The 58913-nt window shown below is 37.2% G+C and overlaps 4 protein-coding genes across 11 annotated transcripts; 1 reads left to right on the top strand and 3 right to left on the bottom strand.

Annotated features, from left to right (window-relative positions):
• Positions 1-454: 454 nt before the first annotated feature.
• Positions 455-30279, bottom strand: lingo2b (leucine rich repeat and Ig domain containing 2b). Of its 6 annotated transcripts, none has more exons than XM_077731497.1 (4): positions 30012-30279; positions 27752-27853; positions 14340-14494; positions 455-5296 (listed from the first exon to the last, which is right to left on the bottom strand). In XM_077731497.1, exon 4 carries the CDS (start codon positions 5251-5253, stop codon positions 3388-3390), a length of 1866 nt encoding a protein of 621 aa, XP_077587623.1. In that variant the 5' UTR covers positions 5254-5296; positions 14340-14494; positions 27752-27853; positions 30012-30279; the 3' UTR covers positions 455-3387. The 6 variants fall into 6 exon arrangements, with proteins under 6 accessions (XP_077587623.1, XP_077587622.1, XP_077587625.1 ...); XM_077731496.1 differs by having other exon boundaries at positions 14370-14494; XM_077731499.1 differs by lacking the exon at positions 14340-14494.
• A 6955-nt stretch (positions 30280-37234) lies between these two features.
• Positions 37235-42205, bottom strand: eif4eb (eukaryotic translation initiation factor 4eb). 2 transcript variants are annotated; one of them, XM_077731305.1, is made up of 7 exons: positions 42042-42205; positions 40988-41100; positions 39556-39651; positions 39410-39473; positions 39009-39122; positions 37739-37878; positions 37235-37647 (listed from the first exon to the last, which is right to left on the bottom strand). In XM_077731305.1, exons 1-7 carry the CDS (start codon positions 42057-42059, stop codon positions 37533-37535), a joined length of 660 nt encoding a protein of 219 aa, XP_077587431.1. In that variant the 5' UTR covers positions 42060-42205; the 3' UTR covers positions 37235-37532. The 2 variants fall into 2 exon arrangements, with proteins under 2 accessions (XP_077587431.1, XP_077587430.1); XM_077731304.1 differs by lacking the exon at positions 42042-42205 and adding an exon at positions 41874-42027.
• Positions 42027-49186, top strand: metap1 (methionyl aminopeptidase 1). 2 transcript variants are annotated; one of them, XM_077731303.1, is made up of 11 exons: positions 42027-42328; positions 43578-43629; positions 45163-45269; positions 45530-45590; positions 46464-46555; positions 46643-46726; positions 47222-47360; positions 47863-47994; positions 48199-48342; positions 48432-48497; positions 48839-49186. In XM_077731303.1, exons 1-11 carry the CDS (start codon positions 42212-42214, stop codon positions 49003-49005), a joined length of 1161 nt encoding a protein of 386 aa, XP_077587429.1. In that variant the 5' UTR covers positions 42027-42211; the 3' UTR covers positions 49006-49186. The 2 variants fall into 2 exon arrangements, with proteins under 2 accessions (XP_077587429.1, XP_077587428.1); XM_077731302.1 differs by having other exon boundaries at positions 42031-42328; positions 45160-45269.
• Positions 49187-50691: 1505 nt separating this feature from the next.
• Positions 50692-56734, bottom strand: LOC144206699 (alcohol dehydrogenase 1-like). The gene is made up of 9 exons (XM_077731804.1): positions 56637-56734; positions 55140-55241; positions 54603-54744; positions 54433-54520; positions 53555-53774; positions 52376-52636; positions 52160-52292; positions 51378-51516; positions 50692-51291 (listed from the first exon to the last, which is right to left on the bottom strand). Exons 1-9 carry the CDS (start codon positions 56652-56654, stop codon positions 51258-51260), a joined length of 1137 nt encoding a protein of 378 aa, XP_077587930.1. The 5' UTR covers positions 56655-56734; the 3' UTR covers positions 50692-51257.
• Between the last annotated feature and the right edge of the window lie 2179 nt (positions 56735-58913).

Here is a 58913-nt window from a genome sequence, read left to right as displayed (position 1 = left end):
AGGTTTTCAGAATAAAATGATCACAAACGACACTGCAGAGATGGCACAGAGGCAACTGCTAATCACTAAGTACTAAGTATCTGAACTGGAAAACAGAATAATGGGGATAGAGCATGTAGTATTTGAGTTTTACAGACTATTTCAGAAACCAGTGAAGAGGTACATATATGCAAAGTACTAGAAATTTCAACTCAATACCGATACCGAAACATTACTTGATATTTGATACTGTTTTCTATAACTCGTAAATAAACAAAATTATTATTATTATTTTTAATTAAATTGTTCTGCACTATTGACGGTTATAGACATCAGATTATGAGGCTTTTAACAATTTATTACAAATTAATTAAATTATTTTATGACAAATAAACATATACTCCATAAGGTGACAGCAAATAAAATTATATTTTCATTAGCTGTCAAAACATCTTCATCCTAATGGATTGAACATCTAGCTTAATCAATGACAGTCAAGGGATTTAAGATGGAAAATGGAAATATTCTCCTTATTTGTCCAAAAATGACAGTTATATTGCAATATTATTCACATGCAACAGAATTTAGGCAATGACGATGGATCTCTGCCGGTGAACTATAGTTGTGCAAAAATAAATGTCCTATCTGGATACAAAATTTCAGTATCAATACTTTTCTATACTTCAGACAGCCATTCTTTGACCTTTGAGTCTTATAAATGAAAAATCCTCTTTTTTGTTGGTTAGATTACAAGGCTTCCATACGCTGATTAGTAAACTAAAATTAAGAATAAGTATCACAGTGTGAGGAGGGACATTGGTACTTGGAAATTGCAGTCAATATAAGGGAACCTCTGATTGAAATATAAATGAAAGCCTTTTTGAAAGACTTTGAATGTGTCTTCATGTGTCACAGCAGCAGCCATTCTATTCCCTGCTGGCTTTCAGACTCAAAGACAAATAACAACTCTCCCTCACACAATAGTATTAAGTGCTGGGTGGAAAAATGATGCAGTTTGACATGAATGTTGTGGACTTCAAGAAGTAGTCATAAAAACCCCAGTGGTGGAAGCATGTGTGGCGGTTGTTATTCTTCACTTGAGAGAAAGCTGTTGAATCGAATTGTAAATATTTAATATGACAGTTAAAGTTATTTGCTAGGAGAGCCTCGTTAGCTAAACTGAAAATGCAATTCCAAATTTAAGGGTATGTTTGATATTTATTTTCTTTTGAAAATATACCCATAAATTCTTCATACGAAAACAATTATACAACTTTGTATATTTTATCACAACAGAATTACACAAATAAACACACATCCCTGTAATACAAAGATTTGCCCTTAATTGTTTTGCCAATACTCAGCACAGCAAACACGAAAAATATTTCCAAACAAACAGAACATTACAAGATTCTACTACAAGTTTGAAATTGACACCTATTAAATAACAGAGTCCCTTGGTGCCCCGATGAGGAACTGAATAGGTACGATCAAAGAAATATGAGGGGAAATTTAAGCCATAAATCTGTGAGGCTTAACTTTGTCTTGTCCCAAAGATGGCATGCGCCAGTAAATCTTTGCCATTGTATCTGGCAACAGAGTCTTTTATATCACATCAAGGGATTTTTTTTTTCTGGCAGCAAAAACTGCCGGTGATTTATTATGTTATGAAGTAGTTTTAACTTGTCATTTCTATTGCTGGAAGCTTTTCTCTTACGATAACGCCATTGACCGGTGTTATTTCTAAAGACAAGTAGTTTTGTCCTGCTAGAAAGTGAATTCTATGGGCGAGACAAAGCTCACACCTCATGTGAAATTACAGCATAATGTTCCCCTGAGTTAAGTTGTTTCTAGTGTTGCACCGATATGGCATGAAAATGATGGCATCAATATTAGCAAGTACTAAAAATGACGTGCCCATACATTGCCAGGTTTACTTTTTGAAATCTAGTTTCCATCTGCTGGTCGCTCTACCCAAGATGATTATCAGCTATGTGAAAAAATAACTCGTCGCTCTTCCCAAGATGATGATAGACGTTCAATTGTGTATCGTCCAAACATCCTTCTGCTGTGAATTTTAATGAGTTCATCTAATCTAGAAATCCAGTCCTTTCAAAGTAGAAGGTCTGGCAGCAAGTGAATATGTGCAGAGCTGTCAATGGCAGCCAATAGGGTTAAAAATAAAATGTGTTATTCCTCTGGCAAAGAGGCACCCATTCATTTATCACTCGTTGAGGCAGTGAGGGTAGCACTGAATAAACTTTCATCCAAAGCCCTCCCACTTCAAATGAATTTGTCTTCCACCGTCATCTATGGCAGCCACTGAGTAAATAGAAAATGCTTTCAAATGTATAAAATAATGTTTTAAAAACAGATTGAGAAATAAGATAGTTTGGGCTTAATTTCAATGTCAATGCATTGACTTTGATGAGAATGTCTTTCATATCAAAATCACTTATCTTTTTTCCCAAAATACTTCAAAAAATAGGAAACAAAATAACTATAATGGTACATTATCGACATCACCCGATACCTGCTATGTATACTGTATGAATACAGTAGTACCTCTACTTAGGAACATCTCCACATATGAAATATTCAGGTTACAAAAAGCTCAATGGGAAAATTTTGTCTCTACATTTAAAAGAAATTCCAAGAAACAAAATGCGAAACCTAAAAATCTGGATTCAGTATTAGGGGACAAAAAATATGATATCGGTACAACACTAGTTAGTTCTTTTGTTAGACCCCTTGCATTGGGGCAACTATTAATGAATGGATGCAGCATTATACTTATTAAGAGTGAGGGATATTTTTTTTTCATACAAAACACAAATGATCCTGTTTTACTCAGCAGGAACATAGATCTATCAAGGACTGGGCCCTATCTTTTTAATATTTCTGTTAGATAAGAAAGGCAATGCGTGCACATGCACGAAGACACAAATGTAACATGCGTACACCGATGCACGCACACATGATTAAAGCACACACCTTTCACACCCCAGTTTAGGTGAGTATTAGTGAATTTGACATGTTGCAGCAATCAATGATTGCTATCACAGCACTCCATAACCCCCAGTGGTTCCGTCCTTCATTTTGATGTCACAGATAGTCGACAACATCATAACTCATCACATCACCACTGAAACACATGCCAAGTGCAACACTAGATCACTTCCATATTGATATGTTGGTTATAGTATTATACTCAATGTAATGTAAGGACATTATTTCATATAAACACGTTCACGGTTTTACTTTGATATTCACATGATCACCTCCATCGACAGTCACTATAATATTACATTATTTCTCACAACTCCACTGTGTCATAAAAACATTTTTTTAAGATGACGTTTGCATTGCGTCGTTGGTGATATTGAGTGCACCGAGTCCATTTCACCATCAAATCATTTTCATATTGACTCGTCGGGGGCCACTTGTTTCTGCCGCTTCAGCTGAGGCCCCATTGGATTTTCGAGGGACATATTCAATATCGAAGTTGCTCTTATGACGCCCTTTCCCTCTGCTCCAGGCAAACAAAAGCAGGAAGCAGAAAATAACCACACCTAAAAAGGACAAGCAGCCCATGGCTGTGGATATAATGATAGTCTTAATGTCAATGGGGACTGTCATGTTGTACAGCACAGTCCCATTCCCCCAAGTGCTGTTAGAGTTTGTCAAATAATTTGAGCTCCTGTTGCTATTGTGAGAGCTGTCCCTAATGGCCAGACCCTTCACGGCTAAAGAGGCAGACAAGCTAGCATTGCCAGCGGGGTTACTCGCAATACACAAATACACCCCACTGTCATGCAGCTCTGCAGCCTTGATCTCCAGGGTGCCATCTGGTTGGACTTCCACCCTCCCGCTGCTCTTAGATGTGATGTAGCGTCTGTGAGGTGTAACCCAGACCACTGACGGCCTCGGTGCTCCCTCTGCCATGCAGCTTAAACGGGCAGGCTGACCCTCGTCTGCCATCAGCAGTTGTGTTATATTCGGTCCAATTCGAGGCTTGGTGCAGGTCATGTACCGAGAGACCAGTGGTTCCTTGAGCTCGCGCAGAGTTTTTCCCAGTAGGTACTCGGGGGCACTGCACTTTGGCTGGATGTCAAGGATATGAAGGGATGGTGGCTTGTAGCTATTTAGCAACCAGAGCAATCTGCAGTCACAGACCAATGGGTTTCCACCCAGACAAAGCCTCTGGAGGCTGTCTGGTGATGCAAAAACTCCCCTCTCCAGAGAGTCCAGGTGGTTTTGTGACACATCCAGTAGTTGCAAAGATACCAGGCCAATAAATGCAAAGGGTTCAATTGAAACAAGATGAGAACCTTGGAGACGGAGCTCCATCAGATGCGCGAGGTGTCCGAACTCCCCTTTATGGATATGCTGAATTCGGGAGAAAGACAAGTTAAGGTGAGTGAGGTAAGGCAGGTGGCGCAAAGCTGCACCGGGGAAGGCAGAAAGGTTAGTGTTGGTTACAAACAATGTTGTGAGGTTGAGGCCATGGAGTGACAGCGGGGGAAGTGTGTCCAACCAAGGCCAATAATCGATCTCTAAATGGCGAAGATGGAAAAGCCTTTTGAAAGAGAAAGGCTTGAGAAAACTAATGCTCAAATGGCGCATACGTAGTTCCACCAAGTTATGTAGATGTGCCAAAGCGTCAGTGGGAACCACAGTGAGATTAGAGCGTTCCAAGGTGAGACTTTGAAGACCAGTTAATCCCATTAAGGCTCGCTGAGAGATGAAAACAAGTTCATTGTCACCCACCTCCAGGGATGCCAACTTGTGCAGATCTTGGAAGGCATGGTCCAGTAGAACCACAAGTCTGTTGTGGTTGAGATCAAGCCGAGTGAGGTTAGATAGGCCTGACAGCACGCCTGCAGGAATCAACTGAATTACATTGCTACGGAAGTTCAGTGAGCGAAGAGCAAGCTGAGAACGAAACGATCCCGTTTCCACTACACTGATGAGATTGTCACTAAGATCTAGGTCCTCCAGCAGCTGAAATGAAGAGAAGTTGTCCGGTGTGATTATGCGTAGCTTGTTTTTGCTGAGATCCAGAACTCGAGTTTCAATGGGGATGCCTTCGGGAATGGTGCTCAGGCGCTTGCGGTGGCAGCTCACTGACTTGGTTTGGGCAGAACACTCGCATCGGGCAGGGCAGCTTAGGGTTAACCCAGCCAGGAGAAGAAGCACTGCCCCAGCCAGGAGGATGTGGTAGTGCTGAGCTGGGGGTTGCATGACTCTCTTACCCACGTTGCCCACTGTCATCGCACAGCTCGTTAATCGTCCAGAACACCATCACGAACGGGCCCTGCAAGGCAAATAACATGAAAAAACCCAAAGGTTAGAATACTTGATTATCTACTCAGACTTTTCATCTGTATGCCCTCTGCTTGTTTTACACTTTCAAATTTCCTGAAATAACCTTAAAGTCATACTGCTTCAAATTAACTGTCACTCTCCCTGACTCGCTTGAATAAATGTAATAAAAGTCCAAGCAGGGTACACCACGATAAATATCATTAGCAGAAAAATGAGAACATTCACCACAGGGTAGCATAAAAGGTTGCAGTCGTCTGGGGATGCATTACATTTTCGGCAAGCCATTACGTCACGATATTAACTTAGCTTTAACTTTAAATAGCAATAAAATATATTTAAACAAGTATACATAAATAAATAAAGACATTATCCAGATTATTACCTATCGTTCAAGTAATTCTTTTAAGAATAAACATTTCTTGTGGGTGTGATAATATTCATTCGTTCATTTATTTTCTGAACCGCTGTATTCTCACTAGGGTTCCGTTGGCCGCTGGGCTGGAGCCTATCCCAGCTGATTTCGGGCAATACATTTATACGTTCAAATATTCTGAGAATAAAGTTTCATATGTGAAGAAAAAGTCCTAATAATACAATATTAAAGTCATTATATTACTATAACAAAACTTTTGGTATTATGACTTTTTCTCTTAATATCACAAACTTCATCTCATAGGAAGACATATCTTACTTATCATATTATTATAAAATGAAATTATAATATCCTCCTGACTACCTGTAGTTCAAATTTGTCCTCTACAGAGGACATTTGTAAACCTAAATATCTCCCAACCAGTGAATCCAATCGCATGAACCCCTTTTGTCCTCTGTTCAGAGATTTTAAATGATACCAAATTTCTTTTGCAGTATTCCAATTTAATCACAGAGATTGGGGAAATTTAAAATACATGTGATTGGACAACATTTTTTTTCCTGGCAGTCAGGAGGATATTACAATATATGTATATTACTTGTACGTATTTTGTTTCATTTGTCTTGAGAAACAAAAGTTGTATATACACTTTAAGTGTTAATACACTTTAAACATGTGGGAAATGCATGTAATGATGCAATAGAGTACTAGGACATCATAAAAGAGAAATGAGGTCAAGAAAGCAGACTTTCTCGAAAAACATGAGAGATATTCTCTTTCCAAATTGCTAAGACCTCGACCTTGACAGGAATATGCCTCCTAGCAGCCACAGGTTGTTGAATTGACAGATGCCTACGAGGATAGAAAGTGTGACAATAATTGCCTCATTACCAATAGTATTTGCATTCTGCTCATGGCGATTTTTGCCAATTAGGTGTGCAAAATGTAAGCTTTGTCCACGAGTGCCAGAAATTCCAATGCACTGATGGGGAAGAAAATCACAGGGGTGTGAAATCTGATTTCAAACTGGAGTGTCAATGCCTGACTGTGACATGTGGAAGGTTGGCAAGATAAGCAAATGAAAATCCTCCAGACACTAACACAAACCATAAATCAATAGCAAAGTGATTATTGGCATCAAAAACTAGAATATTTCAGCAGATTCCTGTGTAGATTATGTCACTTTCTATTAAATTTGGGGCATTTTGTGGTGACTTCTTTGTTAAATCTTTGGCAGCATTATACATGATCCAAACCATTTTAACATAGAGGGAGCAAATTGAGAAAAGTTGTTTTCTTCTTTCCTTTAGGATAGTTATAGGTCATTTCCTTTTAATTACTTGACTTTAGTGGGGTTACTTCTTAACATATCTGTCAGTCAATGGTGAATTTCATGTATATATTTGGATTATTTTGTGTTGAATTTTATGCTCATTTGTTTTAGAACTGGGGAACCTTTTCAGGTCCCATCCTGTTGATATTTTATAATATTGTTTCCCAATAAAAATGAACAGGGCAATAAATGGTGCTGTTTTTAACAAATTCTGGTAGACCTGTGGGTATTTTTGCAAAAACTGCATAAAACTTTTGTGAATCTTGATTTACAGAATTTTTTTAATGTCTAAATTGTGTGAATTGAATAGCATTTGTTATGTCATCATCCCAACATTTTGAAATTCATTCATTCATTTGTGACGCTGCTTTTAATTGGGAATGCATGGAGCTTTTTTTCCTGCAAAAAAATGACATTTTTGTCACGTCATGAATGTTTGGATGATGACATCAAAGATAACTTGTTATCCCCATGTGGATTGTGCAGGGCACAGTTTTGATCAAGTGCATACTCATTTGATAAAACGCATAGGGAGAATATATGAATTATATTACATGTGGGGTATGGGGAAGCTATGCAATCCATTTGGTGAGAAAGAACCCACCAAGTCACCACTGACTACCAATTAAGTGCCTATACTGTTTTGTGCAGTTCCATATTCTCAAACATTGTGTGTGCCCATATTTTGAAAACCCATCTTCCTTCCTTTTCACTGTCTGACGTGGCTAAAACATCTCCTAACTATGGAGTCTCACCAGGCAGGGTGGGGTATTTATCGATCGCAGCATAAGACACATCAGATGCCAGGAATGCAGCGTGCAACAAAGAGCAGGCTGTTGCCACAGCAACTACAACTACTCTCATCTGTCCTCTGTATACTGTCAATTAAATTAACAAAAGCTCAGTCAAAAGAAGTGAAAAAAGACTGTTGTTTTATTCATATTTCTTTAGCTCTAAAATTGACAGAACATAGAAATGCTCCCTGATTTTAGTCAACTCAAGATAAAGGTGTTTCCATGCTGTCATTCTGACCGCTCTGTTATTTGTCCACCTGTCTTTTGGCCCATCCATTTTGTGCTCCAGTAACTATCTCTGTCAGTCTACCTTATTATCCATCCACAAGCCTGCTCCTGTCTCGGTGTATTTATCAGTCTGCCTTTAACTGTCGTGTCCCTCCCAGGCTTTCTGTTTAATAATTACAAGCTAGTTGTCTGGTGCTGCAGTGAGCAACTGGTCAGGAGATTTGTCTCTGAACCGAGCATCAGGAACAGCTATACTCAGTAAATTTGTGTGAGGGGGAAAAAAAAACAAGATAGAAAATAAACAACATGGGATTGTTTGTAAAAAGGATTAACCATTTCAAATACAAAATGTAAGTTGTTTTCATTCCCATTACACATCACTTGATAAACCCATTGGCTGCTTTTGACGGCACTAGATGTCCAGTCCATTCCACCTATCAAAAGGATGGGACTATTCATGCCCTTAATAACACTGAAAGATGAGCATTCAAGGTGGGAATTTGTAATTATTGGGGGGAAAAAAAGGATCTAGAGTTATTTTTTTTGCTTTCTTTAAATGATACCACTTCTGAACTTCACATTTTATATGCTACAATGGGAGCGGCCCAGTGATGGAGTGGCTAGAACCTCGGTCTCACTGTTCTTGGGTCGAGGGTTCAATACCAGGTTTGGATGTTCCTCCAATATTCCAAAAACATGCACATTAGGCTGATTGGACACTCACAATTGCCCCTAGATGTGAGTGTTAGAGTGAGTGGATGTCACTCTCCTTGTTCCCTGTGATTGGCTGGCCACCAATTCAGGGTGTCCCCTGCCTGATGCCCATAGTTGGCTTGGCACCAGCACCCTTGCGACCCTTGTGAGGATAAGCGGCACGGAAAATGAATGAATGGCTATAATGTAGGAAGAGCTTAGTTGAGACTATTTAATTAATGAAGACATTTGAATGCACTTTTTCCCTTCTCAATACATGTTTGCGGTGTCGGATCAGAACTACAGCAAATCCTCCAAATAAGGTGTCTTAGACTCACATGAAAATATGTATGATTGTGACATACCTAAGTCTTTTCTGTCTTGTGTTTGCATTTGTGCTTTTACTGAACGGATGTCCAACCTGTTTCTGTACCTAACATCACAATGAAAATTGGTGTATTTCGATAACTGCTACATCATATTTCCGTGTTTATTCTGTGTTTGCTTTGCCATGGTAATATTTTGGATTCATATCAACTTTCAAAGGCATTTGACAGAAAACAGAACACATTTGTGTTGATAACTGAGATTAATTGTTTAGTTACATCTTAATCAATGAAATTAAAATTATTTGGTTAATTATCAATTGATTCATATCTTTTGAAAAGCCTATTTCATTTTTCGATTCTCAGCTCCATTCAGGCTCAGAATATACCCTATTTTTCAAAACACTCTGAACCAAGTATGGCATTGGCGAGATGAAAAGCAAATATGATGCTTTAGAATTCTGGGTAAATGGTCATAGTGAGGAGGTCATTGAGAAGGTCAGGCTAAAGGGTTCAGAATTTTGTGGCGGATTTGGTTCTCTTCTGGATTATAGTCAAAACAGAACTCCTTTGAATGTAACCGTTAAACAGGAGCTGTAGTGGAATCTATGAGTCATTGTGAGAGGAAAAGAGAGACATTGGAGCAAACGGACAAGGGCAGACTAAAGCAGAAATGAATAGAAATTAATACATGAAGCAATGAGTAGAGCTTAGGAGATAATTATTTTTCCTTGCATATTTTATTCAAACTTTATAAATAAAAAAATACTTTAAACTGGGTGGACAGCAGAAAGAGTAATTAGCACGCCCGTTTCACAGTTCTGGGATCGAGGGTTCAATCCCCAGTGGATTTCGACCTTCCTGTGTGGAGTTTGCATGTTCTCTGGGTGCTCCAGTTTACTCCCACATCCCAATAACATGAGTGTGAGCTTGAATTGTTGTCCGACTCCTTGTGATTGTGAGTGGGTGGCCACCGTTTCAGGGTGTCCTCTGCCTGATGACTATAGTTAGCTGGGATAGTCTCCAGACTCTGTGACTCTTGTAAATAAATAAATGAATGCATTTTTAGCCTGGTGATACAGTGGTTCACTCGCATGACTTTGGTCCAGAGTGTCCAGGAGTGTCTCTATAGGCTCCAGCACCCCCCGTGATCGTTGTGAGGATAAGCAGTACAGAAAATGACTGAATTAACAATTCCAGCTGGGCTTTTAAATCAAAATATGTTGAAAAAAATCCATAGAATCCTAGTGAGCTACTTGCTCCACAACAACTGATCCTTTAAAGTAAAAATACAAAAATACATGTAAATATGTTTACTATTGAGACTTTTTACTGGACTTCTAAATCAACAAGTAGATAGGGAAATGAAAAAAGGGAATAGGAGCCATCTCAGACAATATAGAAAAATCTCAGTGAGAGTGTTGATTCCAATCTCTAGTATGATCTGTTGTCATGAGCACTGTTGAATCTCTGTTCATTATCAACACTTCAAAATATATGGCTTTTTACATTAGTAGCATGAATTTATCTTGGCTGGAAGATCTTTACTGTAATAAGGCAATACATTTTTAATAACTACGCTGAGATACAATATTGATCTTACAAGGCACAAAACGTGTCCATGAATTAATGATTTTACTGTGGGTGACCTGCAAGTCTTATTGTCAAGAGATATATCAACATTAAAATAATGATAATCTTTTTCCACCTTAAAATATGTCTAATGATCGGAATGCCATGAATTTTATTGTACACCTTGCCATGAAATTCTTATATAATAGCTTTTATTTTCATAAACCAGTGCATAGTTGAGTCCAACTGAAAGCAAAAAATAAATCTAAATTTTCATTTCTTCACAGAAAGTCCTGAATAAATGGAAATTGTTTTACGCCTGGTTTCAATAACTGTTGCATAAAGTTTACTAACTAGCTCTTTTTCCAGCCCAGTGACTTTGGACTACAGTATAAAGTATAAGGTTCCCAATTTTTCTGTGTAATAGCACTGAAAATTTAACTTATTTTACTTATAAAAAAACTTTCTCATATGAACTGAAACAAGTTTTGCAACAAGATAATGATATGCAGTTAATGAATTGAATGTTTATGAGTGCAATGGACAGAATATGATGTGAGGTGAAAAATGAAATAAACTGTGAGCCATAAGTTAAGTAGTAGATTCATCCAATTCAATGACAAGTGTCATTGAATTGGATGAATCATGTCCTTTTGGGAAAAAAGGAACATTCTTGACATTACACGAATGAAAAAACTTTTTTTTTTTTAAATGACACATATCAAAACATATCAATAATGCTTACTGGCTAAAAAGATGCTACAGCATTACTAATGCACAACGCATCGTCCATCAATACTTGATAGTTATATGCAAACCCAAGCAATGAATTGCCACTGTTCGAAAGGTATCTACTTAGATTTTTCATTGTTGCAGAAGAAAACCAATGACTTTTCTCATTTTAAGGAGGGAGAAGAGATTATAGTACCCATGAAAAGGGTTTACGAGCTTGGGTGAGTCTTATGTCCGACAAATGTCCCGTACAAAGAAAAGTATGAATCTAGATTCGATCTTACTATAAAGGACATGTATTATCATGAAACTCAAAGATTGTGTCCGATCATTAGAAGTAAAGAATACTGCTGGGTGCTTTTTAACAACTTGCAGCAAAAGGAATTCCTCCATCTCTCCTGGTTTTTAACCAATGAGCATACGAGTATGATAAAGACCATCTGAAATCCTGGTCTTCTCATTGGTCAAGTTACTGTTGTTTTTCTTGAAGATGACTGAACACATCATGTCACCATGGATGATAAAAATAAATAAAGGAGCATTGTAGATTTCTTTTTCAATTGGAGTTTATTTCAAAGTTTATGTTTGCACTTATTCTTACTGAAAAAAATGTTCTGCTTTGTAGATTAACCCTTACAAGTTCTATGATCAAGCCTGCATGATCAATCATGTGGTGTCTTTAAAGCACCAAAGAAAATAATCTACTTCACACAGACCTCTCTCAACATGAAATGAAAGCCAGGTCTTTGAACTCTGTCCCAGTTTTTAATTGGAAGATAGAACAAAGAAAACTGGCAATATGATCATTTTAAGTTGATGGTAGATTATTACTTTATCCGTGCATCTGCGAACAATAGATACTAAAGGGCACTTGCTCTCGGGACTCACCGCTTTACTTAATAAATGTATTTTTGTGTATGTATATCCATTGCCGTTCTGTATTGGATTGGATAACTTTATTCATCACGTATTCGGGAAATTTCATTGTGACAGTAGCAAGAAGGGCGGGAATGCAGATACAGAAAAAAACATAGCTAATGTAAATGTTTAAAATGCAATAAAACCAATTCATATTGATCACTCTGTGCTGAGGAAATTATCCCAAGAAAGCCAATGCGTAATAAAAAGTGAAATTAAGCAGGACAGATATTTATTTTATTGTAGATTTTTTTGTATTTGTCTAATCAAAATAGATTGCTGCTCAGTATTGTTTTTCCACATTTCAAATAGGCATTTTCACTCAAATAGGCATTTTCACTCAAATAGGCACATAATTAATTGAGGTTTGGGCCAATTTTTTTACAAATAAAATATAGGAGAACAAATCGGTGCTGATTATCGGACCAGCTGGCTCTACCATTGGGGTACCCGCTTTTTTCAGGGATTTGGCAACCCTAGTGAGACTGTAGCATCTATATAGATAGTTAGAGATGCACAAGCGCCCTTAATGTAGCATAAATTTAAAGTATTTCCAGGGAAATGGACAACAAACAGCTTCAAATCAATTGTTTTTCTGTTTCCCAAGCTAAAGCCTCTTGTCAATTTATCAACATCATACTAATTTATCAACAACAACAGATTAAAAACAGTCAAATAAGAGTTTATACAGATTATGATAAAAATCCCTGGCCGAAAATGAAGATATAATTCCGAGGTTTGGCCGTCAGGTGTTTTATTTTCAATTATTTAATGAAAACTATTGATTAACTGTGAGTGCTGAGCATCGATTATGTTTACATATTAAATTCAACCCAGATACACTGATTTACTAGAGTTCCATTATTGCCGTAACTCTGCATAATAACAACCTCAGCTATGAATTCTCCTTTACTTACAGCTTTGATAACATAGTGGTTCAAATTAATTTACACGCTTCCAGTTATTTCTTTACATAATCTCCTTGAAGTGGCAGCATTATTATTTGGTATTACATACATCAAAGTCAACTGATTCTGAACAACATCTTGAAGAAAATGTAATTTCCTTCTTCCCATTGTTTGCTAATGCAAAAATCCCAAATGCTTTTACTGTTTGACTTTCTTTCATTTGTTCATCTTGTGTTTAAATTGTTTGTTATCTCATTTTGAAATGTATAAGTAGCAGGAATAATAGAATTATTGCACATAAGCAAGTTAAAATGCAAGCGATAATAAGAGAAATGTGAGTAAGCTAATGTAGTGCTATGTAAAAAATAATTGACCCGCTGTTTCTTAAAATTTCTTTACCTTGATCTGATTCTGATGCATGCACTAATCAGCCCATGAGTGAAACGTATTATTACGGAAAATAGTGTAGCTATGATACTAGAAGTTTTAATTCCATTTTAACACTTCAAAAAATACTCAATGTTACTTTCCCCATACAGATTAAAATCCTGTCATAAATATGTTGATTCTGAAAGTTGGAATGCTGTGTCCTGCCTGTACATGCTTCGTCATGACCTAAACAATCAGTGAAAAAATATAAGTGAAATGTGAATGAATATGAAAATATGGTACTTGAACAGAGATCACAGCCCGAACTTGCCTCAAAGAGTTTGTTTTTAATACAAACTCGAAAAGATCTTAACCTCATCGCACGCTTGAACTGCACAAAGAGAGAGTAACAGACATACTATTTAATGCAATGCCTTATGAAAGGCTATAAGAACAAGCATGCTGTATGGCTGTCTTTTTTTCTAATTGTGCAATGCCTCCATCTTTGCAATATCACGAGATATGTAAATCTGGGTGTATCACGTCATTGTAAAATCAGACTAATGAGTATCGTAACTTTTCACAACCCTTGTATTTATCTAGTATTTTGCACATTCAAATTTTTAATGGTAAGTTGCCTGTATATTAACCACAAGTACTAAAACCAAAACTGAAATTGTGGGTTTCGTGACATTCCAGATGACCAGCAAGCGAAGCGTAAAATGTCAGGAGCATTTTCAGGTTGAATCTTCTCGTCTAATTAGTGAATGTGCATTCAAACTCTACCAATTAAATACTCATTTCTGCACCACTGGCCTTGCTTGCTGGGGATGGGAGGGTGTCCTTGTTTAGCCATCAACTTGGAGTCTTTCCGCCATGTGGCTTGTTCTATGTCTCATGTGCCTCAGGCTCTTGCGGAATAGGGCATTATCCTGCAGTCTCTAAATTTAGACAGAAATACATAATCATTGTATGCACATATTAATGGCAAAGCAATGCGATATCATTCTGTAACACAGCATTCATGCTGTGAGGATGAAAAATATGAACTTTACTTTTCTGATCCAAAATTAGTCTAATAGTTAAACCCAAATTTCATGAAAAATACACAAAGACATTACAATTCTACATCTTCAGTGACTTGAATTTTAACATGGGGAAAGTGATGATCACATGTATAATATAGTTGCTTCCATTTGAAACTTTACACAGTAGGAGGGATACAAAAGAAAAACAGCCATACCCTCTCTAAATTCGTTTCATTTCTATTCTTGCTGCAGTCCTTAAATGCCCTGTCATGTTCAATCAAGACACATCCTGCATCTCAGAAGCAATAAACTGATGTTTGACATGTGTTTGAAAGAGAATAAAAGTACTCTTATCTATGGCACTGAACTATTATGCTTCACTAAGTGTTTATGTGATGTTTAACTTGATTTAAAACTGCATTGTTGCAGAAAGTTCAATCTGTCAAAGCTTATTTGTGATGTTGTATAGCAATAGTGATGCACGGATACCGCATACAACGCTAAAATGACATTAACAGTATCGAGGAGTACTACGAAATGCTGTGCCTTATCTATCTATACACTGCACAAATTCCATGTTTGAATCTTTTCTGTGACTTTATCACTTGTCTTAGCAGCATCCAAGGTCATTGAGACCACATGCATATTGTGAGTGATTAGTAAAAAAGATGTTTGACCTTCATCTTCATTTATTTCTTGCAAATAGAGAGGAGAATTCATATTGCACATGGTGATGCAATCCGTTGTTTCCATGTACAACCAAAAATATATTGCAGATCTTTCCAACTATTTTTCTCATTGATCCGTGGTGTGTTACTTGAAGGACATTCATCATATTAAGTTCCTTTCTAGTTTTCTTTTCGGAAGTTACATCTCATCGATTTTTCATGGCACGTGTCCACAACATACTTATTTATAAACTTATTCACAATACGAAATTAGATTGTAATCGGTTTTCTGACATTTTTTTTAAATAATTTGTGTTTGGGATGCATGTATAGTTTAGTTCCAGGTCTAAATTGTTTATTGCTACGTTCGCTGAGTGACGGGATTAGTATCTAAGAGTGTGTGAAATTCTAACAAGCGTATTAAAATTATACAAGAGCAAGCATAAAACATTTGATGGAATTTACTCTTAATATAACTTTTGTGATTAGATTCCATTTAACAGCTTTGTCAACTTAAACATGAAACTACGTTATGTTTGAGCACTAGAACTGTCAATTTTTTTTTCATTAGGCACAAAACCTCAAGAGAATCATTTGTATGGACCAAGTAGGGGTCCTGTTGTAATTATGTGGTGCATATATTGATCAAGAGTATTGATTGAAGTCCGTGCTTGATTTTAACATTCACCAAGCACTTAAAATAGGAAAGTAGGGGACAAAATAAATTATGGAGTTTTTACAATGAAAGAGGATTCATTCATGTAGGCACCAGTCAGAGGAAACTCTGAATTGGTGGCCACGCAATTGCAGGGCACAAGGAGCTAGAAAACCATTCATGCCACACTCATACCAAGAGGAAATTTCAATCAGCCTACCATGCTTGTTTTTTGATGGAGATTTGGGAGCAAACAGGAGTACCTGAAGAAAACCCATGCAACTATCCGCCCGGCCAAACGTCTTTTGGCGAATCGTCCGAGTACCAAAGAAAACATGCAAACGCCATGAACTCTCGACCCCAGAAGTGCAGTTAAGCACTCCTCCACAGAGCCATGTACAAAAGTGGATTATTTAACAATTTTTCATAAAAGACTTTAAGTTGGCATCATTTTGTGAAGATTAGAGACTCAGAAATTGATTATCTTATCTTCCCTTACACTGAATAACACAGGAAGGATTAAAATGTTTCACCTGTCACCAAATCATTTGACAGATTAGCAATCTTGCTTTGACTCTAGAGAATTTGCTCCCATTTGAAATAAATTAATATCATTGCGGGATTCAAGGTGACATTGAAGTAAGAATGATTGAAATGCTTTTATTGGACTTTGTGGGAAAACTCTGATTCTGGGTGTACTTTGGATTGGCATGAAGACAAAATTAAACAAAACTTCTAGATCCTGTTTTCTTTTTTTTGCCGACCCAACACATAATTGTAATCAACTGATTAAACTTATTAAACACCAGATCGGTGAAAATGTAGTGTTTTGTTTGGCTGTAATGAAATCCCACAGCCCTCTATTTAATACAGTAGTGCCTCTACTTAGGAATGTCTCGACAAATTCAATTTTCAGTTTGTGAAAAGCCACAATGGGAACATTTTCTATCTGTATACGAAATAAATTACAAAACGTGAAAACTAAAAATTTCCAACAACCTCTGATAGCACCCTGTATTTTATTTTAACTGCTCTGCAATGTTTTCTTCCCTGGACACCAAAATCAAAATGTCAAGATTCACAACAGGAAAAAAAAAAAAAAATCCCCTTTATTCTCTGAAATCCCACCTCATCCATCATCACCACATCCATCCAAATTTTGTTTCTTGTGTTTCTCTTTCTCTTGCCTGGTAGTGCCATCCTCCAAACAATCCAAGTCTCATCTTTTTGCCTATGTTTCAGAAACATTCTGTCCAACCTGGTCACTTCTACAGGAGCTCTAAACAGCTTAGTTTCGACGACCTTCTGCTCAGCTTTCTGTCTTCTTTGCAACAGCGGTGTCTGTCTAATCCATCGATCACGACTGGCTTCATCTATATCTTGTAAACTTGCTTTTCTCGCTTATTTCTAGTGATTCCATCCAACTACGCAGTGCACTGGTGGTATCTGTTCATATTGTTCTCAACATTTTACCATCTTTTCCAAATTCCAAATTATTTTAGGGCATTTATTGAAAGTGAGAAAGCCATCCAATTTGAATCAAATGTGATTCAGTGACTTTGGAAAAAAAGTAGTTCAACGATTATTTTCTTGGAACACTGGTGCCTTTAGTATGCTCTCATCTACATCTCATAAACAACAACCAATACTACTTCATGCCTACCTCCATGTTGTTATTCTTGCACCACATTTGTGAGCAATTGGGGCACAGAAGCAGTGAATGCATGTTTTCATTTGTTTCCCCCTCACCCTCATTTATGAACGATTTTGAACAGAATCCTTAGGGAATCCATGTATCTCAGCACCATGGTGAAAATGTAATAGGTGTTAACATTACATGATTATGATTTATGAGTAATAAGTGGCTCTGCAAATTAGCCTCCAAATATAACAAAGCTTTTCCCTAACCATGTGGGGATGATGAGTGCACTTTATCACATCTTGGTGAGCATAGAGCATCGTATTAGTTTCCTCTTTTGCGAGAATCTATTAAATCAGATAAATGGCAGGAAACAACACAACCACTTATGGTTAGTGGTGTTAGTCTTTCTTGATCTTCATCAATGGTTCAAACAATATCCTTTCCGGCATCAATCTGTGAAAGTCATTATGAAATGTTTTAAAATATGACATAATTTGTGGATCTGTTTTTCTGAAATTGCTCTTATTTTCTGCATTTATCTTTAAATAATCTCTCCCACACATTGGACAGAACACTCTGAGTGAATGCTGTTATACTTGGAAACACTGACCGTTGTTGGATAATAGAACACTCACACTAGCCGGTAGAGATTCTGAAAACATCCACGGTGGCAAATCCTCATGACGCTCCACACCACAGAGCAAAATTGGGTGCATGAAAACATTACTTTGTAGCAAGAAACCATGAAGCCCGTTACCAGATTAAAATCCAAAAACAAAACACTTTGTCATTATGGCCGCAGGGAGAGAGTGAGAGAAAAATGCAACGACTTATAGTCAGAAAGATACGGTACTGAAAATTAATTAGTCAATGGGCTTTTGCTTGCATAACGTTTATCCACCTTCGAGTTATTCAAAGCGCTTTAACATTCACTTAGTGATGACTCAGCACGGCTTCATTTTCTTGCTGAAATATTCCAACATGGTCATGAATACCAGGGGTCAAACTCAGCTTCAAAAAGTAGCTAGTTGTGGAATGTAGTGCAATCCAGTCAAACTGGATTCAAAGACAATTGCCATCGGCGGTAACCATTGAGTTAAAGTACTCTATAACGAGAATGCACCATTAGCCTACCTGTGCCTTTGTTCACTGCAGTTGGCAGTCAGTTTTTTAGATTCGGGGCTCTATGTGCACCACCCCTGCATCCACTCCTGGTCGTCATGGTAACAATATCGACACTTCCCATTGGCCCAACAGTATGTAGGGCGGGTTGAATGCACGCTCACTTGCATGAGACAGGACCAGTTCTCTCAAAAGGGCTAATTTAAGCAAGCATACCTGTGTTTTGTTCTCAGGCTTACCCTCACAACTTGATAAAAATTGTAGAAAGTCATTCACTTCAAAGAAAACCTTGTAGTATGTATTACTCATAGGTTTAGAAATGAAGTTTTGACAATAAATCACAATGTTTCTTTGTTTGTTGTTGCTGTGAGGGAAAAGAAGACTTCTGTACAGTTTCCATAGTAACCAAAGCCACAGTGCTCACCATCCTAAACAGAAATAGTCTCTGGTTGATCGAATAAACAGTGTTACTTCTTTACTTCATTGAGATAGATGGAATACATTATTTACAATATAAGGCTAATAGTGCGGTATTTTACATCTTTAGTACCTGAATAATGGATGTAAGATTTTAAATAATGCAAAATGCCAAGTTCACTATTGCATTGTGAATGAACTAGTATCGGTACCGATACAACACTAAAATGATCGCGTTAGTAGCTAGCTGCAAGTACTAAGAAATAGCATGGTGATGCTGCACAATGTGTACTACTTTTTGAGATTTGGCTTGCAACCACCAATTGCCCCTCTTGGTACAGTATAGGCAATAGCCGATACCACACAGATCAGTGATGCGAGGGAAAAATGGAATTAGTCCAACACTATTAGTGACTCTGAGCAGGTTTGCCATTGTTCTGAAGTCCAGAAATATCACATACACGGATGTTTTCCAAGCTTTGCAATACTGCCATTAAAGGAAATCTGAGTGAATACACAAAATTCATAGGCTTGTTTGTTTGTCACCATCCCTGATTGTCCTACAAATCGTCTACGCAGTCATATACTGGGTGAAAATTATTAATGAGAAACCATTTCTGTGTATCTATCTGATGTACTTTGCCCATCTGCACGGATATTTCTGCCTGAGAGCTTCCAGATTACGGAGTTTTACAAGTCCACAATGGGGGGATAAAAAATAACAAAAGGTGGCACTCTCAGATGACTGCATTTTAATGGACTCAGTCAATTCTTATGTAATGTTATAAACTTGTGCATGTTGAATCTTTGGTCACTTAACTGGAGGCCCAGATGTCTTGGACAGTTCAATGTTGAATCTTGCCTGGAGTTCTGTGCTGTCCTGATATATGCAGCAGTGAGCATTCCATCAGCCAGTTAGACACAAAGGGACATTTTCAGCTTTGTGAGCAGTGTACACACCCAAAGCCATACACATTGTTATTTTTAACTCATTGGCTACCATTGACAGTGATAGACATCAATACATATGGCTCTTTTCATCCTTCTTTTGAGGGTTCAAACGACTTTATAATTTGTAGACATTTATTCCGTTTCCATGTGGTCAACAGCGGAGTGGTACAGTATTAAATTATCAATATTCATTGGTGTAGTATGGACTGTTGATAAGATACGTATAAAGTGCATCTTTTTTGGTGAATACAGTACATTTTGTCAGCGTTTAGACTAAAAGGAGGCATGTGGCTCATAATTTAATTGACTTTGATTGTTTTGTAGTAAACATTGAGGAATATTGACCACACATCTCAGCCTACAAATCATGCATTGCCCATTTTAGACTGGAATTTTTCATCTTTAATGTATGAAATGGTGAATGAAATCAACCAGTAAGATAAAATCAAAACGATGCATATTCTTTTATAAAACCACAAACTTCAAGTTAAATCCATCAATGTGCAGAGTAGCTGAAGACATTGATCGAGCTGGTGCAACAGGGGACATTGTACGAAGAGCCACTACAAAGTATAAAGTGTGAAACCCTGTTGCTTCTGCTTGAAATTTTAAAAACTATCCTCTCACTCACTGAAAAAATGACTACGTTTGGGAAAGAGTTGGTATGCCTCATTAAACAATGCCACTGTTGCTAAAGTTTCAGAATGCGTGAATTATCAACCTTTTCCCATTCTTTTGCAGTTACAAACAAGTGTCTTTATCCCATTTCTTCTACCATAGTGTTGTTGATTTTTTTCAGGGAGCTATAGAAGGACATGGCACAGATTACTACGGAAAATGGCACATGCCAACTGTTCCCATGTGTTTTTCTGACCATTAAACGTGTGAATTTGTGTACTTTTAATAAGTCAGTTTTATTTGCAATTTTTTTGGTAATGTAAATAATGTCACCATACCTTTTACTGCACTGTGCAGTGCATATTAAAGACAATATAAAAACACCAAGAGCCATTGACAGCACAAAAAAACAAGATTGGACAATAATCGGATGTGTCAAGACATTGATTTAATTTTTTTTCTCCCAAACAATCCTGGCAAAAACCCAGAGGAGAACTGTCTAAAACTCATTTATTCACCAAGCAATTGTTCTTCAGCAGTACTAAATTTCAAATATATCATGTCTTCAGAAGAAAATCATACGCCTTGTGATTGACTGGCAATCAGTCTAGGGCAAAGATGGGCAAACTACGGCCCGCGGGGCACATCCGGCCCGCCGACATTGTCCAAATAATGTTTTTATTTTATTTAATTTTTTTCCCAAGATGGCGCCGTCACGCGGAAGCCAGTGGCAGTAGCTTTGTCCACTCTTATTTGTTTTTTTGTGTTTTATAGCCCCTCTATCTTTTTTTTTAAATTACATTTTAATATTTCTTAATACAATCCTTTTTACTTTACTTTGTACTTTATACTTTTTACTTTAATGATGAGTGATGATGTTAATACATACTTTAGTCCTTTTTTTCTGTTTATGCTTCATACGTACTGTTAAGGGGTGCCGTTTTTTATCTGTATCATATCTTGTGCTGACCCGGCCCATCTGTCAAATTTTGAAAGTCAATGTGACCCCTGGCCCGAAAACTTTGCCCACCCCTGGTCTAGGGCGTGTCCTGCCTCTGGTCCAGCATTTGACAAGCCCCAGAAACTAAACAGAATACATTTGAATAGATGCATGAATCAAAAGGAATCGGTTGCCACCTGCTCACATGACAATCTGAAACTAACATGCTCATCCTTAACAAGTAGCAAGGTTGTAGCCATCAAGCAGATGTGTTGCCCCTCGGCAGGAAGTGTGCTCCCACACAAGAATGGTGTGCCTACACAACAGGACAGCTGAAAGGCCACTGGCGCTACAACAGAAAATACAAAGGCCAGGCTGCTGCTTTTAATGGGAATCATGCTCTTTCAAGTGCTTTTAGGGTGAGTGTTTTACGAATGCAGCTCAGGGGCTGATGGATTCAACACAGGGGTGACTTTAAAGGTGCATAAGTTACTTTGGGTGGACGCCCCTTTCTCAGCCTGAACAAACAACTTATTTTTATGTGCACTTGTGGCTTCATACGTGCTCAAGACTCGGTCAAACAATGATTAAGCTCATCTTCTTCTAATCATAAACATAATAAATAATCAAGATTTGCTTTTATTACATTTCAATCTATCTGGGGGGGTTTGTGACTTGCAATTCCTTTTTATAATTTAAGATTACAACTAGTTTTCTCATAAAAGTTGCATCTTTCTGAGAATAAGACATGTATTTATGTAATATAATTCATTACTAGTTTTTCAAATATTCAAGTCTATTTCATGTAAATGTCTTAATGGGGTGTAAAATGTCAAAAAATACATTTTAGAATTCAGAAATAACTCATTAAAACCCAAATATTAAATTTGCGTGAACAAATAATAATAATAATATAAAATAATAATCGGACATAGGCTTTGTGATCATCATTGACTTGACAAAAGCCTAATTGTCATCATATCCAGCTGCGTATGATGAAATTGGTAAAGGTTACTATTGCGCTGCAGTAACATTTATTTATATATTTTAACCCCAAGATGCCTGAATATATGTATATTTCAGCAACATGCTTATTTATTAATGGATGTATTTATTCATGTATTTATTTATTTATTAACTTACGTATTACCTATCCATTTATGTCTAAAATGACATTCCTGTATTTTCATTCTCACCCTCTTGCTACTGTGACAATGAAATTTCCCGAATGCGGGATGAATAAAGTTACCCAATCCAATCCAATCCAATTATGTAAAATTTTAGGGTGGCTATCTTCATCAAAGGAAGTTTCTTTAAGAAACACATTTTTACCTATTTTTTTAGGTTTACAGCTGAGAATACCTAAAGAATTCTATTTATAGTTTTGGGGGTTTTTGTGCAATCTGAGCAGTTTCTGAAGGAATGTCGAAGGTGCACAAGCTCTTCACAGACTACATTTGCTTTTTCCTGACCTACAGATCTGCACTGCTTGCATTTCTATCCTTTCATACACAAATTATGATTTCCTATTGTTTCTTTTTTTTTCTTTTACCCCTACAGGGCACTTAACAGGCCACCAGTGCCAATTGCCCAATCCAGTTTCACTATACAGGAGCAAATGAGTAGATGTTCGTTCACCACTAACATAGTAAATAATACTGTATTAGACGTCCATCGCTGTAATTGCCACTCAAAAATTAGCATTCAAAACTTCTTCTTCCTAGTTTAAATGAGTAGGATATCTTTCACCAGCAATGGTGTGCAAGGAGTTGAATAATACGAATAAAAATCCACTTTATTATGTGAGCCAAACCAGGGTGTATTTCATTAATTATTTTTTTTAAAACCTTTTGTTAATTTAATTGAGTAACAATAATGATGAATAATTTATAAATAGGGTGTTCTGGCAGATTGAGTGGCTAGCACGTCGGCTTCACAGCTCTGGGGTACTGGGTTCAAATCCAGCCCAGGCTACTTGTGTGAAGTTTGCATGTTTTCCACAGGCCTGCGTGGGTTTTCTAAGGGTACTCTAGTTTCTTTCTACATTCCAAAGACATGCATGGTAGTCTGATTGGACACTCTAACTTGCCCTTAGGTATGAGTGTGAGTGCGGTTGTCCATCTGCTTGTCTTGTAATTGGCTGACTACCAAAATCAGCTGGGAGAAGCTCCGGCACCCTCCCAGTAAGAAAGTAGTTCCGAAAATGAAGGAATGAATTAATAAATATATATAAATAATAATAATTACTAACAGTTTATAGTTACTAATATAATATAATTACTAATATAGTATGTTTTTTTAAATGACTTTTGATGTACAGTTTTTCAATAAAGTCAAAAGGAGACAAACAAACACAAAAAGGTATAAAAATCATATAAAAATCATATTTGGATTTTTTTTAAAACTGCTATTCTTGCAATACAATTAATATTTTGTAATCCGAATAAATTCATAATCTTTCTACTCTAATCAGCAAACGTTTTTTTCTATCTTCTGTAGTAAGAAAAAAATGCTTGCTGTCCTGTTACAGATTGGCACATTATTCTCTAGCGTATTGAGTCTTGTTTAATTAAGGTGAGAACAAAGGAAATTGGTGTGACTGTTACTAATCCTTTAATTGCACCGGACTCAATGATCCCTTGCTGTGTCGACATTTTCTGAGATAATGTTGAAATGATGCGGCACCTTTTTCTTTTAGCTGGAGTGGATTGTCAGCATGTGTGAACTGTACAGTTGAAACAGGAATAATGAGGCAATGCATATTGTGGTGAGTTAAATCTTAAGACAATAAACCAATAGATATCTACATTTCTAAACAAAATGAATAAAAGGGATATTTTAAAGTCAATAAAGTGAAACATGAGTTTAAATGAAAAATAACTGACCAAAAATCTGTATATTTTCATCAATTAACAGCTAATACTTGTGTAATTATTCATGTATAAGGGGAGCAGTTTGATACTCACTTTTTAACTAACACAGAAGGTCAAATGTACTTTTATTGTACGTGATAAAATTAGATATGGTGACAAGATGAAAGATTGCTTAGCTCGTCTCCCCCAAAGTTCTGGGATCAAGGCTTCAATCAAAGTAGTATTTTCCATGTAGATAGTGTAATGTATAAAACTGCCAATACATGACACAAATCCAAGAAAGTTTCATGGTCAGTGTGTATACCAGCAAGGAATAAGCCCAAGGCTAAAAGGATGCTGCTGTTTGTCGGATTTTTTATGAAGACAACCAAAACCCTCATTTTATGTTAATAAAACATGAGTACTCTCAGGTTGTTTGAGCCCTTTTGTGTGCAAAAAGCAGAACCTCTGCGTGTGAGTAGCTACCTGAACAAAAAATAGTCACTTGAAACATAGGTGCTTCGAAATTCCCACGCATCACTGATGAATTTTAATCACGCACTAGAAATGGAACTGTGAGTTTTTTTGTAACTGACGCCTACAGAAACATACATCTGCAATGCTAATCATATGCCAGTAAAAGTGCCCCACAGTCTAGCCACGTCTTTCCTGTCAAACTAAAAATTCATCTTTAAAAATATTACAGCTTTCCTCCATAATTTAATTAATCCATAATGCGCTCAGTGGAGCGACATCTAAACAAACCAAATTCTGCTAACTACTCAGAAAATCTGGATTAGGATCAACTTTGCCAACATCAAATTTGATGATTAGGAAGATTTATATATATTTTTTCTCCTTATAATACACTTTTAGAAATTTATCGGAAGTTATTTAGTTCACAAGGGCATTCTATTTTTTTTCATCACATTTTCAGTCAGAACAAATCATTTTGACATTCACAAATTGACCAAATATACCATAAATAGTAGTAGAATAACTCCCATGTCAAAAAAATGCTCTGTATTTTTCTACTTTTAATAATAAGGTAATTTTTACGTATCATTCCAGGTTTTCTACATGGATATTTTTCTGTCACCGCCAGAGAAGTGCACAGATTAACCACACAAGTCAAAACATGGCACTCGAGTGACAAAACAATGCCTGGATTTCAAAAGAATATGAAGACTATAAATGAAGTAAAAGGAGATGTAGACAACTAACAAAGAAAATGCTTGATCCTGGACTCTTGAGACTCAACAGAGTCAGTATAGAAGAAATCAAAGAGACAAGTTTTCTAAATATGTCTCCTTTAAATATGCAGCAACCAAACCTTAAAATATATCTGTTGACTTGAGGTTAACCATAAAATGCATATAATTTCACATTTATCCACCTATTTTAGAGGAATATTCCTATATTAAACAGTATATGAACAATCAATTAAGCTTTTCGGTTTAAAAAAAATAACATCTGGGAATATTATGTAGCATAAATCTTTGGAAATGTTAATAAATAAACATGATTCTTTAACCTCGTCCTATACAATTCTGGAAATCTTGGTATTCATTCATTTGTTGTAAGTATTTTGGATAAATTGTTACTACTTCTAAAAAAAATAGATATTTGCAAATTTATCCATTGAAATAATTTAAATTGATGGTGGGTGTGTCCTCTTCAATATCCAAATGATGTAAACAATTTTATTGACCGCATACTACGTACATTATGAATCAGATACATACAGACTTTGGTCAAAGTGTATGCCTCACTGATAGTCAGGGTTGGTTTATTTCTTTTGAATAAAATTCTCAGGGTAGGAAGCAGATTTTTCCTTAAATATTATTGATTTAAGACTTTGCATTACACACTACAGGCCTAGAGGATTTTCTCAAATTCAAGAAAGAAACAAAAGAAATGCTGGTATAGCATACCTGTCTTGATTTTTGGTTGTGTGTTTATGTTTTGTTTATCAGAGTTACATTTCAGTTTGTTTTTTGGGGCATTTTTTGCATTGTGTTCATTGTTCTTCTTGTTGAATATTGATTTCAGGCAGTCTCATCAGCCCGGACGCGGACATGTCTCGACAATTACCGGAAAGCCTGTGTGGGAGTTCATTTTATATTTTTATATTTTACTTGCCAATTTCTGTATTTACTTGTCATTTTTAGTGACACTTTATATGAAAACTTCCTATTAGTGTCATAACATTGTCGCAACCATGGCATTCCAGTGACTGTGTCGCAAGATTGTTATAGCGACAAGATGACAGGAATGTATGCAAATGACTGATGTCGTTAAGTCATTCAATAATTTATGTCATTTTTAATGCAAAAATGGCACTGTTTCAGTTGTTTTTGCTTTGAAACTGTTAGTACTCCTCGTGATATTTCTCATAAGCAGCCATTAATGTTGATGCCATTATATCAAAAGTCTTTCATATATAATTATAAACATTAATTGTAATTGTAAATGACACCTGCCTTCTGAATCATCTGACTTCTGAAACAATGTCAACAACTTTGCATCAAAATGTATATCATTTACTGAATAATTCTTAATGACATTTGTTATACGCACTCATTCATACTCACGACAGGTGACATGCCACAATTCCGAACCTCAACCCTATTCTACTGTATTAAAATGTACATACTCTATTTTCATTCATTCATTCATTTTCTGAACCACTTATCCTCACAAGGGTCGCGAGTTATGCTGGAGCCTATGCCAGCTAACTTCAGGCACGAGGTTGGGACACCCAACATTGGTGCCCAGCCAATCACAGGGCGAGAGTGGACGGACAACCATTCGCGCTGACCAGTCAGACTGGCTTGGCAGTCAGACTGGATAACCAGGCTAAATAAAATGTGCATTTCACAGAAAAATGGGAGGAGCCCCATAAAAAATGCGATGAATTTTAATGTTACCCCATCTTAGGAAAAGAAAAGTACGATGACCAGATCAACAGGTTTAGTGCAGGTTTTTTACTACGATGGCATGTTGTTAGTTCAGTCATAAAATGTGTTTCAAATGCAGGTTGCAACAAATACAATATGTAAAAGACAGGAAGAAGTGAGGAAGAGCTACTAAATGATGACAGAGATTTGATGCCGCGCTATGAGTTGTAACGCATATCTGATGATAGTGAGGAGTGCATCTCGTGACAGAAATACATATAACCACGGTGAGCCCCACAAGTTGCCGTGAATGAAGGAAAAAAAGGTTGCGTGTGAATGTTGAGAAAATCATCGAGGTGAGTGCTGCGGGCAAAACAAATAATAGGATGAGGTTAATTCTCCTACCTGCCTTTCTTCCCTCCATCATCTCTTTCCCATCCCCCTATCTTCCTTAACAAGGGAGACTTTTCTCTTCTCTCATCTCTCCGCTCTGCTTTCGCACCATCTCTGGGGACCAAACACACCCCTGTCAGGTTGCCATGGAAACGCCTCACACACGCTCTCTTAGATGCACTCCCTCTCTGTGTCTTGCAGCGGTAATGCCTGCATCCTGACTCTCCTCCATTAGAATCCTTCTCATTTAGCGAGAAGAGGCTTTACAAAGCCCTGATTTACCACAAAGTCCTATTGCCAAAATACATTTATTGGTATTGAACTCTGCCATTGATGACACTACACAACATCCAATCCATTTGAACCCATAAATGTGAATTTTCTTTTGTCAAAAGTAGTATTGAAAAGTATTGTAGTATTGATACTGAAATTTTGTATCTGGCTGGATACACTTTTGTATTGCAAAAGTATTGATACTTAATTATTTATTTTTGCACAACCACAGGTCGCCAGAAAATACCACTGTGAACCTAGAGGGGTGTGACCGGGTGGAACAAAGGCGCTCATTTAACCTCTGTTGCATCCGAGTGGTGTGAAAGAACCTTTTTTTTAAATACATTGGCTACCATTGCTTGACATATAGTCCATTTGAAGTGCAAGGGTTGGCAGTGCATGAACAAATATTCCGCTCTTCTGATAACCTACGCAGTTGAAATGAATTGGATGCTGATTCTTGATAAACCTGCTTGACCAGTGTAATGATTCATTTCTTTTTCTACTCGTTAGTTGCCATTGACAGTGGTACTCGTCCAAATTACTCGATGAGGGAAGGCTTGTCGTGAATGAACGAATACTACAAATTAGTGGCAGAGTGCATTTGGGCCAGGGAACTTTTACCTAATTTAATTGCTGTTTTTAATGTATTTATTGGCCGTCTATTTGTGATAAACTCATATAAAGCAGAAAGATGGACATTCATTTGCTGTACTTGAGCTTTATTTGCACACTTGCACCTCACCACACAGTTCCATTTGAGGCTTTGAAAGTGAGATGGGAGACAGTAGCTGAGTCCCTCGGCTGGGACAGGACTCATTTATAATTCATTCGTATTTCTCCTACTTAAATTCGGCATTGACGTATATTTTTTAAGAAAAAAAATCAAGGCTTTTAGATGCTGGTGCACTCAAGGGGTAGTTGGGCTACAGTGAAAGAAAGGACACTACTACTCTTCTGCTGGACCACTTTGAGTCACACCACAGTGCTGACTTCATATGTGTCATCTTAGGGACCACCTTGTGGAGTAAGCTTGATGCCATCATGTTAATAGCCGCAACAATCATTGGAGACTTCATACCCATCCATCTCACTTCATCTATGTACCCCCATTTGCACCTTCTTCTTTATATTTCACACTACTTGATTGATTGACTTTTCCTCCTAAGGATTGCCTGAAAAAGTGTCATCACACACTAAAAAAAATCCCAATCAGTACACTGGAATACCTTGCCTTACAACACCTTCAAAACTGAGAGAAAAAAAACCCATCTTTTATCACCACAACCTACAAAGTCCTCCTCAAAGCGTTATAATTTGATATAAACATATATATATGTATATATTCTAATGAATCAAATGATGTATGAGTTTGAAGTGAAAAGTAGTCACTACCACACTTATTTTAAATCAACTGCCATATTAATGAAACAATCTAAATTCTAAATGAACTGCCATATTAATGAAACAATCTAATTGAGATCATTGGCTGCCATAGACTGTAATAGACGTCATTTGATCTGGGAGAGGCTGGCAGCCATCATTCCCAGGTCATATGAATTAGATGTCTATCTTTGTCAATGGAATCAATAAGTTAATGGATAGCTAGAATAATGAACAGTCAAGTTAATATCCTATAAAATAATGAAAGTTGAATTTTTACTAAAGTACTTTTACCATACTTTTGTCATATCAAGGAAAATTAATCTGTATTTTCTCATAATCATAAAAAGGGCATGCAAAAGTACTAACGATAAGATTTAATATGCCAGGTAATGCTGAGTAAATTCTCCCGGCCTTATTATAAATACTACATCTGTCCGTACAGCTGATGAAACAAAGTGTCAATACCTTTCTCTTGTGAGTTAACAGTCTATTGGTAGTGAGTCATGCTGTACAGGAGTGTCTTATGTTAGCCTGAATACTTATAAGGGAAAAAAAAGGACTGCAAAGGCTTTCAGAGAATTAAATACAGTGGAAAGAATGTCACGACTCTTACCTGCTCTACTGGATGTCAAAATCCACCTTTACATCGCACAATGGGTGTCCGAGGCATACACTCACCAACACCCTCTAACATTCACACATTTGCACAGACTCAATGCAATCCTCTGTCAGAGTTGGTTTCTTTGCACTTTTGTAGAAAAATCTGCTTCACAAATGTATTTTTTCTAAAATTTCGTTTCCCTAATGTGGTCTTCTGTTCAGTTGCCTGGGGAATCATCCCAGACAGAGGCTGCTCCACATTTGGCAAGGTATCTGCACAGTGCTGGATGAGAGTGAGAGTGAGGGGGTGAGCAAGAGAGTTATCAAGCCCAAAGAAGCAGGAAGAGCAACATTTTTATACCTTCAAAGTAAAAGCCTGAAATGAAATGAACATTCACTGATGAATGCCAAAATGGTTTAACACCTTTTCTGGATTTTCATGAACAAAAATACAGTGAACTACCTTGAGGGAATGCATACTTGAGCAGACTCATAGTATTAAATTGTATTAACCCCTTGATGCTTGCATTTACATTCCAAGATATTCTCTGTCATTCATGGTGCTAGGCATCCAAACCATTCACATATCAGCCTCACAGTTTTTGTCCCCCGCCTTGTGCCCATGGTTGGCTGGGATAGGCTCTGGCAACCCTTGTGAGGATAAGCAGCAGGGAAAATGAATATATACGTATTATATATTCATTCATTCATTTTCCATACTGCTTATCCTCAAAAGTCGCAACAAAGATCACCAGGAGGGAGACATCCTTAAATGATGGCCAAACAATCACAGGGGAGAAGACAGACAAACCATTCATGCTCATACTCACACTTAAGGGCAATTTAGAGTGTTCAACCAGCCTAGAATCCATGTTTTTTGGGATGTTGGACGAAACCAAGTTACTCAGAGAAAATCCACACAAGCAAACGTGGCCAGCGGGCTGCTATATACTATATGATATATACATTTGTGAATACATATGATCCTCTTTTCTTTTACTACACAGACAGATACTCATTTGGAATAAACCACTGTGAGCAGTATTTCATGAAAAAATGACTCCAATATTGTTTCTCACAAATGAGATCTAATTATCAGCTTAATCCATATGTTTTACCCATCAAAGCTTACAAATGATTAGGGGAACAATTGTTCAAAAATGAGTAATACACTTCTCATTTCACACTTGTGAGTAGGATATAGGTACCAAAATAAACTTTCTTCAAATCTAAACATGGCCGAGGAAGGTTACACTAAGACAGAACCAGGACAACATGGAATAATGAACAATAAGTGCAGAATTCCAAATACAGTACATGATGAAACAGAAATAGAAGTTATAAATGTCCAACCATCTATCCACCCATGTTCACACGCTTCTCTGACGTCAGGTCGCAGGGTCAGGAGCATAAGCAGGGAATCCAGGCATCCCTCTCCCCAGCCACCTTATCCAGCCGGCTCTTCCAGGAGGATCACAAGACGTTTCCAGGCCAGCCAGGAGACATAATCTCCACGGCGTGTCCCGGGTACTCCCCGCTTGTGGACTTCTCCCAGAAGGACTTGCACAGAACACCAGGGTTTAGCTCAGACATTCAATAGCAAGACCAGACAGACGATTCAAAACACTATAAAAATAAGTTTCATTTGTTCAATTTAGTCACTTTTGTCGTACCTAATGGTTGACTGCTACTTATTTATTTACTATTTATTTATTCATGATAATTATTTATTGATCATTCATTTGGTGGAGGCCTAGTGGTTGAGTGGTCAGTGCGCCGGCATCACAGTGAGGGACCTGGGTTCAAATCCAGGTCGGTTGGCCTTTGTGGAGTTTGCATGTTCTCCTTGGGCCTTTGTGGGTTTTATCCATGTACTCTGGTTTCCTCCCACATTCCAAAAAATGCATGGAAGCTGATTGGACACTCTAAAATGCCCCGAGATATGGGTGTGAGTGAGAGTGTTCAACAATTTTGTTATACGCAGCTGTGTATGATGACAATAAAGGCTTTTTATTTTTATTTTTTTTATTGAATGGTTGTTTGTCGCCTTGTGCCCTGTGATTGGCTGGCCACCAATTCAAGGTGTCCCCTGCCTCTGGCCTGAAGTCAGCTGAGATAGGCTCCAGCTCCCCCCGTGACTCTAGTGAGGATAAAGCAGTTCAGAAACCCTATGGCATCAAAAAAAAGCAATAACACAACAACGTTCTCTTGGCTGACCTGTGATTAAATTAAGTGCTGACGAGCCGCAATACACGTGCGATGCAGGTAGCTCCGCCCACAACCACACACCTGGGATCTGAAATGGAACACACAGTAGTATGTTTTATAAAGTATGTTTTCTTTGTTGTATCTGTTCTGTATGGTATAGGTCAGCTATATCTTTTATATTCTGCACCAATTCAACGAATATAGTCATGGATCATAAGGAATAGGGAGGTGCTGGTAATTTAATACAACCAAACAGATTTATTCAGTGCAGTTCATGGCAGGCTTCGTGACGATGAGCAGAATGAAATGAAATTGTGTCCTCATGCCCGTGTGATTTTAGACCTTTCCCAATATGTTAGATATTCTCTTGGTGAATTGCAAATAATTTTTAGGCAAATGCATCCAAAATACCAAGTGAGTTCCATTTTGACAGTTTGGATTGATAAACAGGAAACATTTCTCCTCAAGTCATTAAAAACAAGTATGATGACATTTTCACTCTCAATATGTGAGGTGCAGAGAATAAACCTAATTTGAAAGTAACAGTTCGTTCTTCGATGGTATAAACAGTATAGTCTGGGAGAGAGTAATAATGTTGCATGAAGCAAAAATCACTTTATTGTAATCAAGTATTGTAATCAAGTATTATTTAAAGAGGAATTAAAATATTGAGTGAGATGTCATTTTAGGTCTCGCTGGGGGAAACAAATTTTGCTGTTAAAGCAACCTGTGTTTTTACTCACCTATTGGCCCTTCAATATTTTAGATTTCATGTGATTTCGTTTTCATAAAAAGACTCCAATAACAATGACATGTTCAAATATAAACAATTTATTGCCTAACACAGAGAAGCCAAATACAGCTCGCTCGCTGGGTCAGTCACTATAACAACCCTCTCCTTAGTGGATATGTAATAGTTTTAACTTTAATTGTACAGTATTTTATACAAATACGAAACAAAGAGGGAATCTTCTTCTTCTGATTGGTCAACAGTTCATGAAGTTAATACTACTTTCCTTTGTATTCATTTTTCTGTGTTTATTTTCATCACTACTAAACATTTTGGTCATTTGACACTGCTTCAGTGCATGTCCAATTACACTTTACTTTATTGATCCTTTTTGTTTGTTTTTCTTAAAGCATGTTGCCCAAGGTCACACACATACCCCTTGTTATGCCAAACCTTGTAGTTTCCAGCCAGTTTGCCACTGTTATTCTACTCAATGGCTTAAAAATTAATATACATTCATTTGAAATTCCACTTAGTCTCACAAGGTTTGCTGGTGGTGCTGGAGCCTATTTTAGCCAACTTTGAGATGTTGGAGAAAACTTTTAATAGCATGGGGAGAACATGCAATCTCCACACAAGAAGGTCGGAACCCACCAGGAATTGAACCCTCGATCTAAGAACTGTGAGGCGGAATGTTTTGAACATTGTATAATAAAATGTGCATTTGCGATGTAACTCATTCACTATTTATCGCTGTATACAACACAGAGGTGCAAATGAACAAATAACAAGGCCAATATATTAGCATGACACTGCTGAGTCCTTTATTTAGTCCTGTACAATTCACTTTTGTGAGAATTACTGTGCAACCGCCATAAATAAATGACAACTGGCTCAAAGGTTGGCGTTAAATAGTTTGAAGCGTTTAAACCTGTGTGCACGAATACGATTTGTCAGGAAACAATATTTTATTCTAAATGTATATATGTATTGTTTTCAGGATAATGTAAAAATATAATTTTCTATTTTTTAATGATAATTCATATTTGGAACTGTTACAAAAAATTCTAGTTCTAAGCAGCAATGTTTTTTTTTACATAAGGAGCACATCATTTGTTATCATATTCATATATTTATTGTTCATCTGATGTAGCCATCTTTTTGTCTTCTCTTTCATTTACACTCTCAATTATTTATGCTTACAACAATAAGGGCATTCGATCTGGCCTAATTTCAAAGCTAAATCTGTTTAGTCAAGTAACAAATAGTCTTTTGAAGTCAAAAAGTATTTTCACATTGAATGAATGTATAATATATGTATGTGCATGCATATATAAATGTATTGTTATTTTAGAAAGTGAGTAAAATATGTCATATTCTTACAAAAGGCATATTCAATGTAAGTAAAATGTTGTTTTATATTTGAATTTTTGAGGGAACAGTTGCACCCACGTAGACCCAATTTAAAGAAACAAGATCATGTGAAGTATCTGACACACAACGGCACATTATTTGCAGTGCAACCTGTCAATGGGGGAAATACTAGGCTTTCTGTGCCCCCTATATGGCTTTTATACTAAAGTAGAGGTTAATTCACTGTTAAACTATTACAAAGATAAAACATATATTAAGCTTGATGTGATGTTGGAGTTTTTTTTTTTTTTTTTACTGGGTGCTTGTGTTGTATTTTCTTCTTTTTCTGGCAAAGCCTTAATGTCACTCTTGATTGAAGCCATAGGGTAGGATAATAGCCTCTGTGATTGTCGCGTCCTTTGCTGTAATTTGAGTAAACAAATCCAGCCATTGATCTTTACAACGCAGAATAAGTACACCCTAGGGAAATTCATAAAGCATCAAGCTTCTCCATTGGCTGTGTGTGACTCCTCAGATCATGTACTCACAAGGGTTTAATACAGCATCCTGGGTACACAGAGCTATTGGTGCATGTGTTTTTTTTTATTAACTGAAATTCCTCACATTATTCTATGCTGTTAACTGTCTAAATAAATCAATTTCCTTTGACTTGGGAACTGACATGCTCGCATAATGAAGTGTGTAATTTAAGGGCTGTTTATCCAGAGACCTTGTGACCCAATACACACTGATTTTTTTATTTTTTTCAGAAACTGCCTTTTCTAGTTCATATTGATGTTCGGTCGATAAATTATCATGCTGTGAGGATTTTTATTTTAAAGGATCCTATGTGGAGATCAACTGACCTTTAAAGGTTGCTACAACTCGCACGTCACTTAAACAAGGACTCTATTAGACTTCCGATCCAGCAGCAACCAGGGTGCCTGCTGGCATGAAGAATGCCCGCCGCATCTTGTGATGACATTTTTAAAGAAGCCGAAATACAAATTAAATATGTTATGCCAAGTTCTCAAAAATAACCTTTTCTTTGAAAGGTCTCTTTATACTGACATTTAATATATAAGGAAATGGTCACTTGGTGGATGGAGTGACAGTTAGTGTTTAATGCTAATTTGGTTTTCCTGCCTTATGAGAACATTGGCAGCATCTCATCTTATCTAATTTTCTTAATCGCTTCATCCTCATAGGCGTTTGGGGGGTGCTGGAGCCGATCCCAGCTGACTCCGGGCCAGAGGCGGGGGACACCCTGAATTGGTGGCCAGCCGATCGCAGGGCACAAAGAGACAGACAACCATACCTAGGGGCAATTTAGAGCATTTAATCAGCCTATCATGCATGTTTTTGAAACGTGGGAGGAAACCAGAGTACCTAGAGGAAACCCACATAGGCCCAGGGAGAACTTGCAAACTCCACACAGGTGGACGTGACCTGGATTTGAACCCAGGACCAGAGCTGTGAGGCCGATGCCCTAACCACTCATTCACCGGGCCGCTACCAGATAAATAATGAATACATAATAATAATGAATAAACAAGTAACAAAATAAGTAGTAGTCAACAAGTGGATACAAGAAAAGGGACTAAATTGAACAATTTAAACGGTCTGTTATATACAGTGTTTTGAATCGTCTACCTGTCTAGATATTGTGTATGAGCTAAACCCTAATAATGCACGCCCTTCTGACCAACATTAGCACCATATACACCTATTTGTGCATATGAGTCAGGGTCACCTGATTTTGAGGATCTGCCAATAGTCTCAATACGACACCTCAAAAACTTATCAATCAAGAAGGGCGGAAAAAAGCACATCCGAATGATTTGCTTGTCAGTGATAGTTCGATTCAGTATAAATGGTTTAGCTGTCGCCATTAATGGCAGTCAATGAGTTCAATTTCTTTTTTACCCAATTTCGATCCTATGAAAATCATGGTCATCGAGTCCGATTTCCGATCACTTGATCGAATTGGGGACGTCCCTATTAATTATTTGTATGTGCGTAAGGGAACACATTAACTTTTACTTTAAATTACTATTATATCTAAAAATTTGATGATAAAAGAATGTATACATTGAATAAAGTGACATTTCGAGCCATTGCAAAACTCCTGTTTTAATCATAACCCAAAAGAATATCAGTCATCAAATATAGAGACTAAGAAGCGTGATTACATGCAACAGTCAGGGCAAAAAAGTAAAACTTTTTTCCTAATTGAACAATATGCAGGCATGAATAAATTAAAGGGTTTAATTTCTTACACAATTACAGCAAAACCACTCATGCTGTAGAAAATGGCAAAAAAATATACATTTTTGCATTTCAAGACTGACTGTAACTGGGAAAAAAAAGAAAAAGGAATTACAAGTAATATTTTTTTTTTCTTACTTAGAGCATTCATGAAGCACTGAAGTGGTAAGCTCTAGTAATAGCACACAGTGGATATGTTTACATGGCCAGCAATAACCCAAAACTGAACAGAACCTGCTTCTTTTGAAATGATCACAATAGTTGCAATATTTGCTGAACCATTCAAACTATAATCCCATTTATTTAAGACCTAATATGGAGTTACATCCAAATTGCATTCCAATATCATTATTTACTTAAACTGTTCAGAGATATAATAACTAGCACATTTCTAGTAATAAGGTGAATTATATTCCAATGTCCAAGCGAAAAGGGTTAGTGTTTTGACTAAGAATGGGCTAGATAACTCAGAAATAGTTAACAGATATTTATTTCCAACACACATGACCTAATTGCCAATGAGTCAAAATGAATGTATATTTCTTTAATGTGGCAGCATATTTAAAATAAATGTGCTCAATACTAATTTTGAACTAATTATCAAATTGTTTGTATGATGTGATTGATCAATTAATATTAGGCAATTAACCGCCATAAATGTACCGAGCCTCACTTAAAAGATACATTTCTATTGGTTTTTATAGCAAAAGTGGACCAAATACTATTTTTGAAATGTATTATTGGCTTTTATGTATGACAATGTGATAAATCGCAGTTAATCTGTATGGCAAATAATTGCAAATAAAATGTGCCCAGTCTTAGTTTTGACATTAAAATATGTATGTGGTCTAAGTGATTGGTAGGCTATGGAAACATTTGGCATGTAGTCTTGGATTGCATTGCGCAGTCTTTGAAGTAAACATATGCACCACCAACAAATTTGACAAGTTGAATATAGACCACAAAGGGTGCTTCTCAAACAACAAATTTGTTCTTGGTGGTGGAGCCACTTTTGGTTGCAGTGTCAGAGTGGGATTGGTAGCCAATAGTCATCTTCAAGGGGAGTCCCAACCGATCCTTGTAAACTCTCCTGTAATCAGGGAAAAATAATGTTATGTTTGATGACAGCTGGGATTTGTGTATCATTTTTAAGAATACAAACATTTCAGCTCATTCCTCACCCTATATGTGTTATAGCATCACGGTTTTGACAATCTGATGTCCATACGGCGATCTTATCTCCTTTAGTGCGGATGTTGACAACAGCTCCACAAACATCATCACTGAAGTCATCAAAAGCCTCTCCAACTAAGCATAAGAGCTGAAAAAAGAAGAGAAATATTTATGGAATTGGATGAAAATTGTTATACTGCAAAAAGGAATAATTTGATATAGTATTCAAATTTTGGATACCACATTATTATACATAATTTCAACAACATGCCAAAAACAAAATGTCCAAAATCCCCAAGTTCAATCCATGCAAAGAAGCTGCTATCACATGTTTAAGCCCAACTGGGGTAAATTAAATTATTTTTAAAAAGACTGCGGTTATTTTTCTCCATTTGTTAAACAGAAGTCTTTCCTTGGCGATACACAATAAATATGTTGTCTGCCCCTTTAAGCAGTTGCTCACTAAAATGTTCCGAAAAATTCTACAGCTTTTTCCCCAGCTTGGTTTGGATATACAGTCATATATCTGCTTATGAATGCCTCTAGGTAAGAAATTTTCAGGTTAGGAAACTCTTTGATATCCAAATGACCGTCCCAACATACAAAAACAAGATCCAAGTAAAGAAATCCCCCAAAATGTAAACGCATTTTCTGTATCTGTTATTTTATTTTGTAATTTTCCTGGTAACATTGCGGACTGCTTTACTTTGACTTGGACCCGCCCACAAAAACCAGAACACACTTTTGGCCACCGTTTGTCATCAGTTTTTTGTTTTGTTTTTAATTATCGGTGGAATAAGCGGGCACTGTTATTCATCGAAAAATTGTATGGTAACATTAGCCTCCTCTGTACTGTCCTGTACTACTGCCTGAAAAGATGTATTTTCATGCTTGTTATTTATTTTGAGACATTAATAAATCATTTTCTTACAATTTTCTTTCATTTTTGTCTGTTTTTCACATCTTTTAAACAACGGTGGGACACTTTGATCATTTTTTTTGAAGACAATGGAATGAATTACAGAATTTAAATATAAAGTACTGCTCTATTTACAAAAAAAATCCAAGTTAGGAAAGAAGTTCTGGAACCAGTAAATTTCGTAAATAGAGGTACGACTCTACAGACTCTCTCCTACTATTTTCTGTTTGGCCTAAAAATGACTGCTCTGAAAAAGGTAACCAGAGCATTAAAGCTAGTAATGGGAAGACATTTTCCGCTGTGTAGTGTGAGATACAAAAAAAAAAAAAAACATCCCATAGTCAATTGTGTAAACTTACAGTTTCTAACCAGAAGCGGTCTAGGTCGAATTTTCTCTGCTGCTTGTTGAGTGTAATCAGCCAGCGTCCTCCACGTACGTTTCTCTCATCCTCCCACATGGGCTCAATTCCATCCTGCAACATCCATTTGACATTGTGTAAAATTTATAGTTTAACATTGAACTCAATTGTCAATTTAAACAATGTTGAATGTTCTCATGACATGCAGCATGTCTTTTTAAAATGGATTGATAGGGGTTCAATTTTAATCCACTATTGACAAAGGGTCAATTCTCAACATTACGATAACTGTTTATTTGTTCTAGTTTTTCTGAAGCAACCCGAAAATAAAAATAAAAACATTACAAACATTTAAAAAAAAATCAGCATAATAATAGTGTAAATGGAGCGATCAAACACACCTTGAAAAGGGAGTAATCGCAGCCTGCCATGAGATGGCTTGACAACTGGATATGGTTGTACAGACTGGAAATAAATAGTACACTAGTAAACTCATTTGAACTAGAATTTCAGTAGATTACTGGACTATTATTATTTTGTGACTTACGCCCAAAAATCTTCAACTGTATCAAATTTGGAGATGAGTCGCAGGTTGGCCTGCCATGTTTTGGTCTTGTCATTCTTGAAGAACCAGAGAGACCATCTGTTAGGGTATAAATAAAAAAGCATTTGCATTAATGTAAAAAGGCTCTTCATTAAGTTACTGCCATTGAAGGCAGCCAGAGTTGGACTGGAACAAAAAAACAAAACATAAAAATCGGCCCTGCCATTTTTGGTCACTCACGGGCCCGCTTTATTCGTCTGTGCGTCCCTTTGGGGGGTTGTGACTATTATAGTGCTCTGCACATAATCTTACATTTTCTTTTAATAAACTTCTCTCAATCTTCCACACCCTCTTTAGAGCGTAAATCGAGCCACCAAAAGGTTGGGGCCCCGAGTGTGGAAGCCACCCTCTAAATTCTGACCGTCAAGTGTGTATAGAGGCACCTTGAAAGATGATTAAAAAAATAAGGTAATTTAGATACAAACAAATACGAATAGAATTTTAAGGACATTTTTCCATTTGCGTCTCAATTGTTTCTGGGGCGAAAAGGGCAGAGCACTGCAACATTACATTGGATAAACTAAACCAATACCCAAAATCCAACATGGCCTCCCACTTTAAATGGATTGAATGTCTACTACAAATAAACCAGTGTGGAACTTGTTCAAACTCACAGCAGCAGAAAGATGTTTTCATCTCTCATTATTGTCAGTGGCACTGAAAGGGGTAAAAGGAGGTTGCAAAAAGTCAAAGACACTGAGCTTTACAGCAAATGAGTAATCAGGATGCACCTGGATGCTGCTAGTACAAACTGTTGAGTTTGCTTTGGTATCTATTCCAATTAATCCTGACATTGTGAGTGCACTCACGTCCGAACAAAATTAGGGATGGGCGCTTGATTAAACGTCCTTTATCAGTAATACCATAGCCAAGGGGGAAGATCTGACTTGGATCCCAAAGTATGCAGTATTAGTATTAGTAGTTTTAGTAGCAAATTGTAAGTTGAGTTTTTAATTGTGCTTTGGTGCTTTATGTTGTTGTTTTGAGTCTTTTTTTAAAAATCTGTTTATTAATATTGGTTCAAATTATTTACTTAAACATAGTGGAAGAAATAATACATTTTAGTGCTGCAATCGCAATACCAAAAACCAAACCAATGTTTTTAATCAAGTTTATCAAACTGTCAGAAACTAATGCTGTTCTGTGCCTATTCCAGACACCCATTTGGTATTTTTTCTCATTAGGACACTATAAATACTCTGAATATACTTTAAAATCTCATTATACTTTTTTAATGACAAAAAAACATTCAATTTAATTCATATCGCTAAAACAACGTTCATGATATTGTGTGAATAAATGTGTTTTTGACACATTGTTTAAGTATATCGCATTACATTTGACAGACGGCACATTATATTTCTCAGAGCCTTACCTGTTTTGTAGGGGGTGTTTAATGTAGGCTTCAGGGCTTACAATTTCTTGACCAGTCTCTTTTGCTTGTTCAGCTTCACCCTCTTCAGGCAGGGATGGACTTGGAGTAGTTTCCTGAAAAACAGTTTATTTGACAGTTTATTAGGTGCTTATACTTGAGGGCCCACATTTGCCTATCGTCACAATGTTGCACCTCACTTTTGAAATGTAAGAACAATTCTACCAAGGTATTATTTGGATATAATCATTGTAAACACATCAAAGTGCTGTACAATATCGTATGTATATATATATTGTTTGTCTTCCTCTGGTCAAAATACACCCTACCACTAATTAGTTTGTCACAATTAAACATTCAATACACTTGCAAGGGAAGGGTGGCATCAATGAACATTCATCCAACTTCAAATGAATTGAATGTCTATCTGACGGACCGGCACCAGGTGACTCGCGGAGCGTCATCGGTCCGCGGACCGGTGATTGGGGGCCTCTGGCCTAAATGACCCAAAATTTGATGTCTATGTAAGTGGACGCCAGGAGCTTGTGGGTTAAAAATTTAGTTTTTTAATGACCAAAAATTCATTCCATGCGGTATAAAGGTTTAATTCGACTCTTTAAATACAACATGAGTCACTGAAACAGAAATCGGCGGCGAGGTCATTCAATAAGAGCGTTAACTTGTTTTACGAGAGAGCATTAACAGGGTTTAATGTTAAGTACTCGAGACGCCGATTTAAGTTTATGTTGAAACTGCAGACTAATGGTTTGCAGTTTGAGTGTTTTCTGACCAAATCCCAGCACGGTTTAGGTTACCCCTAAAGACTAGTATTGAGCAAAGTGTACAGCGAGTCTTCAACGTCAGCTTAAAAGTTGCGAGGTCTCCATACTTCTCTGCCATGGCGCTTCGGTCGCATTAAAGAACAGCTATTTGAAGCTCAAACGATCGACAGTCCCTAAACACGTCACGGTTACCGATCATACGAGCGAACGACAAAGTCTACGTCAAATCGCTCTCACTACAAGTGTTTTTGAAGTTTTTTGTAGAAAGTACTCACCGGTTCGGCGGTCGCCATTTTACAAATCTGCGTTGGGGAAAGTTACACTTGATTGGAGCGGACGGAGCAGCGTGACCGAACGCTCCAGACATGCGCGTTGTGCGGCATCTGGCTGGCTGCTTGGGCACCGGGAGTCCGGGACTCCACCCCTCCAGTAGGCAGACTGAGGCATGGCGAGCACAGAAGAGAGAAGGGTGTGCGAGACGGAATGCTGCAGAAAAGACGCCAAACTTCAATGTCCCACGTGTATCAAACTTGACATTCAAGGCTCCTATTTCTGTTCCCAGGTAAAACTTCTCCGTGGTCGCGATTGTTTATAAAGATCACTGTTTCTGTGTCGCAAGGGGCCCTGTTATCATAAACCAGCTATGTAGCTATGTAGCTGTCATGCTAAAGAGCAAGCCCATGGTTTGCACGTGAGCTTGGAAATAAGTTTGACGATATTAATTTAGTTGTCAAATAATTAAAATACATCCGTTATGATGAGTGCTTAAACTAAATAACCATTGTCTGCTTAGCCAAAGATTTTGTTACCTTGATTAGGGGTGGGAGGTTTGGGGAATTGGCGATATATTGAAATTATTTTATATCGTGATTAATTATATTCTGATTTACGATATGCTCCTGCTGATAATTGATGTATCGCTTTAAAAGATGTCACTCTTTTACCCCATAGGTCCTGACTCTTTTTGGCATTTTATATAATTCTGTATACTGTATTAAAATTGTTTAACATGCTCTGGCAAAATAATGAATTATTAGCCCTCAGGGTGCCATAATATCAGTGCTCAAGCATTTATAAACCACGTTTTCCTAGCTTTAAAATAATCAACCTTAAATCTACTTTTTTTGTGGTATATGAATGCCAAAACTGAGGGAGATTTTGAAAACCGTACCGTTACAAAATGTTGATACCTCCATGTCAAACAGTTAATTTATTTTATTTTTTACCTGAGCGTTAAAGGCACTGTAATTTTCGGACTCGGCTGGTTAAGGAATAGATTCCTACCAAAATCTTCTAGACTTATATAGACTTTTTATAGTGCTATACAACCAAATAATTTTGACTGGGAGTGGGTGAATGAACATTAGAAAATCTGCCCCTCTCATTCTGAGTGAATATAATCTCCAGCACTCTGTTACACTAACACATTCAAAACCATACCTCCCAGTTCAGTGTCTTTCCTTGACAGTAGTGGGTAATTAGTTATTTTTAGTCATGTCCTGCACATTCTCTAGGTATTCCAGGGATAATTTCCTATACATTTTAGGGCTAATCCGGGTCAATTCCTGTAAATTGTGAATTTGAGTTATGAAAATTGAACATTGCAATGATATATTGTCTACATATTTACATTACTATTGCACTGAATTATTCTGTGTAGGGAAGACTTTCGCATGCGTTCAAATTGTCATAAAAGATTTCTAATTCTTTAAGAAATATCTTTTTATTCCTCTTTAATAGATGTATTATAGATTGATAATTGTTCTGAAAAAACATGTCAAACTAATGCAATGTTACCTTTTAATATCAAGGAATGTTTCAAAGGGAGCTGGGCATCTCACAAGCTGCTACACAAAAAAGCAAGTAAGTAATGGTTCCAGGGAGTAATTCATTTTAAGGAGCATTTGTTTAGTCACCACACGAGTCTTTGTATACACCTAACATAGTACAATGTTGTCATGCTACTCTTGTTTACCTACAAAATTACACTTTATAACCTTATTAATATCCATCCATCCCTTTTGCTTACTTATGGCTGTGCATCATATATCATTTATTATCACTTCTCCAACCAATACCCCTGGTATCTTTACTTGATGGGGTTATGGGTCAAGTTAACTCGTGGTATCAGTAAATCCTGCCGTCAATGGCATATACAGTCATATCTCTACTTACGAATGCCTCTGGGTACGAAATTTTCAGGTTACAATTTTTTTTATAGGCAAATAACTGACTCGAGATACGAAAAAGTTACAAGATCCACCAATTGCATTTCCTTATCCGCTATTTTATTTTGAAAATATTGTTGCGGATGCATTGATTATTTCTTTAGCACATCGCTACCCCCTACTGGGCTCTCATTTCATCGCTCTCATTCTATCTCAATGACAATAAAAGCATTCACTCCAATTCAATTGGCTGTATCACAACAACCACTATCCATGTTTCATGATTCTCTTACATACCTGTACACCTCAGCTAAATGCTCTCCTTATTAATGCTTGCAATTCCCCTTAAGTGATTAAAAAACATACAAATGCAATTCGGCACATATTTTCACACACACGCACACTTACACACACACACAGGGCACACGTAAAAGTCTAAAATGTACTACAAAGTGGACGTCTTTCGGTAGAACGGGCTCTTGCGGGTTTGGCATCTCCCATTATAACGGCCGCGGAAGGAAATATTTTAGCGTCGCAGTGCCCATTTTCATATGCTTTATTTATTTTAACACAATGATAAATAATGTCCTTATAATTTCCTCTTGTGTGTTTCCTTACAATTAATTTCGTACCTAGAGGTTTGACTGTACTGTATACAAGTAGTCAACTACTCAACAAGTAAGCAACTGACTGCCAACCAAGTTTCTACCTGTATTCGTCATCCTACATTAAACTAAAACTGATTACAAATTCTTGGTAAGAAAAAAGGAATTTCATAGCTGTTGATGCTACGTACGTTATTATACAATTATTATTTCGTCAAAGCTTCAGGCAAATTGCTGCTCAATCCTAAAATATCAAAGATCCTTCATATTCACATCTCATTTGCTCTCTTGGGTATCATGATAAATTCCCAGTTTTCCAGCAGAAAATACGTGTTAATGGGTGGTCACTTGCAATTTTCAGTTTGAAAACTAATATTTATCATAATTACGACACCACTTGAATGCAGCATAGTACTATTACAGGGAGTGCAGAATTATTGGGCACGTTGTGTAGTTATGGATTCATTTTATTAATGAACAACAACCATGTTCTTAATGAACCCAAAAGACTCAAAGCTGAATATTTCTGGGTGCAATTACATTAGTTTTGTGGGTAGTTTAATTATGCAAGGTCATAGGAATCAGTAATAAGACTTAGAGACCATGTTTTGTTTTGTCAGAAGAGGACAAGCACCAGAATGAATGTAAGAACTGTGTAGAGAAAGACATCAACACCGACCCATGGCCTGGCTACCGGTACACAGGGAAACTTCACCCTTACTACCCGTTGGTGAGTACATCTATACATCTTAAAACATTTTAAGTAACAATTCAAAAAAAATTAAACAATTTTTTTTTTCTTAACTGTCGGAAAACCACTGAACTAAGACTAACGTGTCGATTTGAATTATTCAAGAATAAAGTACATACTGAGGTTTTTTTTTTAGGCAAAAATAAACAATCAAGACTGGAAGATCTTTTTTAAAATAAGAACATGAAATGTACTATAATTTAAATCATTTAGCTAACGTGTTTTCTTTCTCATTTTAGACACCTTTGCGGCTTGTGCCCAGTGAAATCCAAAGACCTGACTATGCTGACCATCCTAGAGGTAAAAGATGCCATTGTTTTCAATGGTATGACCTCATATGAAGAATTAATAGTTATTTATTTTCAACAATTGTTAGCAACTCTGTTTGCTGCAATTTCTATCCTCTCTCCCTCGAATAGTTGTAAACATGTCTTAACATTCTCTTAGCAATTCATTTAATGTTACCATGGCAACCTACACCTCTGTCATGTGCCTGCATAGATCCTTACACAGGTAGCCATGGTTACAATGTCTTTTCATTCTCTCGTGGCGTTGACATCAAACTGGTGCAAAATATTTTTGCGCTATTACTAATTGTCTGTTTCCACTTAAACTAGTACAAAACAGCAATTGTTAACATGAAAGTATTTAGGGCATTAATTTTGAGCTACTCTCTTAAAGCTTAAGTAACACTTGATTATGGCACTCACGTTGTGGTCCTTTGGGGTTGTTTAAAGGAGGCCTAGACTGTGCATAACCTAAAGTTAAAACTCACTGTTGCCAAGCAACTGTTGACGTTCATCGAGCAATCCTCTTGATGACTTCATAAATTGATCAGTAAATGCCTCATGACTCCAATACCAAATCAAACGATACCCTTTAATGCTTTCAGCATCGTGTCTGTGATGAAACCTTGTGGAACCTTGTTTGAAATTTAAATATATAGAGTCGGAAATTGTTTTACTACAAATTTCAGAGATTGCACTGTCATACTTAAATCTGGAACTGCCATTTCTTGATAACTCGCTTAAAATAAAGACAGATTCTTCCTCTGCCCAAGATTATTTGAGTCAGAGTAGGCAAGACTGACAAAATCAGGAAGAAAAAGGACTATTAAATGACACAAGTCACATCTAAATACAAATTATAATGATAGTACCTGTTTTTCCACAGGAATGTCTGAATCTGAGCAGTTTCTGAAGGGAACATCGCAGATCAAGACTCTCCCACCTGAGGACATTGAAGCCATGAGATTGGTCTGCAAGGTATTATCTTTGGTTTTACATGTACCGACAGCCCTTGATGTCATGGTACCCCTTTCATTTATTATGCATTGGGATTGTTAATTGCAGCTGGCACGAGAAGTTCTGGATATCGCAGCTGTAATGGTGAAACCTGGCGTTACAACAGAAGAAATTGACCATGCAGTACATCTGGTACACGAGCACATAGTTATTTATTCACATTTGTATGCAAGACCCGCTTTAAAATTCATCAATCTTGGACCAGAGAGCCTTTATTTTCTAATTGGGAATTTTTGATGAGGAGAAACCAAAAGATAATACACCGGCTTTTTAGCTTGCAATTCTGTTATACTTTAATGCACTTCCTCCTTATGCTACACCAGACACTTCCATTGTTTTGTTTTGTTGTAGTTAGAGCCGGGCAATATGAAAACAAATTGTTATCACGATAAAAAAAAAGTCAGTCTATCAATAATTATCACGATGACACATCTTTTTAGTTTCAAATTTGAAACTTCAAACTTTTGTGAATAACTAAATACATTACTTTCCTCCTTATTCAAATATCTGTAAGTAAGTGTTACTTTAAAAGAAAATATTAAATATGAATTTTAAAAAGTATTTTTTGTTCTATTGTGCAATGAAGATAAGACAACTCCCTCCTTACACTGCTTTTTTTCTGTTCAGGCTTGTATTACAAGGAATTGCTACCCTTCTCCTCTCAACTACTACAACTTCCCCAAATCCTGCTGCACATCTGTAAACGAAGTTATCTGTCATGGAATCCCAGACAGAAGACCACTGCAAGATGGTGATATTCTTAATGGTAGGCTCAATTCACATTTACATGTTCATGGCGCCTGTTTGTACTGACCTTTTGTGCAAGTATGAATTTCCAGCCCGTCTCCTTCAAAGGGTTTTGGAATAATATGAAAAATAATACATTTATGAAAAATTATCTTGCAGACAAAATAAACATTTAACTTCAATGAAACCTGTCCTAAATGTTTAAGTCTTAGGATTAGAAAGCCCCCTTTTTCTTTTTTTGACTTGAATATTCGACTCTGTTTTAAAATGGGCACTCTCCTAGTCTCGTCTTAATGACTTTCCATCAAGTGACCAGCATGATCCCACAAGACAAATGATGTTATTAACCTTTCACAGTGGCGTTCCTCCATTCATATTACCTGCCTTCTATTTTGCTTTGCTTATTTCTCGCAGTTCTGTCCTATGGGTGGAAATTGGTTCTATTATGCCCACTGCTTCTTTGTTACATGGCAAAATGGAGGAATGAAATCAATCTACAGTCTTTCTTCTCTTTCCTGCAGTGGACATCACTGTCTACCACAACGGTTTCCATGGGGACCTCAATGAGACCTTTTATGTTGGAGATGCGGACGAAGGAGCAAAGAAATTAGTTCAGACTACCTATGAATGCCTTATGCAAGCTATTGACTCTGGTAAGGATTGGATTTTTCTTTTTACTCACCACATTTCTGCCCGTTGTAATGGTCTACATTTTTGCGTTGGATTTATAGTTGCCTGTATAGTTGTGTCTTGTTGCTCCATATGTTTAAGTGCAAGTGTGAATATTTACTCATGGGCGTATTTAGTCGATGTGCAATAGGAGGAGTTTTCTGATGCTGCTAACATTCCCCATACAGTGAAGCCTGGCATCCGCTACAGGGAGCTTGGTAACATAATCCAGAAGCACGCTCAGGCGAATGGCTTCTCTGTGGTGCGGAGCTACTGTGGCCATGGCATCCACAGGCTTTTCCATACCGCTCCAAATGTGCCGCATTATGCCAGTAAGTTGCGCTAACATTAGGAAATATTGAAGAGATTTTCAGTTATCTGCATGTGAAAATAATTTCGGCCTTCACGTATCCCTTTCCAGAAAACAAAGCAGTTGGTGTCATGAAGCCGGGCCATGTGTTTACCATTGAACCCATGATATGTGAAGGTGAGTCTCAATTGATGCATTTGAGCCGCTTTATCCACACTAGGGGTGGGGGACACCCTGAATTGGTGGCCAGCCAATCGCATGGGACAAGGAGACAAACAACTATTCACACTCATACTTAGGGGCAATATAGTGTCCAATCAGGCTACCATGGATGTCTTTAGAATGTGAGAGGAAACCGGAGTACCCGGAGAAAACTCACGCAGGGCCGGGGAAAACATGCAAACTCCACACAGGTGGACCGACCTGGATTTAAACCCAAGTCCCCACTGTGAGGGCAATGCACTAACCACTCACCTGCTGGGCTGCCATTATACAAAAGTATGCATTTAACACTTCAGGTGGATGGCAAGATGAGACCTGGCCCGACGGCTGGACAGCAGTTACCAGGGACGGGAAGCGCTCTGCCCAGTTTGAACACACCCTTCTGATCACAGAGACAGGTTGTGAAATCCTTACCCGCCGCCTTGAAGACAATGGTCAGGCTCATTTTCTGAGCCAAGTGTAAGCCAGACTGGCACACACATGCAATGAGGACTGAACTAAGTGGACGTTGTGACATCCAGCATGTCTGGATTTCTTGTACGGGCTTACACATGTTCAAACAAGAGAATACTGTTCCTGGAGTTTACGTTTACTGTGGCTCTTCAATTAAATATCAGCCTTCAAATTAAATTGTTGTACTTGAATGTGTCATATCTGGATTGATTTGACAGTCAAGTGTGTTTATTTCTCTGAAGAAAATATTGAAAAGGTTTATTATGAAAAAGGGATTATTTTCAGTCATTAGGATGAATAATTCGGATAAAAAGGATGCTGCAGGAACGGTGATCGGAACTTCCTGAGGAGGTCACTAGGCGGCACTATCCGCAATGCAAAAGGTTCTGTTTTTTAATTCAAAAGAGCTTTTATTCCCTTATGAAGAACAAATAATAGTTTGGTTGTTTGTTGTTTATATATAAAATAACACTTTACAAAATATTTACAATCCTGTTCTTAGAGGGAAAAATACTTATACCCTACAAAAACAAGCGGTAGATATAATTATACATTTAAGACATTTTTACTTTAAAAAATATATAAAACTTTCAAGGATGAATGAAATATTCATAATATATATATTTTTTAGCTTGTGAAAAAAAAATGAATTTATAGAACTAGTTGATTGATTTTTTTTGGCTCAAGGCCAAAGTGGTGTCCTGTTTAATGTAATTCCTGAATGTGTTCACTACTGTATTACACCGTCTGAATGCCCAAAATTATGTTGTTGTGTGTCATGGCTTGCATTTCTTTTTTTAAGAAAATTGAAAAGTTTTAAAGATGCAAAGCAAAATTTAAAAAAATATAATCAACCTCATGGGAAAGGAAATAGACATAAAGTAATAATATTGTTTTTATAATTAAGATGGGAGTTCTGTGTGGCCTAAATAATTAAATGGTGATTAAAGAGGACAAGCAACAGAATGAATGTAAGAACTGTGTAGAGAAAGACATCAACACAGACCCATGGCCTGGCTACCGGTACACAGGGAAACCACCCTTGGTAAGTACATCTATACATCTTCTAACATTTTAAGTAACAATTCAAAACATTTAAACATTTTTATTTTCTTAGCTGTTGGAAAACTACTGAACTAAGACTAGTGTGTTGATTTGAATGAAAAGTTGATGTCTCATGGACTGGTATTTATTCAATAATAAAGTACATACTGAGTTTTTTTAGTAAAAAATAAACAATAAAGACTGAAAGATTTTTTTTTAAATAAAATGAAATGTACTATAATTCAAATCATTTAGCTAACGTGTTTTCTTTTTCATTTTAGACACCTTTGCGGCTTGTGCCCAGTGAAATCCAAAGATCTGACTATGCTGACCATCCTAAAGGTAAAAGATGCCAATCCATTTGAATTGTGAGTGTCCTCAGTTGAAATGGATTGTACTTGTACTAAAGTAATACCTTGAGATACAAGCTTAATGCGTTTCGGGACCAAGCTTGTTTGTCAACTTACTCATTTTTCCCCTAGAAAATAACTACTAATTCTTTGAAATATGTTTTTTTGCCATAAAGAATGTTTGTCATTATATAATGAGTTAGCATGGATATTGTTCTAATTTTAAACCATGTCTATCCTTCTTGAGCAAATCCAAAAGTCACAGGGTAACCATTGTTTGTTGAATTAATTGCAATACGCCATTGCATTTCATATCTTTATTAAAAATTTGGACACACAAATGAGAACGGTGGAGCTTTTTGAAACAGTGACTTGTACAGAAAGTTCTTCCTGAGTTGTCTTTGATAAAGAGCCTGTTTCAACTTGGAAATGGAAGGCAAAGATGGCTGTTACATTGTCCTTAGCCTGAGTTCTTATATGTAGAGCAATACCTGAAGAAGCACCACTTAAAACCTTGTGATGCCACGTTGTTCGCACAATATCCAAATGTAAACATGTCGTGTTTGGAACCCAAGATCATATTTTGTTGCTGACAGTAATGTAACCAAACACAAAGTTGTACACATGCCGATTCATTAAACGCATAATTGGCAAATCTTCACTTTGGTCCAATGTTATTAAAACAATCCTATTTAATGGTAGACAACTTGCAACCGGACCGCATCAGTGCCCTCACCAATCTCTTTTTTTCCCCTAAAAAGTCTTTGGAGTACAAATATTTGCAATCATTACTGCATTTTTTTTAATTTAGTGAGTGTTGATATATAGTGTGATTAAAAGTACTGAGACCATTGGAATCATGCAAAGCTTACTGTGGAGTGACACTCAGGATTGTTCTGATGCTGTGGAGAAAAAAAAATACAAAAGTCACAATCTTTATCTTTTTCTGCATGATGATATTAATGTAATGATTGGATTCTTTTTGTACCCTTTGCCCTGCTTCAACAGTTCAATGGCCTCATTGATGTGCTCCAAAGGCATCTTGTGAGTAATGAATTCATCCAGCTTCACTTTCTTGTCCATGTAGGCTTTAGTCATTTGTGCCACGCCATCCTTACCCTTAAAGCCTGAGTAAAAATTTCGCCATACATTTTCAACAATCTCATTCATTTCCAATGGCGTAATCAATTCCCACAAAGCATTTCCATTCACTGCTATTGAATTCAACAAGCACTTATAAAAAAACAAGATTATTCAAAATGATTTACCACTATTATTGGCAAAACAATCGAACTGGGAAAGCCCCAATATCATATAAAAGTGGGACAAAAACAACAAAGTGACCTGTAAGTGCCATTAAAATTAACGGCAATTCACCAAGGAACATGAAGTGACCAAAATTCACTGGAAATTAGCCATGAGTACCTCAAAGATAACAAGGAACTGGCCTCCAATTTATTCATTTTCTGTTATTGTCAATGACATCAAATTCATTCAAACAAGCAGGGCTGGCTGTGAATGTTCATCTTTAAATGCCATGGTTGAGGTCCATTCCATTTGGACTGGAAGCTAATGTTAACCCAACATTCACCTAATGTTCATTCAAATGAATTGGACATCTAGCGCTGTTAATGACAACCACCGAGTTAAGACACGTGACTCAGAATGCCTTGATTAAATTATCTCTTTCAAATCATATACAGAAAAATGTATTATGTTGGAAATAAATATAGCGTCATATCCCAATGCAAAAATAGAAGAATCCTTTACCTCCAAACATGGAGCCCTTCCACGTGCGTCCACCAATGAGATCATTTGGACGTGCAGAAAAATCTTCTTTGTCAGTCCAGCCAACGATCACACTCACACCCCAGCTTGGTACACATGATTCTAAAGCTGCACGCTAGGAACATAGGCATTCTGTTAAATATTCAACAAGACTATTAAAAATAGTTTTATCTCATTCTTAGCACAAGTGTTCCTCACCATAAGTTTTACATTCCCAACACATTCCAAAGAGTAGTCAACTCCACCACCAGTCATCTCAGATATCACTTGATTTATAGGTTTGTCGTGATCCTTTGGATTTACAAAATCAGTGGCTCCAAACTCTTTGGCTTTATCAAACTTGTCTTTGTTGATATCCACAGCGATGATTCTTTTGGCGCCAGCATATTTGCAGCCCATTATTGCAGCCATGCCCACTGCTCCCAAGCCAAACACAGCACACGTAGAATCTGGCTCCACCTAAAATAAAGAAAATTAAAAGCCACGACCGATTGCTAATTGACAAAATGTATGTAGAATAGTATGTATTCTAAATAATGTTTCATTGATACTCGTATTGATATGGTTACGATGTTCTGCAACCTAAACTTTCTGAAATCTAATCTTCAGTCCAATCATCTTTTGCTGAGAATTTCATTGATTTGATCACAAGTAGACCTCCAATCCAGGATTTTTTATTCATTCACAACCAACCCTTAAACTTCAAATAGATTAAGCACCGTCAATAGCAAGCAAGGAGTCAAGCGTGTCATTTTATTTTAAACAAACGTAGTATCTGTAAGGTATCAGCCTATACCAGGGGTGGGCAAACTTGTCCTCGAGGGCCGCCGTGGGTGCAGGTTTTTGTGACAACTGATCCAGCACAGAGAGTTTAACCAATGAGAGTTCTGCAGTAAACAAGAAGCACCTGACTGGAATCACCGATTGCACTTGTAGGACACCAGATTGGTGAAAAGGTGCCCTCTCTATAGGTTGGAATGAAAACCTGCACCCACTGCGTCCCTTTGTCGAATAGTTTGCCCACCCCTGGCCTATATCAAACATGGGTATCAAAATCTTACTTAGTAGTATAATGTTGCTTGACAAATTAGTATAAAATCCATAACAAGTACTGCACTCAAACATATGTTCAAAACCATTTGATTCCTAAACTTCATTATTCTCAATAATTCATTAAGGAAATCATAATACCTGTCTAAGCCCCATTCAAGTTGGAAGATATTACTACAGTGCCAAAAAAATCCACCAATTCATTTGATGATTTACAGGTGGTATGGTTTATCAATTGTTTAATTTAAAAAAAATCCTATGAAGTATAAATGTAAAGAAAATTCAGGAAATATTGGCTTAACAATAGATGAGATTTTGATGTCATACCCGGGCATTATTGACTGCTGCTCCAAATCCTGTGCTGATTCCACAGCCAAGGAGACAGACTTTGTCCAAAGGAGCAGCTGGGTCGATCTTGGCCAGTGCAATCTGGTTAATCACACTGTACTGTGAGAAGGTACTGATTCCCATAAATTGGAGCAATTTATTTCCCTTGCAGCTTAACTTGGAGGCAGGTGCTCTGCTCACATTGTGAGGAACAACATCCCTAGACAAGACAAGATATAAAACAGGATTACAAATCTGCTCAAGAGAGGGCTTGTTGTTTACAGTAATATCTAAGGTTCAACGTTGCCAATTTTTTTTGGAAAAAAATAAAAATTAAAAAAAAAATCATCTAGCCTAATGGCTGCCCCAAAAGTAGGGAGGGTTCCAATTTAAAAAAAAAAAAACTTATTCGTTTCAATGTTTTTTTTTTGAATGCAATACCTTTTGTATGTATTATTTCAGAACCTTGCTGGTGTTTATCATGCAAATATACATATTTTCTTTTTTCCTTTCTATTTCCTGGGTAGTCGGTCAATGACAGTGGATGGTCTGCTGTTGTTGTTGTTGTTGTTGTTGAATCACCCGAGGCGCCTGAGGATAATCCTCAGAAGTGCTAGACTCGCGTGTGGGAGGCTACGTAGTTCTCCGAAACTACCGTAGTACTTCAGAGCACAATTCATGAGCAATCTAGATCATTTTAAAGACGTCAGTTCCCAGACTTGCTCCCAGACTACTTTTGAGCGTGTCCGGACGTTTGTTCGCTGGTCTTTTGGTCGCCAATCTTTTGTTTGCCGCTCTTTCGGCTTGATGGCTGCCTCAATGAATTGCTCAGAGATTTTATTATTAATTAAACATTCAACAATTCTAATGGAGCTCACCATGCTTTTTCGCACTGGTTAGTCTTGGTACTCTTACAGAAGCGGCACTCCCTACACTGGGAAACAATTAGCGGGACAACCTTGTCGCCTGAAAAGAACAACAAAACGAAGGCTATAAGTAAAAGATAATATACAAACTAAATTGTGGCATCTACTATGTACAAACTAACCTGGCTGAAATTCGGTGACTCCTGGGCCAACACTCTCCACAATGCCTGCTCCCTCATGGCCAAGAACCATTGGATAGAGATTGTCTTTGTCAGTTTCATAAAGGTAGAAGAGATCAGTGCGGCAGAGGCCCGTTGCCACAATCTGTTCCAAACAGAATATACTTTTAGTAAATCAAATGATTGAATTCTTTGTCGTGGTAGTTGTAGTAGGTTGATTTTTTGCAGTCCTATTAAAAGGCACATCACAGAGAAAAAGTAGCAAATATTTAGTGCCTATAATAAATGGCATTTTCCTAAATAGGAACAAATTAGAAACCCTAGGTCTTCCGTAGCAAATTTATTTTCCGTGATCTTAAACTCAGGCCCGGACTGAGAAATGGTCCTGCTGTCTGTGGATTCATAACTTATATGTGTTAAGAAGTTTTCAGTTTTTCCAATTGTATTCTAGTTGTCCAAAAAGCATTAAAAGTTAATTTCATCTGTCATAGGTACATTTGTAACAAACAAAAGTAAGGTGGAGTCCGCTTTTTTACTCACATTGACTCGGACCTCGTTGGCCTGTGGCGGCTCAACCTCAATGTCCTCGATAACTAAAGGCTTGTTTGCTCCCCAGGCCACTGCTGCTTTACACTTGATGACCTTAAAAACAAAACAAAAAAAGCTCAATAATCTTGGACACTGTATGAAAGCCCTTATAAGATTAAAAAATACAACCATAAAAGTTCCTGTATGGCACAGACACTACTTACGGACCTGTGTATGGCACAAATGTCCAAAATATCAGATTCGTTCATCAATTCATTCATTCAGTTTCTCTTATAGTTACTCACCCTATCCCAGCCAAATATGGAGAGTAGGGCGCGACACCCTGAATCGGCAAACATAAAAACCCCACATAGGTAGGTCGCAACCCACCAAGATTGAACCCTCGATCTCAGAACCCACTCGGTCCACCAAAGATATCTGATTTTCCCAGCCCACATATATTAGACCATTATCGCTGCCAACTTTTCCAGAGTATGAAAGTCAGATGTCTCCTAAAAATCACTATTGCAATATCAGTTAACAGTTTAGATGTCAATGACAAGTTGAAGAATCATTTCCACTCTGGAAGGGATAGTCAAATTTTTGCGTTTTCATCACCCCAAACACCTTTGCCGTGTAAACAATAAGGCGAAATGGAAAACCCTTTTCCCTTTCGCCTCATTTGCTATGGGGCATGTAAATACCATTTGCAGACATGTTTAACACACTATTCTAAACAAGCGGAATGGTATCATAAAATTGTACTTTTTATAATTAAGGTGGGGGAATTAAATCATTCATTCATTCATCTTCCACATCACTCCTCAAAAAGGTTACTGGAGCCTAACCCAACTGTCTTCAGGCAAAAGGCGGACTGGTGACCAGTCTAGGATGTCCTAGACTGTCACCAGTCAGTCACTGGCACACAGAGAGACAGACTTACACTCACACTGCCCCTGTGTAGGAATCGAACCCAGACTACCCGCACCAATGTCAGGCAGAAGAACCACTGCACTATCGGGTGATGAAATTAAATCATATAAATTTTAATTGCCTTTTAATCTTGAAATAATAAACTATTTGAAAATAAATAGTCAGATCTGCAATAATGCGGATGCCGTAAAGTCCTCCAATTCTGGGATAACCCTTAAATATAACGTAATAAAAGTTGCTGGGTTTTTTCCAGCCTTGAACAGGTTGAAGAATGGAAAAATACACCTTTTATGGTCTCTTATGATAGCTTCAAAGGTCAAAATTGAGCATGAGGCAAAGGGTGAAAGTAGACTGACAACTTAGAGAGACATGATTCGTCCAAATGAAATGGACTTTATCAAAATGTCTTTTCAATACATTCATTATACTACAATAATGCATTGTAACTGTTTCCTTAAATACACCATAGAACTGTGCATTAAGTTCTAAGTACTGTATAATGTTCTAATAATTACAAATGACATAATGGGATCACATTTTGCATGATATTTTTGACAAACATTTGATTTTACTTACCTTACCAACCGTGGCCATTCTCCCAGTCAATTTGATTTACGAAGGATTGGGGAAGTTGCAAGTACTGGATAAACATGAGCCTCTATCTTGGAGTTATATAATCTCTTCGTGAAATAAGGGGTGGAGCTTCAGTCTCTGGCATAAAGTTGAAGACATGTCGTTTGGGTCATGTAGGGATTCTGACCTTTCTAGATGGCCTGAATGAACTTAATTTTTTTAGATGAAGTTATTGTTATTAATCATTGCAATTATGAAAATGTTACAATTACTATTATTATTATTATTACAATTTTACTTTAAAATACTTAGATTGAACTGGATGGCGACCTTCCTGTATGGAGTTTGGATGTTATTTCCGTGTCTGCATGGGTTTTCTCTGGGTAGTCTAGTTTCCTCCCATACCCAAAAAATCTAATTGGTCGTCTGTTTGAACACTCTAAATCAGGGGTAAGGAACCTATGGCTCGGGAGCTATATGTGGCTCTTTTGATGGGTGTACATGGCTCTCCGCAAACCTGTGTGGTAAAATATGTGAACCGCTGGTCTGAGACCTAAGTCCCGGACGCACTGTGGCGCCGGAACTATCTCTAGCGCCTTTTAAAATCATATTTTTTCTTCATTAGACTCTTCTGCATGCATCCTCTCATTGAGACTCATTGATTAGCAACAGTGAAATAATGTTCTCAAGAGAAATCAGACTTTTTTTTTTACTTTCAAAGTGGTAAAATGAATAATAAATGCTCAGATTTTCATGTATTTTCACTTTTAAATTCTGAGTATGGCTCGCAAGGAATTGTTTATGGCTCTCTTCGTCAAAAAGGTTCCCGACCCCTGCTCTAAATCATGAGTGTTCATTACGTCGATTGCGAGTGACCAGTCAATTGACAAGCTACTACTGGTAGATCACCCAAGAGTTAAGATATCATCCAGTCTGTTAGTTTCCTTTGGGCCTAAATAATGTCTCATTTGGACAGTGACATCACCATGATCCCACCTTAGTACTCACACTTTGTTTAAACATGCATATCTGACTCAATTAACAATCGTTACAACCTCATCAGGATCTCGAACGCTTTGGCTTTTATTTACAACATGCTTCATAGCTGCTGTTAAGGTTTCTCTAGGATGTCGAAAACCTTCATTTGGGCGCACTTTTTCAGTAATCATGCCTTATAGCTGCCCTTACATTCAAATGGAAAAATGAATCTTTTGTATGGCTGTCAATTATTCGTTGCCACCCTCTCCTTTCAAATGGATTCCTTGTCTACTAGTGATTAACCCTTTTAAATGAAAAGCAGAAGGATGAAAAGACATCTATTCTCTGGAATAGATTTATCTGGACTTCTATTCTCGGAAATGTCAGTAAAAGGTCATTGTAATTCATGATAAATTTATGCTGAAATTAAAGTGTTTACCCCTTTTTTTTATCTTATAAATGTTTATTTCTGTGTTTGATAAGGTTGACCCAGCCTGGTGTCAAGTTGATGCCCAAAAAAACAGCATGTCCAGGACAGTGAAAATAAGTCATCCTTTTCTTTTTAATGTTCACGAAATTGTCCCAAATTTGATTTGGAAAAGTCATCAAGTACGAAGCAAAATGGTCATCTAAGTCAATGACTGTAGTTAAAGATGTTAAACATTGAATATGGTTAAAGGGATCTCATAACGGTAAGGATTACTCTTTCCACAATGTTCCCACTGAATCATTATTTATTGTACCAAACTTCTACATCTGTTTATTGTTTTTATTATGTATCCTACTATCCTTGCAAGGGTTACAAAGGTTGCTGGAGCCTGTCACAGGTGAGTAAGGCAGTAGGGTACGAAGACAGCCACTCACGCTAACAACCACACTGAGACTCACATTGCCCGCACTAAAGTTAGGCGGAAGAACCACGGCACCATCGGGTGGCTGTCTCATCTCATTTTATGAACCGCTTCATCTTCATTAGGGTCACGGGGCGTGCTGCAGCCTATCCCAACTGACACCAGGCCAGAGGCAGGGGACACCCTGAATCGGTGGCCAGACGATCGCAGGGCACAAGGAGACAGACAACCATGCATTCTCACACCCATACCTAGGGGCAAGTTAGTGTCCAATCAGCCTACCATACATGTCTTTGGAATTTGAGAGGAAACCTGAGTACCCGGAGGAAACCTACTCAGGTGGACGTGACCTGGATTTAAACCTAGGATCCCAGAGTTGTGAGGCCAACACGCTAACCACTCATGTGAGTGGCTGCAATTATTATTATTATTAATTATTTTCATTATTATT

The sequence above is a fragment of the Stigmatopora nigra genome, chromosome 13 (genome assembly GCF_051989575.1).
Source record: "Stigmatopora nigra isolate UIUO_SnigA chromosome 13, RoL_Snig_1.1, whole genome shotgun sequence".
Lineage (NCBI taxonomy): Eukaryota > Metazoa > Chordata > Actinopteri > Syngnathiformes > Syngnathidae > Stigmatopora > Stigmatopora nigra.
This window is presented reverse-complemented; position numbering and strand designations above follow the sequence as displayed.

Coding starts and splice junctions, on each gene's coding strand:
- lingo2b (XM_077731497.1), bottom strand. CDS start 5,253: ATGACAGTGGGCAACGTGGGTAAGAGAGTCATGCAACCCCCAGCTCAG.
- eif4eb (XM_077731304.1), bottom strand. CDS start 41,900: ATGCGACCGAAGCGCCATGGCAGAGAA. Junction 39,652..40,987: donor AAACACCCCCTACAAAACAG/GTAAGGCTCTGA, acceptor ATACCCTAACAG/ATGGTCTCTCTGGTTCTTCA. Junction 39,123..39,409: donor GCGATTACTCCCTTTTCAAG/GTGTGTTTGATC, acceptor TGGATGTTGCAG/GATGGAATTGAGCCCATGTG.
- metap1 (XM_077731302.1), top strand. CDS start 42,212: ATGGCGAGCACAGAAGAGAGAAGGGTGTGCGAGACGGAATGCTGCAGA. Junction 46,556..46,642: donor CCATGAGATTGGTCTGCAAG/GTATTATCTTTG, acceptor TGTTAATTGCAG/CTGGCACGAGAAGTTCTGGA. Junction 48,498..48,838: donor TGAACCCATGATATGTGAAG/GTGAGTCTCAAT, acceptor TTAACACTTCAG/GTGGATGGCAAGATGAGACC.
- LOC144206699 (XM_077731804.1), bottom strand. Junction 53,775..54,432: donor AACCAGTGCGAAAAAGCATG/GTGAGCTCCATT, acceptor TGTCTTGTCTAG/GGATGTTGTTCCTCACAATG. Junction 52,637..53,554: donor CAGCAGTCAATAATGCCCGG/GTATGACATCAA, acceptor TCTTTATTTTAG/GTGGAGCCAGATTCTACGTG.